The sequence below is a fragment of the Oryza brachyantha genome, chromosome 1 (assembly GCF_000231095.2).
Source record: "Oryza brachyantha chromosome 1, ObraRS2, whole genome shotgun sequence".
NCBI classification, from domain to species: domain Eukaryota; kingdom Viridiplantae; phylum Streptophyta; class Magnoliopsida; order Poales; family Poaceae; genus Oryza; species Oryza brachyantha.
The window spans coordinates 28,318,470-28,379,417 of NC_023163.2; the positions used below are offsets into that span (position 1 = coordinate 28,318,470).

General features: G+C 41.3%; 6 protein-coding genes across 8 annotated transcripts in view; 4 read left to right on the top strand and 2 right to left on the bottom strand.

Annotated features, from left to right (window-relative positions):
* The window catches only part of LOC102719061 (cell division control protein 6 homolog), a 5,882-nt gene extending 3,579 nt beyond the window's left edge, over positions 1-2,303 (top strand). Inside the window, 8 exon segments of the mRNA XM_040529653.1 lie at positions 166-215; positions 317-377; positions 782-871; positions 964-1,029; positions 1,123-1,218; positions 1,305-1,394; positions 1,484-1,621; positions 1,828-2,303. Coding sequence (XP_040385587.1) covers positions 166-215; positions 317-377; positions 782-871; positions 964-1,029; positions 1,123-1,218; positions 1,305-1,394; positions 1,484-1,528 — 498 coding nt within the window. The 3' untranslated portion in view covers positions 1,529-1,621; positions 1,828-2,303.
* A 26,635-nt stretch (positions 2,304-28,938) lies between these two features.
* On the top strand, positions 28,939-35,697 carry LOC102719340 (auxin transporter-like protein 1). Its single transcript, XM_006644979.2, has 8 exons — positions 28,939-29,370; positions 29,533-29,758; positions 29,906-30,091; positions 30,500-30,612; positions 30,784-30,967; positions 31,164-31,261; positions 32,901-33,366; positions 34,875-35,697. Exons 2-8 carry the CDS (start codon positions 29,561-29,563, stop codon positions 35,097-35,099), a joined length of 1,470 nt encoding a protein of 489 aa, XP_006645042.1. The 5' UTR covers positions 28,939-29,370; positions 29,533-29,560; the 3' UTR covers positions 35,100-35,697.
* A 1,554-nt stretch (positions 35,698-37,251) lies between these two features.
* LOC102719630 (nuclear pore complex protein NUP62) lies at positions 37,252-43,602 on the bottom strand. Its single transcript, XM_006644980.3, has 9 exons — positions 41,945-43,602; positions 41,571-41,658; positions 41,386-41,467; positions 41,079-41,201; positions 39,885-39,962; positions 39,005-39,108; positions 38,329-38,416; positions 38,158-38,256; positions 37,252-37,689 (listed from the first exon to the last, which is right to left on the bottom strand). Exons 1-9 carry the CDS (start codon positions 43,470-43,472, stop codon positions 37,597-37,599), a joined length of 2,283 nt encoding a protein of 760 aa, XP_006645043.2. The 5' UTR covers positions 43,473-43,602; the 3' UTR covers positions 37,252-37,596.
* Positions 43,603-47,215: 3,613 nt separating this feature from the next.
* LOC102718983 (pleckstrin homology domain-containing protein 1-like) lies at positions 47,216-48,060 on the top strand. The gene has a single exon (XM_006646427.3). It carries the CDS (start codon positions 47,330-47,332, stop codon positions 47,801-47,803), a length of 474 nt encoding a protein of 157 aa, XP_006646490.2. The 5' UTR covers positions 47,216-47,329; the 3' UTR covers positions 47,804-48,060.
* A 2,889-nt stretch (positions 48,061-50,949) lies between these two features.
* On the top strand, positions 50,950-52,922 carry LOC107303839. Its single transcript, XM_015834929.2, has 4 exons — positions 50,950-51,400; positions 51,513-51,673; positions 51,759-52,109; positions 52,284-52,922. The coding sequence occupies exons 1-4, from the start codon at positions 51,043-51,045 to the stop codon at positions 52,548-52,550; spliced, it is 1,137 nt and encodes a 378-aa protein (XP_015690415.2). The 5' UTR covers positions 50,950-51,042; the 3' UTR covers positions 52,551-52,922.
* A 48-nt stretch (positions 52,923-52,970) lies between these two features.
* LOC102719265 (RNA polymerase II C-terminal domain phosphatase-like 2) lies at positions 52,971-60,709 on the bottom strand. 3 transcript variants are annotated; one of them, XM_015843705.2, is made up of 16 exons: positions 60,162-60,709; positions 59,392-59,862; positions 58,399-58,609; positions 58,162-58,319; positions 58,013-58,083; positions 57,815-57,920; positions 57,649-57,738; positions 57,279-57,327; positions 56,694-56,824; positions 56,557-56,610; positions 56,192-56,288; positions 55,834-56,042; positions 55,645-55,725; positions 55,237-55,302; positions 53,781-53,849; positions 52,971-53,518 (listed from the first exon to the last, which is right to left on the bottom strand). In XM_015843705.2, the coding sequence occupies exons 1-16, from the start codon at positions 60,504-60,506 to the stop codon at positions 53,498-53,500; spliced, it is 2,229 nt and encodes a 742-aa protein (XP_015699191.2). In that variant the 5' UTR covers positions 60,507-60,709; the 3' UTR covers positions 52,971-53,497. The 3 variants fall into 3 exon arrangements, 2 of the variants coding, with proteins under 2 accessions (XP_015699191.2, XP_015699192.2); XM_015843706.2 differs by having other exon boundaries at positions 53,776-53,849; XR_001551801.2 differs by lacking the exons at positions 52,971-53,518; positions 53,781-53,849 and having other exon boundaries at positions 55,868-56,042.
* Between the last annotated feature and the right edge of the window lie 239 nt (positions 60,710-60,948).

Here is a 60,948-nt window from a genome sequence, read left to right on the forward strand (position 1 = left end):
TAAGTCCAATTATTGTACAAGCACTGAGTTGTAGGTAGTTTATTTTGAAATGTCATTTCACCAGGCAGCACATGCATATTTTTGTTAAGGAGAACACCATGTAGTTAGCAGGGTTAATAGACATGTTCATTTATTAACAGTGTTTGCTTAACTTTCTTATACCAGAAAGTAGCGGCAGCCACTGGAGACATGAGAAAAGCTCTTGGTGTTTGCAGGTAATAACTTCTCTTGCTGTGATGACTATTAGGTTCTTGCAATAACGTGTTGATCCATCATAAGGACACCCAGCCTATAACCTATTGTCTATTTATTCCAGGAGTGCTGTTGAGATTTTTGAGGCAAGGCTACAAGAGTCTCCTGACCAAGAATTTGGACTTGTAAGTAACTAGCATCATATTTTGCTAGGCAACATATAATAACTTATAATAAAGTGATTTATATAAGGGCGCCACACTGAGACTGACAACTTTTGTTCATCAAGTTCATAGTTGCTTCACCTTTGAAGCCTTCCTTTGGGCAGGGTCATCTCTCTGTTCCTAATTTGTGGATGGTGGATCACTAAAACATGATTCTGGTGTTGTACTTACCCAAAAAAAAAAAGAAAATTGAACTTGCATAACTGTATTACTAAATGAGCAACTGACAGTTAATTTCATGCTTTTGATTGTTCTCGTTAAACAACAGTTGCAAAAATGAATTCACCTTTGCCACATCGTATTTTTTCAGAAGATCAGTAATTATTTTGTTTGTTCCAGTGCCCTGTCTAATATAAACTTTTCAGGTGACATTTGACCATATGGATATCGCTTTGTCGAAGGCCTTCAAGTCAGCAGTAGTAGATAGCATCCTGTGTCTTCCCCAACATCAGCAGGTAAATTCAGATTTACCATCTCCTGCTCCCAAAGACTGTTTTCCCTTTCCCCCTATTTTGTGTATTCATGTTCTCTTGAATGGCACTGGCAGATGGTGCTATGTGCATTGGCAAATACTTTTCATCATTGCAAGAAAAAGGCAACAACTCTAGGAGAGGTAATATTCAATATTTACTCACAGAAACTCAGACCACACTCGTTGACCTCATTTTGTAATACTCTAAACTATCGAATTTTTGCCATTTTGCAGCTCAACAAATCATACATAGAAATTTGCAGGTCAACCCAAGTTCCAGCAGTTGGAATGCTTGAATTTTCAAACATGTGCATGGTATTAAGCGATCAGGTATGCAAAACACCTGTGTTTTATGAAGCTAGGCTAATCCAAAATGGAAAAAAATGTTTCAAGTATTTGTGGAATTTATGTTGTAGGGATTCATGAAGCTAGGGCAATCCAAAGAAGACAAGCTCAGGAGAGTAATGCTTCAGATTGACAGTTCAGATATCACTTTTGCATTTAAGGTATGGAAAAATGCTTCTTACTCTTGCAAATTCCTTGCATTCTTGTATATTTGTTTTTAGATGTACTTATTAGCTTAATTTAAATACAGGGTAACCGGTTCTTTCAGAAATGCTTGGAGCAACCAAAATTTTAGTTGATCACTCCATTCAGCAATAATGTCTATACACAGTTGCATTGAGTCTTGTATCAAATGCCAGCAAATCAAAATCAAGAATACCCAAATCAGGTGAATTCCTGATTCTCTATTACCATATAAGTCACTTTCTAATGTTAGTACGCGTTTTAAAGATAAGAAAGTACTAGCCTGCAGCACTAACATAAAAAGTACATTTTATTAACTTACAACTAATTTGTCAAACATTTAGAGGCTGAACTACTAAGATCTTTTTCTTTTTTCTGAAACCCCTACTAAGATTTTTTTCATTTTTTCAGGATCAACCCATCTTAAATTTTAACCCAGTCATCACTCAGTATATCTGATTTATGGAGAAACTCTTTGCTGAGAAAACTGTACATGCCGGATGAGCTCTGATATTTTTTTCTTTTTACAATTCTTCTGAAAGATTCCTAACTGTAATTCTGAAATATATTTGACTGTAATTCCGAAAGGTAGTTCATGTAACTATGTTTTCCCACCCAGTTGTCATTTTTTTCAGGGCAGTTCACATTGATTCAGACGTGTAATGCATTGACATAGCGATACTTATGTTGGTTGAGATGAGTATTGCAGACCTGCATTCTTTTATTTCGCCCAAGGTTCTGTACAATTTCAATTTCATTTTTAATCAAGTTATCTTGATCCTAGCTCAAAGCCCTTCTAGTTGTGCTGAGAGTAAAGCCTGCATGTTCTGTACACGGGTTATCAGTGCCTTTTCCTTTTAAGTTTGGGTTGGCTACTTTTATGAATTATCGAGGGGATGCTTTTAAAGTCAATTAATGGTGTGCTTTCTTTTAAAAAACTTATTGTATTGAAGTTTTTTTTTAAAAGATTCAATATTAGAGCTTACTCTAATAATCTAGCTTATGTTGAGTGTGGGTGTTTAGCTCAGCTGATCATCGGAGACGAATTTGGCTGATCAGCTCAGCTCTAATAATCTGGAAAAGATCTCGGTTAATTTGACTGGTTTTGTGAATGGGCCTTCAATTGGGCTTCTGTGGGCTGTTTCATGGGCACATTTTTATTCTCTCCTTTTCCCCGGCAAAAACTGGTTGCACAATGCCTGGACCATAACCGATACAACTAAAGCTTCTATCATAGGCAGACCGATGTGTTCTTATCAAGTATGTTCTCATGGGAGAATGCCCAAGGTGGTCATTGCCTTGTAGCCTGGGATAAGGTTTGCATTGCATGCCGTTTGAGTTTGATGGTCTGGGTATCAAGAACCTCCATTTGATTGGCGTTGCCTTGCGTCTATGGTAGTCGTGGCTCGGATGGAAACATGCTGACAGACCAGGGACAAAACTTCCGTTGCTCAATAACGAGATGATATGCCCCAGCCCTCGTCTCTTGAACACACAAGATAATTCTGTGAGAAAACGCCGGACAATCCGGCACATATCCATGATTTAGCTGCTGAAGAGGTCCTATCTATTACACGTTTTCAAGGACTGATTACACGTAGCTGCGCAAAAAAACTACAACACGAGGTAAACTTGTTTCTGGCTGAAATATATTTCAATATTGACAAGAATTACATACTACGTAAATCCTGTACTTTGGTTTTGCTTAGGTTAACACGTGCACAAGATTTTCTGGGCATCGATGAAGAGACAGAAGATCAAACGGATGATAAATTACATGAAGATGAATATCACTTATGCCATGCTGATTTCGAAGGCCACAGTCTGATGATATTTGGTCCAACTTCCACGAGATGTGCGGCCCAACGTAAACTTCCACCATAGATAATATATATGGTTGGAAAGATAAGTCTAATTTCACCTGTAACAAACATCTAATCATTTCAACTTCCCAATAAGAAGTTATGGACAAATCATTGAAGACTGCTTAGAAGCCAAATAAACACACGAGTCTTCTTAGAAATTTACTTATTGTGACTTTTAAGCTAGCCTATTTCCATTAAACACCCAAAGCTTTTCGTTCCTAACTAGGAGGTTTGTTCATAGTATAAATGTCCATGTGTTCTTTGCCTTTAAGAACTTTTGATGGATATGAAAATAAACCACTTTTGTTTAGCTTTTTACTAACAAATTCAAATAGTGATATCTATCCCTTTGCTTTTGTGATCTCTTCACGAGATTACAGAAGTAGCTGCTTCATCGACTCCCAATTGATACTTCTACTCACTTTGAGGTTTTCTCGATTGATTTTAAGTTGTGTTGGTTGGTTCTTTGAGAGTGGTCGGGAGAATCGTCGATTTAGGTGCCAGTTAAAATACGATGATTGGCTTCAAGTTTTATTTGTCAAGTTGGACTGCTTATTTTAATTACTTGTAGTTAGTTATCTTGGTCTCTTTAAGGCTAGTTTTGGTTCGTGATCTTACGCCATGAAGATTGGGACACATCCTCTATCAGGGTTGTATCACAAGAACACATTGAAGTGATTCAATTCAATTATTAGAACAACTACATGACTGTTTGGATCCAGTGACTTTTTTTAGTCCTTTATCACATTGGATGTTTGACGTTAATTAAGATTATTAAATATAGACTGATAATAAAACTAATCTTACAAATAAAGGCTATTTCATTAGACAAATTTTTAAGCCTAATTAATCCACGATTAGCAAATGTTTACTGTAGCATCACATTCGCTAATTATGGATTAATTAGGCTCAATAGATTCGTCTCGTGAAATAATTCAGATTATGAGGTAAGTTTTATTAATAATATATATTTAATATTTTTAGTTAGTGCTCAAACATTCAATATGACAGGAGAAAAATAAAGTTAAGGGAAAATAAACGCCCCGAGTTTTGGATGATATTGTATGGTAAGATCTCACGATACAGTTGATGGGATCCTGCAAGTGGGATGCCCTGGGCCCCCTACTCTTATCCCGAGACGAATCATTGCCACAAACTCGCCGGTCATCAAGAATCGTGCTGAATCATGTCAGTTTCATAGTACACATAACACAATTTTGTACCCATTGCATATATTTTGGACAGTTCTTTCCAGACCTCCCAGGGATCTTTTTAGATGTCCGGATGATTTTGAGAACACAAAATAAAAATTATATATTTTATCATTAGTAGCAATTTACGTACTACCTTGCTCCTAAAAATCTTTCATTCTGATTTCTCTTGTTTATCATAAAAATCTTTATTTTTATGCAGTTATTATATTAGAGTTTGGCCAAATATAGAATAAATACATTGAAATTTAAAAAGTAGGAAAGAAATATATTGTAATTTAAAAAATAAAGGACATTCTAGTCTTTATAGATTTGTAGTTCTATAGTTATATGTGAGATATGTTAAAAATAAAGCTTTTGAGATGGATGGAATAATTACCATGAACAACCGAGAGTTCCATGAAATATCATTGCGATAATTTTTTACTTTCTTTTTTTTTTATCGTAGTTAGCCTCCGTTAAATAGACTCGATTGGTACCGTATTAAAAAGTCCATTTTACCCTTCCAAGTGCGATGATGGTTTTGAGTGATTAGTCTGTTCTAGGGATATAATGGACTTTTTGAAGGGGTTAATGGATTGCATTTGGTGGGAGACTAACGATGGAAGACTAATGGCGATAGAAAAGGTACATAAACACTTGGATGGTGATATCTCGTAGAAATCCCATTTATTGATGGTAATTTATAGAACTGATCATTTGTTAATGATAAAAAAATTCTTCAACATACTAAAACACTGTCAGCACTAGTGAAAAGGAAAAGGAAAGGAAATGCCAGCCAATAGAAGAAGCCACAGGTGCCTAATTAATTAAAAGTTAGGTGTGGATGGAAAGGAATTGATGCGGCCAGTCCATTTCATCAGGACGCAGTGTCGCAAGTTCCAAAGAGGCCCACCACCGGATTGGATTGGCCGAGGCCATCATCACCGCCATATCACATCTAGATTCATTCATTTGATGCTGCCTAGTCGAGCTTGACGTGGTACGGGGCCTCCAAATGGAGACTACGGCCACTGTGATCCTGGTGATCCCCCGTCCACAGAAATACAGCAATGATATCTTACCCTTTCGCAATTCATAGATCTTGAGCCCCAGTACAGTACTATCGAGAGCAAGTTCAGCCCATTACTAACTCTAATTTAACTTATAGTTAATTTAATAGCTAATTTATATAATAGTTATCTATAAAACATATATTACCTTGTCTCACCTGTCATATACACATTGCGTCTTGGAGTTCGTATTGTTGCTGACGATAAATCAGTAGCTTGTTGCTCTTCTCTCTACTCTCTTATCTTCTTAAAATATATTTACGGTGGTTTATAGTTTGCTATTGTACATGCTCTAAGGGGCTGTTTGTTTAGAGGGGCTAATCCATAAATCCTTTCATTTTAGTTCCTTTTAGCCTATAAAATACCAAATATAAGGGACTAATATAAGCTAAAACTATCTAGGTCCATAAGTCCCTGTAGAAGGTGCTCAAATGGACTAAAGACCTATAGCACACCTACTCCACTACTCTAGGTCTATAATTATGTGTGATGTGTGCTATTGAATAGTTCATTTAGTCTCTACAAATAAAAAGGATAGTACTAAAGATGACTTATGTTCTAGTTTAAGAATTAACTTTTAGCCCTATGATTTATGGAAACAAACAAGGCCTAACTTCTTTTGAAAATACAAACTACTCTACTGAATATAAGTACTTTTAGAGCCAGACAAGAGTATTAGTGATGTTCATAAATTAAATAGAAAAAATATTATGATTAATTGAGAAGGGAAAATAAGTGAAAACATTAGCAATGTAAGCTTGTGATATATTTGTTGAAGCGAAATATAAGTGTAGATGTTATATTTTGGGTCAATGTTGAATGCTGACTTGCGTCGTAGGGCTCACACTCCTAAATGAAACTCTAGGAGTACAATTTAGAGTGAAACTGCTCAAACCCACCTTCATATCTCTGTTTCATTGTTCCAGACCGCTTCAGCTTGTTGCTCTCTTATTTTGACTGGAGTTGAAAGTATTTGGTTAGGCTATTGCTTTAATTAGTAGAGTTGGAGCTAAAGTTGTAGGCATGTCAAACATGCCATAAAAGTAATATTTTGAATGAAGTGAGTATTATCATTTTACACGTGTCCAACCTTACCACTTTACTATTAATTTAACTTATAACATATCATCAACAATTACAAAATTAGCATTACATGAAAATATTTTGAAATACAAATTTAATGATACTACACGTATGACATTAAACACATATATTGCAAGTTCAATTGTTAAAATTCTATCATATGTTAAAATGTAGCGAAAATACTTTTTCACAACGCAGCAAAGTGGATCGGTGTTGCTTTTCCAAAAGGACAAAGCTTTGCTTTTGAACCACCAGCCTTTTCCAGGTTTTCCAAAAACCTTAATAAAAGCATAGAGGTCCCTGATGGCATGATATATCCTCCTTTTGCATCCAAAAGCACAGTGAAAATAAAATCACCAAAACTCAAAGGTCAAAATGCCAAATACTTGTTTACCAAAACTCAGTGGCGCACCTAGGGGTGGGAATGGGCTAAGGTCCGTGGGTTATTTCACAACCCTATTTAATTCTTAAAAAAAAGTTCAAAACCCTAAGTAACTTAATTTTTAATCCGTTTTAAACTCGACTCTTAAATTTTGTAGGTAAAATAGTTGAGCCCACAACACCAGAACATTTCTTTTAACACCGACCGCGTTATACTATACACCAAAGAACAAAGATCGAGAGAAGAACGGCTTAGCTTATTAGCAAACCGCGAATGCGACGGTTCAGCAGCAGAATCCAGCGCTATCCTAAGCCAAAGTCCCCCATAAATCCATAATCATGCCCGTCATGATTGGCTAGAAACGCTCGACCACTTGTTTGGCACGTTGCTACTAGTTTCTCTAGACTCGTAGCGCTTGCTTCCACGGGCACAGTGGCATGGCTCCCGAGTTCGCCATGCCACTCGCACTGTAGTAGCGGGCATTGCACGCGCGGCCTCGCCGTCGCGGCGTATGGGTTGGTGGCGACCTCGCGATCCCGGCGCCCATGCGGCCAGCGCTTCTTGGGCCCGGGGGGGCGTGGCGTGGGGCGCTCGCGGCTCGGCTCGCGCGCGCAACGGCACGCAAGCGAATCAAGCCATCACGGAATAGCGCGCCTCCACAGCGAAACCACTGGGATTTGGGTGAGCGGGGATGCGATGCCACCGCACGATCGGCGAGGCCGTCGGTCGCTGTTGCCGCGGGCCTGGGCCCGTGCACGGCATGGGCTGGCTGGGTGGCGCCCGCGTGAACGGCACGAGGGAACCGGGCGCTCCCACCACACCACACGAATGTTTGTCCGCGCGCGGCGGATGATGCATGGAGGCTCTCTCTGTCAGGGACCCCATACCACACGTGAAAACGGATCCTCCTCTGAACTGTCGTTGGTGCTTTCACGTCAGGCGCCAGTTGCGTTTGAGCCGTCCGATCGGAAAGGTGGATGACGGTTTTAAGGTGAGGCCCCAAGCTACAATCGGAGGAAACCTTATCCTCCGGTGGGCCCTTGCGCTATTATTGTAGTAGTATTAATTCGATCCTTTTAATCCGGCAGATTTTGCTCTGTTTAATCATACCGAAACTCCATCCAGGGTGCCTGGAGTTTCTTTCTTGTCTTCGTCTTACCCGTGTCCAGGACTCGATCGAGTCGCGCCTACCGCCCAGCGACGCATGCACGGCCTGGGTCCGGGCCGATTCAGCGTGGAGAGCTCGATCAGCCTGCAGCTGCAAGCCCCTACATGTCATTTGATGATTAGTGCTAGGTTGGTGCTTGCCCTTTGGAGCCGTGTGCATCATGGGCAGGTGCCCCTAAGCCGCTTCATACCCCGTTTCTTCACCGGCACCATCATTGGGTACCTGGAAAAAGGACGCTGAAACCCTGGAGTCCAAACACTCAAAACCACACCAATTTTGTGGTTCTTGCTTTTGGTGCACAACTGCAGCTCGTAGTACGATTTCTACAACAGTTGGAACCCCCCCCCCCTTTTTTTTTCTTTTTTGTGATTATGCTAGTTCCAGCACACCTGGTAGGTATAGTCATTCAGTGAAGTCCACAGATGCGTCTGAGATAGTGTTCAAACCTTGATTATACTATAAGTTTATCTGTGAATAGTTTGTTCGTCAAAAGATTCGGGGGGCGATTATTGGTCTCCCTTAAGAAGGCATGCCTAGATCAATTGTCATTAGGGTACCAGGACTGATAATAATATTAGTAGGCCAAATCTAGCCTAATTCTTCTAATTGAGAACATGCTGAACTTTGTCTCGAGTGAAATTGTTTGATACTTGTCGTTCTTGAGGAATAGTACATGACTAGGTCATTTCTTAACTAAGAAGCGATTTAACATCCCAATTAGTGAGGTGGAGTATATTTCTGAGCCGATCATCATGGCCCAGATGTCCTTGTTTCTTTTGACGAGGCGCACTTTTAAGCTAAAGATTGGGACTAGCTCTAACAGAAAAACTTGACACATCCCCTATTGGAATCTTTTCCCTTTGGAACGGCTTAAGACTACTGTTCTTGTAGGTGGGAGTTGATGAAAACTGAAGCTGATGGCCGAAATGAAAAAGAATCAAAAGAGAACGAATATCAGCCATGTGAGTGAATCATTTTACTGGATAAACCGCTGACATCATGACATCACCAAACTGGTGCTAGTACTCTCACTATACATTTCACTCCAACAAACGGGCCACGATGTGAGTTAGACAGGACGGCCCAGTTCGTGTTGTCAACCGCTAAGAACAGGCTTGGTAAAGAAAAACAGAAAATTGGGGCCACAACCATTCTTGCATCAAAAGCTCAAAACATTCTCCGTTAATTTTGTGACCGAATTGACAGAGGTTGTTAAATGTCAAAAATTAGGTTGCTGTCAAACCAAACACCAAGTCCCAAAGCTCGTCTAGACATCGGCCCCGGTCACTGTCACTTCATTACGATCCCCATTAGCTCTTGCTCCACGGGGGATGGTTTCCATGGCAGGATATATCTCACTCTACTCAATCAAATCGTACCGCTATTTGGTTGTACAGGGGTGATTAGAAAAAAATCAAACAATATATCTATAAATAAAAAATAACTTATGAATTTAATTTTTATATACTTATTCTTAAAGATCTGAAATGAAAAAAAAACTATGATGAAAGACTTCTAAAATCAACTCTAAATATAATAATAAATTTTAAAATTTAAATTATACGTATAGACAAAAGTGAAAAAATTAGAGTACCAAACTGCAGAGGACATGACATGCATTCCTCTTTTGACATACGTGCGAAGACATGATCCAAGTGTACTCGTTTTGGGCTACACGGTGAACTGCGTTGCTTCAGACTTCAGTGGGCATAAATATTTTTCACAATCAGCTGCAGGGATCAGATACCTTGGAGGGTTCGGGACGTTATATGATAACCACTATTGTCACCCAGGCGTGGCAGAAGGCAAACAAACATCCACCAGCTTTTGCAAATTATTTCTCTTTCGTGCATAAACAGTGCCACTTTTCGATTTTTCCACAGATGACAACTTCCGCATCAAGCGAGACGTTAATAATTAGTAGATCGAATAGTCCTTTTTTTGTTGCGAATATTTGGAGTTTTTCTCGTCGACGGTGACGCAATATTCGACACGTTCTATAACGCACCAATTTCCTTTCATTTTCTCCATTCCTCCTCTTTTCTCCAAAACAAATCCCTCATGCATGGATAGATAGAGAATGCGTTTCGCACTGGCCAGTTGCTAATTAACCAATGATGCACAACACATGTAACGCACATGTATAGCATCAACACATCTTCAGTTCCCGTTTCCGTGAAAAGGATGAGCCGACACACACCAGCCAGCACGGCGGCCCTGCCATGATGGCCGCCGGATTCTGGCCGGCGGAAACGAGCAGCAGGGGATCGTGGAGTGGCCTATCTCTTCCCGCTTTGGTGCGCCGGTGCACCCTAAAACACGCACAGCCACCGGCCTGATGCAACCTGATCACTGGCCGTGCGTTCCACCCCCACCACTGCATGCACGGACGAACCAGCCCGGCCTACCTGTGGTGGAGCCAGCCATCAACGAGCCAATTAAGCGAGCAGCTCGTTTAGTTTTTCGTGTGTGGGCACGTATCGATCTCGCCACTTTACTACTTTGGTGTAGCGGTGTACCCTACCAGCCACTATTAGATACCCAAAGACCCAGGTAATAGAAAGATGGCAGTGGCCAGCCACAGCCAGGGCAGTGGAGGTGACATGTTGTTGTCCGGTGAGTGCAAGCAATGATCCACGGTCTATGCCATGGCAGCATCGGGATCCCCCAGAGGCAGACAAGAGGGGGACAGGCGATGGTAGTTGTGGCGTGTATGTACGCTGCCATTGCTGGTACTATCATGGTATGGCCATCGGCATTGGGCATTGCTGCGCCCCGATCAAAATGCAACTTGCAACTTGCAAGCGTACGTAGCCGCCGATGAGGCAAGGCAGCGATCGAGCAGCCCGGGCAGGCATGCGTGCACTGGGCAATGGCCATCGTTGTTGCTACTAATCCGTGGTGGTGTCTTCTCAGTGTGCGCCACTCACTCTCGCTAGCTCGCTAGTGCATCGTGCAATGCGTGGTTGTAGGTTTGTAGATGGATCAGCACCAGCAGCGCGTGACATGTTTGGGTTTTGCATGAAACGCGTATCGGCTTTGGGCCACAGGTGGGGAGGAGATCTAGGCGGCTCCAGAAGCCTTTTTGAGAATGATACTGCTGCATAGTGCAATGGAGAAACAAACAAATCTGCACCAGGATTGCCAGCCTTTCGTGTGAGTCCACCCTGAGCAAAGTGATCTTTGGATGGGGTGGAGGGGCACTGCTTCATGTAAAATGGTCACCTCTCTGGTGTACACGGAATAATTGCATGCTTCGGTTAGTCATGACTTTTTTATTCGCGTTAAACCATGCTCCATATGATTTGTTGATGTCGTTGTTTGTCTGTCAGATCATGTTTATTGCTTACTACTATATGTCATGGTGCTTAAAGGAACACGAAAATATTTGGTCTGATAATCTGGTGTGGAAGGGCACCTTCAAGATTAATCGATGTCTGAAGGTTGGTGTGCTGTCCCAATAGGAAAAGGTTGGAAATACGGAAAAAATTATCCCATGCAAGTCCAAGGCATCCTGAAAATCTGTTTTTTTTTCGAGTTAGGCAAGAATTTGGTCTGGCTTGCCTATCTACCTATAGTATTCCCCCTCCCCCCCCCCCCCCCCCCCCCCCCCCGAAAAAAAAAAACTACTAAAGTATGTAGGTAGTCCTGGGATACTACTACAACCTTATTTGACTACCTCCCACTTGAGGATTTATTTCGACCATAGGGCAAAAGAGACGGCATGCACAGCAAGCATGAATTCATCCGTTAGTTGTCCATGTAATTAACTCGTGCAACCGAGGCTATCATCGTGATCATGATTCGCTACCTTTAAAATCGCGTGACTTTATCGCTAACATACGGATATGATGAACGTTAGACCTGCATTTCAATAACAAATATATATGGGTGGTTGTTTGACTTTTCATGAAAAATTTAAACGCACATTTACAAACGGAAAATAATTTTTGAATAAATTTTTATATATGTATTCTTAGTGATCCAAAAGAAAAGACTAGAAAATAAATTTCGATGAAAAAACTCTAAAATCAACTCCAAATTTAAGGATAAAAATTTAATTTTAACTTATAAGCATAAGCAAACGCGAAAATGAATGTGATAATATCTTTGAAGGCAACTGTCTCAATTCATATTCATCAAGCTTGTTGATTGACTTTTGAAGATCGGAGCAAACTGACTGGACCTACCAGGGTGGTGATGGTTTGGTTTATTTTGGGAAAAAAAGACATTTGTAAATAAAAAATATTTTATGAATTATATTATTAGCGATCTAAAAGCTAAGACTAAAAAATAAATTTAAATTGTGATGAAAAAACTTTAAAATCTAATTCAAATTTAAAATTTAACTTGTAGACATAAACAGAAGTGAAAAGATGAGTACCGAGGTGTATGCCTATATTCGTTGGATAGGACTAGTAGCAGCTAGTAAATCTAGATGGATGCACAAAAATATTGACCAGTCATTGTAATTTTTCCCGCGAAAGACGTTACATATGCAAATAAGCACACCTGGTTCGTCAAAAAAGATGAGGACACCTGAAGTGAACACCGGAGAGACGTATCAGGCCTCTTACAGTGCAGGCTACGAGAGGTCGTAGCTCTAGCCAGTTTTTGGCCCAAAGGCATAGCTAGAGATACGACAGCTACAATGCAAAGTATCTTCAAAAGGGCCCACCGAATTTCTGTGTATTGCAGCTTTTTTAGGAATCCTCGCTCACTAATGTTGCACCCTCACCCTTGAACGTCTTCGACCCTGCCATCCTCTAACGAAGAACTCGTCCCCCTGCTAGACGCGAGGTGCTCCGCAGGTTGTGGTTCGATTTTTCTACGTGGTAGGTTAAGGATACATGACACGTCATTACACTGTAAGAGGCCTCAGTATCGAGGGACGCCCCATGTGTGTCCGGATACGGGTCGTGGGGCTTGCAGCAGACACAGTGGCGTGCAGCTTGGTGCGCGTCCGGCCGGGTGCCGGGGTGCTGCGGCGAATACCGAAACCGATCGGACGGCGACGTGAGCCCCATCCGGTTGAAGGGAGGAACAGCAACAGCAAGGTCGCCGCGGTCGGGGCGCGCGCCGTCCGAGAAGATCTTGCGGGCGTACGTACGGCTGGGCCGCCGGCCTTGGCTGGCTCTAGCCAGGCGGTGCGGCGGGCAAACTCACACCGTCCGCGACCGCGAGGACCAAGGGGGGCTCCGCGTCCTTGTTCGATCCGTCTCTCGCCTCAGAAACCGCGAGGCGCACGTACCGCACCACGGGCGCCGCCGCCTTCGTCGCGGCCTTGACCTGCTTGTTTAATCCTTGGCTTGTTACAACTGCATGTGCGCGAACACCAATGGCACCGATCGATCTCCGGTCAGGGTCGAGTTCTCACGTTGCTTGTTACGGAGTATTTCTTCTTATTAAACACTAAGGGTTATCAAATACGACTCGCAGATAATCAAAATGTTGACATGCATGACGAGAATTTGATTCGCTGAAACATCTTGGTCACGGCTCCAGTTTCTTAATTGCGAGCAACAAAAATTGCAGTGCAAGTAGTCAACTCCTGCTCTATAACGGCCATCTAGTAATCCCCCTCGTGCATGGTCAACTACTCTGCGTCAGTTGATGGATAGATTTCGATTCCAACGGATTGGTAATGTCGTCAAGAAATTGTACTACAGAGGTGGTGAGCCAGTAATGAACTAATGACTAATGAGGAATGAAAATATATATGGCTGGTGGGAGATCTTGTCGCTACATAATTAAATCGGAAATGTCACCAAGTCACGTTACTAAATATGGGGTAATTAAAGTCATTGCTGATCATCTCATTAATGCGCTGAACTTAACTGGTTAATTAAGCTTCAAGGCTCAAATACATGTATTCTGGCCGGTGAATCATCAGTTGACTCCCGAATAGAATTTAGCATAAGATAGTTAACAGTTGGGTTATATACTCTGCTCCATCCGTTCCAACGTTCGAAACATGAAACACAAATCGTCCTTTGTTGCTCCCAACTGCCAGCATTTTTTTACTGAGTTTTTATGAGCCACTACGTACATAGTAGTAGGAATCGCGATATTTATCCGTCAAAACTGCACGTAGCACATTATCACTGCAATTCACTGAAGTCAAACGGAGAAGCGAGAAATAAGTAGATGTATATATACATGCACAGATGATGCACTTATTTTTCTTTTGGGTACAGTATACGAGACTCGTATGATAGCATGCGTAGATCCACCAAAACTATGAAGCAATCGCACGTGTTAAGAATTATAGTATATCTAAAGGATATATGAATAAAATTACACAGGCGTGAACTTTCGCCACCTACTGCCTTGCAATGCCCTGAAACCAAGGAAGCTGACGGCCCTGAAATAATTCTTCAAAGCATATATAATCCCATTCAACATTTCCCGTTGCTTGCAACTACAAATTCTCCGGCTAACCTGCAAAACATTTTTTCAAATTAAGGAGCCGTTCTTGCTGGTGCAAGACAGTCCTAGGCAAGTGGCCTTAATTTATTCATCAAACATGTTACAAATTAATCAAACACTAACTCATGTTTGCTTCTAATAAAAAATATACTCTAAACAGTACAGGTGCGTTTACCAACCGTTTGGATTGTTCAGTCGAGCGGTACCTCAGTTTTTTTTTGCTCTTTTCTTGACAGTATAGTACTCCCTAGTACAACAGGAGAAGTTTTTAGATGACCAAATTGGCCAGTACTAATTTCCATTGTTTTTATCCCAAGCATGCACTGGAGTAGTAGTAGTAATACTGACTACTATGCGGGTATTACTGTACGTAACAAGTGCAAGCTTAGCAACTTGACGTGTATGGGTATTATTTAGTGTACCAGGACTAACTAACACCACGGCTCCCAAGTTGAAGTTGTGCCTGGGAAGTCACGTTGGTTAAGAAAGCGTGGTTCGAAATCGGATTCGCCGGCGGCACCGCACCACATTTTATCGGATCTCGCGTTTGCATCGACCGATCGGTTCCCGCGTTCCGAAGGAAATCGCTCGATCGCCGGCCACTCCCCTCCCCGCGCGTCCAAGCAAAACCACGCACCGTCGGGCGCGCGCGCACGTCGCGTACACACACACACACACACGAGAGCCGTTTCGCTTCTCTCGAGAGCTAGCTATCGAGAGTGGGCGACGTCCGGGCGCGTGAATTGGTTAACGAGTTACGAGTACCACTCAAGTATTACCCCAGACTTGTATCGTGGGCAGGGTCAGGGAGCGAAAAAGTCTTCTCTGGCTCTCTGCTAGGGGTTGGCGCCGAATCTGTGAGGTTATTGCAGTCCATGAATAGACGAGCGTACGGGCAGTCAGAGCAGTGACTCGCAATAATTGTTAGTGCAATGTAAATATTACCTCTATAAAAAAAAATCAATTCTTTGGAACATCCATCTTATTTAAAAAACTTTAAATTTTTTTAAAAAATTAATCACACTTAAAGTACTATTCATAATTATTATCTAATAAAAATAAAAACATTAATCGTACATTTCTTTCATATAAGATGAAGAATTAAATATTATAGGTAAAAAGTAAAAGATTGATTTATTTTGAGAAGGAGGATGTATGGAGCTCCGCTTGCAAACCTATGAAAAAATAGCAATTTTTCTTCATAGGGGAAATTAAAATCACACTTGGTGCAAGTTTACAGACACTTCCTCATCTCAAAAAATAAACATAGAATATAATCTGGACATAGACACTGTGATTTTTCGCTTGTGATTATATCCAAATTTAAATTTTGACTTAAATTTAGAGTTGATTTTAGAGTTTTTTTATCAAAGTTTATTTTTTAGCCTTTACTTTTATATAGCTAAAACAACGTAAATAAAATTTTTATTCACAAATTATTTTCTATTTACAAATATACTATTTATCTTTTCAATAAAAAACCCAAACAATGGGGCCGAGGAACTCTACGAATTCGTACTATCAAGCTTTGCAAAACCATTTTTTGAGCCAAAGACAACATCTAAGAGTGGGGTGGTTACCACGCGTTAACCGCAAAAACTGTGAAATGACGCCTTCTATTCACGCTCCAAAAATTTAAATTCAAACTCGCATTTTCTTGTGGTTATGGTGTGGTTTTGGATGGTTACCGTGGTTTAGGAGAAAAAACCACAACATGTTGTTTATGGGCAAATAGAAATGAGAAAAGAACTAAAATCTAACACAATTATTTAAAATTAAGAATAAATACTATGATATATTTGGTACATACGGGATATATTAGCTGCTAATAAAATTTGGCACAATCTTTCTAAATGTTTGACATTTAAACAACCATAAATCATAATTTCCCAATTAGCCAATCAATAGATATCATAATTTGTATTTAAAATTCATGAGCTTTTTTTCCATCTTTCGGGAGGTACCAAGAAATACCAGCTTAAAATTCATACATGTACCATAATACAATATAAATTAGTAGAAATATTATAGTGACCATTATACAAATATTCTAGTGTCCATGATAGAACCGGAAACCATACAGCCAAATACCTTTATTTATAACTCCCAATTTTCTTGGTTTGGCATGGAATTTGATCATACCAACGTTATTCTCGTAAAATGTCTTCACCAATCTGCTTTAGACTCCATATCTATTATAATGAATTTTTCTGATTTTATTAACATATTTTTTAAAATAACTTGACCGAATTTCATTCAACCAAACCACCGTTAACCGCCGCGCCTCAGCTGCTTCACCGAAAACCCTGGTTACCAGCGGTTTTGAAAAGCCTGCGCGGTATATCTATGTTAAAAGCAGTTTTCCGAATGTGCTTAGGTATTTGGGATTTTGGGGACGGACTACTATAACGATTGCTTGATGATCTGCTCGGCTGCCAAGCAGAAAAAGACACCACATGCCACCCGTGCGCATCTACCTGAAAGTTTCTTGCTTAGGGGTGGTTAGTCGGTGAAATAAAAATTTTTACGTGTTATATCAGACGTTTGATCGGATGTCAGAAGAGTTTTCGGACAAGAATAGAAAAACGAATTTCACGGCTAGCGTGGAAACCGCGAGACGAATCTTTTAAACCTAATTAATCTATCATTAGCGTATATGGGTTACTGTAGCACTTATGACTAATCATATACTAATTAGGCTTAAAAAGATTCGTCTCACAATTTCTCACATAACCATGTAATTAGTTTTTCGATTTATCTATATTTAATACCCTATTTAGATGTTCAAAGATTTAATATGATGTTTTTTGAAAATTTTTAGAAACTAAACGCGGCCTTAATTACGCAGACTAGCTAGGCCTTTCCCATGTCATCGATTTGACTGATTGGACTGGCAACGCCAAAAGTCCACTCTTTAATCATTATAGCACCGGATTACACTGCCAAAACCTGGCCGGGTGTGTATAGTGCCTCACACTTACAAGCCGGGCAAGTATATAATCTTACTAGCTAATACCAGATCTAATCCAATCCACTAGTTAAAGCAAAGGTGGTTACTCCCTCTTTTTTTTTTTGGTTGGATCAATTAGCTCGCTACCTATCGATTAATATATCCATCGTCTCCACTAACTACTACTAGCAATATATTAACCCACCATATTTAGCTAGGTCCATATAAAGTCACCCAGCTTGCCTACAAATGTTTGTAAATTCTGGTTAATGTACCAAATTGCATGTGCTTAGACAAATAAACATGTATTTGACTTAGTATTTAACGACTAAAAGCTGTTTGATAATTGAGTTAATTTTAAGGTACAAACGACAAAGGGGATTATAAGTTTGCGCTGGTTGCTCTATTATTTGGCTCCAAGTTTACCCATGAATATTTTATAATATATTTTAAAGTATAATGTTAAAATGCACCCTATTAAAAGTGGTGGGATAATGAAAACGACATGCCAAAAATTTGGGCACCGCTGCTTGACATGACAAATCAATGTCATCCGTTCCATAATAACTTTTTTATTTATTTTTATTTTCTTTGTTAGACTTTATCTTTGAAGTGTATTGAATACATTGAAGGTATAGAAATAGGGAAATATTTGCATTGAAGTTTACAAAGGTAGAAGATATTTGCATTAGAATGTGATAAAGTGGGAGACATTTATATTGCAGTTATAGAAAGTAGAAGGCATGGTAGTATTTTTGGTTGTGTATTGATACGTGTAAGTTGACAAAAAATGAAGTTAGTTTTGGACGGATACATTGTGCTCACTCAATTTTAAATCAGAGGGCGTATTTTGGTTTGGTACTTATGGTTTGATCGAAGATTACCCTATTATAATATAACTTTTATTACACAAATTGATAAAAACTACTTTCTTATGATTATACTTTTCGTGTTATGAAAAATATAGAATAGAGTAACTTTTTATCAAACCCTTATTCTAACGAAACAAAATATATGCTATATTTAAATCGGAGAGAGTACACATCACATAGTCAGGATACATTGTTGTCTAAGAGCATGTGCAACGTTGTCTTTAAGCCGTCGAAATTTGCAAATAAACTTCTCTCCATCTAACAGACGAACATAACGTCTTTTCGCAAAGAGATGGCAGGGGTGCGTGCTCCAATACTAAACCGACACCGTTAGCACTGTTATACGCTACATCTCATCTATTCACTGGTACTATTGATTACCTTGATTTATGTGTCAAAGGATAAATTAAATGTTTTACGGACAATCAAATAGACAATTTATTGTATAAATTATCTATTTAACTGTCTGTGTGTGATAAATAGACAACAACCATCTACACTGTTGTATTTGCCTTGATCATCATGTAATCGGTAGCTATATTTTGGGATACAGTGGGTTTTTATTTATTCAATCCCCCATCCCGTCTCTTCACCTCCACTCGTACATCCTCGATTTTATAAGCCTATAAGGACCTGTCTCATTTTCTTAAACGTATTTATGATTTCTTCTAAAAAGAGTAATTGTTTGGCTTATTTATTGGAAAACCAAACAATATATTTGTAAATAAAAAAATAATTTATGAATATAACTTTTATATACTTATTTTTAACGATCTAAAAATCAAGACTAAAAAATAAATTATGATAAAAACCTCTAAATTTACTCTAAATTTAAGGTTAAAAATTTAAATTTTAGTTTACAAGCATAAAAGCATAAGCAAAATGTAAATATGAGGCTAAAAATTCCTCGCAGATTTATATTTATTAGATAACTTAGGGTTTGGAGATGGAATTGTGTTGTGTCTTTTGTTTATTTTCCTAGCCCACGACTGCATAAACGCTCATTAAGTGCACATACCAAATCCCCTAACGAGCATTTTCAAAAATTAAGCCAGCTACATGTTAGGATTGCTGAAATCACAATACATATGTCGTATCAATGGATGCTTCGTCTAACACTAAAATAATAATTAGTCATAAATACGAGTACAGTGTCGAATCTAAAACTTAAAGTTGAGCGTACAGGTTCCACCATAGCTACGCCCTCTTCGCATCTTTGTTCTTAATTGATAGTTCAAATACCATTGTTTACTACAACCATACCGTTTTCCTCTTCGATTCGGCGCTGTCCTCTGTCCTTACGGTGAAGGAGCTAGTAGTTTCGGAAGGCCACATGTGGTCGGCCGTTGGTGTCGCCACCTTCGGAGACCTTCTAGGAGTGTAGAGCGGTCTTGTCTCCCTCTCCCTCTCCTGGTGTTGTGCTTTGTTTCTTTTTCACGCGTCTAGTTTTTGGTCGTCCTGTTTTCACCTCTTGGGTCTGTGCCTTAAGCCTGTCAGGCTTCTGGGTGTCGTGTACCAAAACTCTTTTCTTCTAATATATTGACGTGCAAATATTTTGCGTGTTCGGAAAAAAAAACAACCATAGCGTTGTTATTGTTTCTTATAACTAGGTAAATGCTTATGCACTGTAACGTGCTACTGAAAAAATAAGTATTATAAAAAAGGTATATTTAATCGGTTGAAACAGGATTGCGTGTGCGTTATACCGTGTTTAGAAATTGAAAAAGGAATATTTTATCTGAAAGAAAAAAAAAACAATGCTTAGAAAATTGAGTTGTAAAACAAAGAGAGGCTAGAATATACACATGTACTGTGATGATATAATGATCTACATGGCAGTGATTATTAATGTCGTTTACAGTAGTGTAGATCAGCATTGTTTTGAAAAACAGTATGACTAATTGCACTATATAGAGAACATATCATATATTACTCCAGTAAAGCACTTTTTCCCATGATCATAAGTTATTTTTAAATGTCAAACGTTAATTGTAGTACTTTTGTTTTGGTTCTATCGTATAGAAATTGATCAAAATTGTAGAAAAAAACATATCACTGACATCTAGAACATCAAATTTTTTTGTTAAATCCATCTTTAAATACACTTAAATAATATATTCATTTACTGTTAAAAATGCTGATGATCGGAGTTTAACTTTGGACAAAAATCCAAAGAGGAGTGGGTACATAAACGGAGGTAGGATAGCTGTTGCTCGAGTGGTACACGAGCAATCATCACACGATTATTATTTGTATTTCCTCGAAAAGATATTTGTTTGTTATTTAGCGCAGGAGGATTTGACTTCTGAAACCCGGAAGATTCGATGGTTTGCACCATGCATTTCCTTTGGTTTCCCCCTGAAAATAAACACATGATAATTATTATCCTCCATATATAGAGATTTTAAAATACCGGTAAGCTGGGCGCATACACACGGGGGCCCTAAAAGAAGACGCACAAACGCGACAAATCCCGTATGGGCGGGGGCCCGTGCGTGGCGTTACGGAGCATGGCTTCACATATCGGGGACCTGGCGTCCGTCGGCGTCGCCCACTTATCCCATGCCGGCAACCAGACTAGCAAAGCCAAGCCATTATCCGTCGTCAATCTCCTAATTAAGGCGTCTTTTTGGACGTGGTTTTGTCCTAGATTCCTACAATCTGTCCGCCGGATTAGGCATCAAGTTTTGTGCTTATTAAGTGCAGTTGACGACGACCAAGGAATGATGCAAATTCGTGATGACATTACACGCGTGCTGAGATCGGTGCCCATGTCACCGGGTGATCTCGGCGGCTAGCTGCCGCTGCCGCTGCGCTGCGTACGTACAGATGCGGGGAGGGGGAGCGCGCGGGCATGGCCAACTATTTTCTCCGTCCCAAAATAAATTAATTTTTTATTTTTTATCTTTAATTTTTAAGTATTTGTGTTATTTAAATTTTTTTAATTGATATTTTTGTTTTTATTAGATAATAAATTATGAATAGTATTTTACGTGTGATTAATTTTTTTAATTTTCTAAAAATTTTTCAAATAAAACGAATGATCAAACGTTGGACACGAGACCGAAAAATTCGTTTTTTTGGACAGATGGAGCACATGGTGGATGCGCGTCGTTTTCCGCTTGGAAGTGAGGGCGAAAGTGCGATCTGGGAGGGGATCGATCGAACCGGTTCCGCGGAAAGGCTGCGAGCCGTAGGATGGAAAACTAGGGAGGATCTTATCGAACCATATCTCGAATCTGGCAAGGAGAAAGGTTAAATCTTGTTGATCACTGATTGAGGAGAGGCCCCCTGAGTTTAATAGTTGTGGGAGGCAAGTGGGATTTATAATGCAAGGATGATATGAACTCGATCACCTGCGAATTCTCTAGATTGGGAATGTTGGGAATATTACTCCCAACTTAAATATTACTACTCTAGATCAGATGGTGATGGAAATCTCTGATGGGATATAAAAGTTGGATTGGTAGGGGAGCTATGATGTTAGTGTGAGCGGTCAATTTAGGGTCTACAGTCACCCCTTGTTGCCCATAGAAAATGAAAAAGCACAAGAGGAGCCACACAATCTAAATGCCCAAGCACTTGAATATATTGCGGTGGGAAATAGCAAATAATCTATGACCTCATTGGCTTTTAAGATCTACAACCTTGCTGTTAAAAAATAATGTGATTTTTCCATCAAACATGTAATTTACTCTTTATTTGCACGAGCATTTGATAGTGTTTATGCATGTTAATTAATTATGAAATTTAAGTCGCATATTACATGCATGTTATACCTTCCCATATAATAAAACTATGATTTTAGAAAGTAAATAAAAAGAGAGCAATGCATATAAGACATATTATGTAATAGTTAATTTCAAGGAGCAATACGTAAAAAACAGAGTGACAGGTGCCGTGTTGGAATATTTGTCACCATGGGCTCCACGGCCACTATATATTCTTTTTAAAGCAGTATTTATTTATTTTATATAAATATAGTTCTTCTTTCCAATGGAGAATTTACAAAATGAAAATGTCAGACATATCTAGGAAGCAACAGTATCTTGTGAATTGTGATACTTGTATTGTGAAATTCTCCTCTTCAGTCACGGTCCTTATTTTATTTGTTTTTATTCCATAATCAATATGGATAAGTACCGGACTACCTAACATATGGTTTCGGGGAGACATTTACCAAAACCAAAGTTGCCAAACTCGAAATATACTTAAATGGTATGGGTCCATCCAGCCCTTAAGTAAAACAATTACTAGGCTACTTTCTTAATATAAAGGGAAGGTTAGCTAGCCGGCCTAAACGAGCCAAGCATTTCCTTTATTCCACAAAGGAGGAAAGAACATCTTCGATCGATCGAGCACTCGATGATACCTTGAATAAACCTAGCAACGGAGTGCATGATTAGCGTGCTAATCCGCTCATTTCCGCCGATCCTTCATTCATAGACCCTCCTGCCCGGCCGTCTGGCTGGCGCGCATATATTAAACAAGGACGGATCTTTAAGCCACCGATCTAATGATGATTATTATGGTGTCGCCGGTATCAATCTACTAGCAATATATATCCGTCTAATCAATTACCTATATCCACACTCCCTTTCGGAAATTCGAATGGAATCGAGAGCTTTCTTTTCTTTTTTTTCATTGCCATGGCGACCTTTGCTCCGGCGCAAACGCTGCTGCTCCAATTCTTTCTGCGGGAGAAGTGGAGATTACTCGCGCCACCAACCCACCCTTCTACACACACTCTCCTTTGATCCGCCGTCCACACCTGCGTCACCCTGCAGCGGACCACGGCCCCTCGAGGGGTGATTCGAATTATTTAGATAAAAAGTCAAACGATACATTTATAAATAAATATAATCAATAAATAAGAAATTTGTATATGTGTTATTTATGATATTAAATTTTGATTTATAAGTATAAATAAAAACTAAAAGATAAACTCTCTGTGTTTTTTTCGCTGCCAAGGACTTGAGAGCAACGAGGCATTAATTTTTTGACGTATGTGATGCCTTACTCCTACTAAAAATATAATATTTTGTAATATTTAAAATTATCTTAAATATAGCGACTTATCCATTGTATTCTCGATCAATCGTAATCTTTTTGGATTTATTTTTCACTTGCATTCCTTCTTTCAACCAATGACAATTTTCTCTATTTAATGTACCACGTTCTCAATACTCGTGACAAAATTTAAAATTTTGCATATTTTAGGACGGATACAACATTATCTCTGTCTAGAGAGGTATCAATTAATGTTTCGTAGCTAGCTTGAAAATAAATTATCATTTCAGTCTATAGGTTAGAAAATTTTCATGTAGATTGAAGAAACAAAAGACAATTGGACCCCTAGATCGTGGTTGCTTAAATAGTAATAACGTAGATTATATGAAAGCGGTCATGTAGATTGAAGAAACAAAAGACAATTGGACCCCTAGATCGTGGTTGCTTTAATAATTTATAATGTATTTTTCATCGAATATAATCATGTGAAATCTTATTACGATGATTTTATTTTAACGTTATCATTAGAGTGTGGATTAGATTAGTAATTTAAGAGAGATTTTTATTTGGCAAAATTTGGTACAGGACATCGAAAAAACGCGTAATTAGCCGGTGGACACCGTAAGATCATGAATTTGCTGCAGGGCACCACAAAAGTGTGGTAATTAGCTATAGGGCACTCCGACCAATTTTATATTATTTTTGGAGTCAAAAATTCTAAAAATGATGAGATTGCCCTTGGTGGCCAACCCATTTATGTGCCCTTATCATCGCTGGGTTGCCATTGTCGCCGACTGCTCACTTGTCATGTAGGCTAGGGTTCGGGTGTGGTGCGGTGCCGAGACCAACTGGGTCTAGTTTGACTGGACCCAATCGACATAACGGGTTGTTCGCCGAGGGCAATCTCGTCATTTTTAGAATTTTTGACTCTAAAAATAATAAAAAATTGGCCGGAGTGCCCTATAGCTAATTACTACACTTTTGTGGTGCCCTGCAACAAATTCGTGATCTTACTATGTCCACTGGCTAATTACATGTTTTTTCGATGCTCTGTAGCAAATTTTACCAATTTATTTGAAGCTCAGATGATAAGAACAGACTACTGTTACAATCTAGGAATACAAATAGACTAGTTAGCTTGCACAACACCCCATTGCTCTATCGGATGTTTTTAGAAGGTGTCACCGGTAAGACTAATTGGGGAGATAGTCTTATTAGATTTTACCATCGTAATATGTTAAATTCAGTTTAAGAGATACTAATGTCGAACGACATCGATGTGCTAGCAATAGAATTTGCCGGGAAATTTTGTTGGATTAGATTGTCAAAATTGTGAGGAAAAAGTTCATAACACATACAGTAGGTTTTCCTGCTAAAAGATTTGTTACTGTTCAGTGACGAGTGATGAAAAATGATGGCTTTAAACATTAATCCTACGTCTGTACATAAAAAAATGCAGGGGGAAAAACTTTCATATGCTTTCAATGTATTTAAACTAGAGATGGGCAAGGATCCACTACTAATAATTTATGACCGGCTCTAATTTAATAAAATAAATTTATTTTGTTATTTTAATAAAAAATAGTTTATTTAGTTGAAATACAACCAATCCCAGATAACCCGTGTGCGGACGAGCGCGTCCATCCCTAATCCATATAGGCGTTTAGTACATGAAAAGATGTATCGTGCTAGTTGTCTGCTTCCTGAACGATAATGTGCAGTTAAATGAAAGTTAAATACATTATGAGCTTTGCACAACATACCGTGTGCAACAGCAACTATATTTTGTTGGAGATCGGTTTTCTGATGGGTTTGATCTCTTGAATATTGACCAGACAAGCACCTGAACAGCGAATTAAGAATTTAGGACTTCGATTCAGATGACAGGGTTCCAACAGTTCAAGAACCTAACCGTATTGAAATACTTAATCATGGTGTACAGGTAGTATAATAAACATACCCATAATCCGGCCATCCACGACATCGATCGGTTTAAAGTTAAGGGGGAAAAAGCGCAGCAACAACCTCTCATGCAACCTTTGTGAGCGACCCATGGGGCCCTAAATATAGCTATGATCTGGCATTTCACTACAATTTCTGCAATTGGCAACGAGTACTGCTACATGCATGGAACTTTTCCTTTAAAGCCCAACGTTTTTATAGCCTTGATTTGCTGAATATATGCTGATGAAACCATCAATTTGGAAACAAGTTTGTTTTGTTTATTCCTTTCCTTACTTTTCCTCCTTCTGAATGACCCCCACAGAATTTATGCAGGATTATTGTTAGACAGGTTGTACAAAATCAAAGCATTCAAGGAATTTGTGGACATGTTAGTATTGCATTTATACCACTCAAGATGATACGGAGTATCACTTGACGAACACTGCAGAACAGGTACGATGTGCACCAGAACAATAACCATGTGAATAAATACATCAATAACTCTACTGGTCTACTTTTCATTTTCAGTTTCTCTGGGGCAACCGCACAAACATACGCTGCTACATGTCCCGGTCAAGCATTATGATTTGTATGTGCCTGCACGGTGTTTTTCTTTTAAACGTGGCCGCACATGTTACGTGCCTAACATCGTTATAAATTATATTTTTATATAATTTTATACTGATATTAATTATTTTTTAATTTGAATTTCTGAATTTGTTAAAGTATTTCTAGAACCACATTTTACTTTTCTTTTTTTTAGTTCCCAAATTGTATTTATAATTGTATTCTAAATTATGATAGTACATAAACTCTTTTCTATGTAATACTTATTTTTAATTAAATTTTATGTGCATTTAAATTGTATTTATATGTCGACTCTTGTTCTTGATATTACTTATTTTACTAGAAATTTAGATTTTTTTTTCAAATTTTACTTATAGATGGACTCTTCGCTCAATATTAATTTCTTATAACCCAAATTTTGGAATTATAAAAAATGTATTTGCACATGAAATTATTTACTTTTCTTTATTTTAATTCTAAAATTATATTTATAATCGGATCTTAGTTATTGTTTTTGATTAATTTGTAGGTTTCTGTAATCCATTGGAGCAATCGTGGTGAATAATTCACGTAGAGTTACATATAATGCATAAAGTGTGTGTGGATTGCCCCCACATAATTTCACGCCGGTTAGATAACTCAGATGGAGTTACATTTAATATACAACTCTAAAACTTAGTGCTAAACATAAGAAGTATATTCAGATATCATGTATGAATCTTAGCCTTTTAGATTTCCTATATAACTCTTCAATCATATTTTAATGAGTTCTTTATGATTCTTAAAGAGTATCTTGAGATATTATATTTGTAGTGTAAAATTTCAGTAACTTGAGATACAATGTACCTTTTTATCTCAATATACTTTTTAAGGACGGTAAAAAAAAACTATGTAACGGCATTTTGTATATAACTATATCAATCAATATAAACTCATTATTATCAAATGCTTAAGATATTTTTCCTTTTCTTGGATTAGTATGGTAACGTCTAGACTCGAGAGTGAATGTGGTAGCTTATTTGCAAGTTATCTTTATAATATAATATAAAGCTCGAAACCGGTGCGTTCTTGGCTTGCAAAATATGAATTATCACAGGTACACTACGTAAACTCGAAAAACTGTATAGTTTTTGGCAAAAAATTCTTAACCAGCCTTTCATGAAAAAATAATAATAAAGCAATATACCACCTTTCTAATATTTATTATTTGTTTGTGCCATTGGATAAGTGTCATAAATTAAGATCCATTATCGAATCGCATCATTCACGTCCTAATATTCAACGACGTCTGCTTTTTAACTGTCTTGTTTACCTATGAAAACCAGTAACAGGTGTCTTGTAATTCATTTTGGAGTTTTTTTATCATCATTATATAGGCATGTGGAGTACATTTATTTCTAATGTAAAATTTCTGTATCTTTAAGTACCGATAAAGCGGGATAAAACAGGAGAATGTAGGAAAATGAATCTTAAAAGCAATCTACCCTCTCTATTTAATATAGTAAGATATGTTAAATGTGTCTAGATTCATTTATATATTAATATATATTTATATTGTTTAGGTACTCTATAGTATTTTTTACTGATAGTAGAAATAATCTAGACCATTTATTTCTTCTAATCTAATGCATCGACTATATTTACGTTACCATACCAACTACTAATAGTAGAATATTTTTCTGCTGATAGTAGAATTTTAAATCAATAATCGAGATTATTGTATTAGTGGTAATAGTACTACTGCAGCGAGTATTGTAGTCACCATATTATTTATATATATATAGATTCATTAACATCCATATGAATTTAATCAACGCTAAAAAATCTTATATCAATGTAAAATAGAGATAGTAGAATATTTGTTATGTTCTTTTATGATGAAAGCTTGTTTGATTTTTAACAGTTATTTAATTTTATGAGTAATAAATTTAATTAGTACAAAGTTAAAAATCTACTGTATAAATGTGTGATGATGAAATTCTATATAGAATTTTTTTACAAAACACACACCGTTTAGCAGCATGAAAATTATAAATATAAAAACCGAGAAATAATTTGAAAAGTATGGAAGAACACGACCATTATAAGTGATTGGGATAATGAAGGGAGAGTTTTTTTTGTAAAATGTGTAATATATAGTAAAAAAAGCTAAAGTTAATCGTAAAATCAATAGCTGAAATTTAAGATCGTCTTTTAAGCTTAACTAAATACTTAATCCTGTGCCGGTGGGTGGGACCCTGTTCAGTCCCCTTACCTACCCAAAGATGGCTGGATTCAATCTCTCATCAGCCAGGATCAGTGCAAGCAGATGTTTCTTCGGTCACACTAGCAACTATCGCCAAATAGGCAACGGGCAAGTAGTAACCAGTAAACCAGCTCTGACCTTGTGGAGTAACCGTGTGACAGCAGCGAAGACTTTTGAGAATCCAGCAGTAAATAGGCACTCTCCTCACACATCGTGCCGTTGCCTCCTTGGCAGGCATCATCCCTCCCTTTGTTAATCAAAACAAGTCATCGCCTTTTAAAGGCTCGCCCCGAGTCGGAGCAGTCCATCCCCGTGAACAGCATTGGTTGCTCCAGATAATAACCGAGATGAAAAAATTGTCTAGCTTATACGATATGTATTTAAGAATATAAATGATTAAACGAACTATTTATGAAGTGAAATCTTATATCGGAAAGGATAAATGGAAAAAAATATATATAAAAAATTTTCACAAACATAATATTTAGGAGCTTGAAAAAACGTGTATGCGAAAATTCAAAATACATAAATGAATTAGAACACGGCCGTAGATGTACGGACCACGGAGAGCAAAACTCGAAGACAAACAGTAGTACAGGGAGAGGAGGAAAATGTGAAAAAGGCAAGGGAGAAATTCAGAAAGGGTGCCTCTTGCCTCCTGGAAGGCCAGGCGAGGCAAGGCGAGCGGAGCGTTCGTTATAAAACCGCAAGTGTTTCCATTTCTCCCTCCCCATCTTCCTCCTCCCTCCCCGCTCTCTCCATCACTCCCTCGCTCGCTCGCCCGTCCCTCCCCCTCAGGCCCTACCGCCCCACCAGCGCTGCGGTTCTCTTTCTAAGCTTCCCTTCAGCATTACTCCCTCATAAAGGAAGAACAGAAGAAAGACTGAACAGAGCAGCAGCAGACAAAGAAGCTGAAGAGAGAAGAGAAGGGGAGGCCCCGTAATCTCGGCGCCCCTCCTGCTGCTGCTGCTGCCACCGCCGCCCGGGCAGCGCCGGCCATCACGCTCCTATAGGTAGCAGCGGAGCAGGGCCTCGCTTCGATAGCACAGTAAATTCCTTACCACGTCATACAATTCCAGCCATCACACTCCACCGGCACCCTGCATTTACTGCCCCCATCATCGCCCAGCTTCCTTCGCGCGCGATCTCCAGGTCTTCTTTTGTGTAGCGAGAAAGGTTGGTGCTCGTCTTGTTCTTCTTCCTCTTCGCTGGCCTGCTGCTACTGCTACTGCTGCTGTTTGTTGTTGTTTTTTTATTCGCGGGGTTGGTTCCCTGCTCTGTTTGTTAAGTTATATTGTGCTGTCCTGGATCTTGATCCGACGTCCGTACCGCACGCAGCGAGACGGGGAAGGGAGGCGTGGTCAGTATGGTGCCGCGCGAGCAGGCGGAGGAGGCCATCGTGGCCGACGGCAACGGCAAGGAGGAGGAGGTCGGGGTGATGGGCGTCAGCGCCGGGGACGGCGCTGACGAGCATGGCGGCGGCGGCGGCAAGTTCAACATGAAGAACCTGCTCTGGCACGGCGGCTCCGTCTGGGACGCCTGGTTCAGCTGCGCCTCCAACCAGGTAAAGTTCCCTGCTAGCTCCGCCATGCCACGGCATGCAGCTCGCTTCACCGACTCGATTACTCTGGCCGGCGTACAAGGCGAAGGAATCATGTCGAGCCGAGACCAAAGGCGCCGTGACTGAATTTTCCATGGCGTTTTTTCGCAGGTCGCACAGGTGCTCCTGACGCTGCCGTACTCCTTCTCGCAGCTCGGGATGCTCTCGGGCGTGCTGCTGCAGCTGTTCTACGGTTTCATGGGCAGCTGGACAGCCTACCTCATCAGCGTCCTCTACGTCGAGTACCGCTCCCGCAAGGAGAAGGAGGGCGTCAGCTTCAAGAACCACGTCATCCAGGTACCCGCCCTGCCCTGCCATGGCCGTGCTGGCCTTGTCGCTTCTTCGTTTCTTCCTTCTTCCATCGCCTCACCTCATCATTGTTACAGTTGCTTTTACCCCCGTCTTTACGTAGCATAATCAAACACACATTTTTACGAACGCATTTTTTTCGGGGTTCTGTTTGGTCGTTTTCGATCCTTAGTGGTTGCAAAAACGCCTCTTTTTTTGATGTGAAAATGGCAGGGGGCATTGGATCCCCTGCCCGCCAAGCTCTTATGGCCATGGATGCTTGCCGAGAAGAAAGCCGAGCAATTTTTCATTGTTCACTTAATCAGTTATTGTTGCAATTTTTGCTTAAGCACGCAACTAGTTGCTACTAACAAACTGGGGTTAATGGAAGAAGCTTGTGACGTTGACTGCTGGCAGTGGTTTGAGGTGCTGGATGGGCTACTGGGCCCGTACTGGAAGGCGGCCGGCCTCGCCTTCAACTGCACGTTCCTCCTCTTCGGCTCCGTCATCCAGCTGATCGCCTGCGCAAGGTCAAAATTCCTTTCCTTTCCTTTCCTCTCCAACTCAACCAACCATCACTCTCACTGTCACTCACAGCGCCAGTGTAGCTGTGCTGCTGCCTACAGTGTGTCGTGACAGATTGGGTTTGTGCGGATGAGCTAAACCCTGTCCGGCTTTCTCTTTGGCTGCTATTTCTTCAGTAACATCTACTACATCAACGACCGGCTGGACAAGCGGACGTGGACGTACATCTTCGGCGCGTGCTGCGCCACCACGGTGTTCATCCCGTCGTTCCACAACTACCGGATCTGGTCCTTCCTGGGGCTCGGCATGACCACCTACACCGCTTGGTACCTCGCCATCGCCGCGCTCCTCAACGGCCAGGTGAGACGAGACGCGACGAGAAGGAAACTTTCCTTGTCAGTTCAGTCCTCCATCGCCGCACATCCTATCCGTTTCCACCAGCTTTGCCATGCACATGAACATGATCATTTCTATGCATCACATAGAGTATACGGAGTATATATGTCCAATTGTCCATCCAGCTTGGGCTTACAGCGATTGATCGTTTGCGTCGCAGGTCGAAGGAGTCACGCACACCGGCCCAACCAAGCTGGTGCTATACTTCACCGGAGCCACCAACATCCTCTACACGTTCGGCGGCCACGCCGTCACAGTGTAAGCAAAGCAGCTGCTATGCTACAATTTACTCTGTTTGTCCAGTTGTTAATTACAGTAGTTGTAGTACTGCAAACTAATCCTCCTGAGGAAGTTGAAGTGAGGAGAACTTTTCACTAGCTGCAGCTTTTGCCTGGCAATGTGGAGGACATGTCCGGATTGGAAATCAGGTTCTGGTTTCCATTCCATTGGTCCCCCTCCTTGGTGCTGGTAGTCGCTACCACACTGGACACAGTGTAGTACTAAAGCTTAATTAAAACACACGTAGCTGTAGCTTTGCTGCTAGTTAGCTCCATGGCGTACAGATCCCAATGGATAGTTAGGGGCACTTAAAAATTCCTAGCCTGTGCGCGGTGGGAACCAGCTGCGTTAGCTTGCGATCATTAGTCGGCTGATCGATCGGTCGATAAAAATTAATACCGATCCAGCTGATAAAGCTCGGTGCGTTCATGTGCATGTGCGATGTGCTGAACTGGTGATGCATCCAAAAGGTCCCCTGCTAGTACACGCGATATAGTCTAGGGGAGAAAAGAATGGGCCACTATGCATTAGAATAGACTCATTGAGGCCCCTTTATTCCCATTACTCATTTCTGTGCCTAATCTATTGCTTGGATTATTGATTGTGTTTTTGCTTAGGCATGATTAGAGGCCATGCGGGGAATAATTAGCGTTTCAGTGCGTTGTTCAAACTTCAAATGCCATGGTCGTTAGTGCCTTAGTGGTCGCATGCAGTTTAGATTGGAGATTTGAAGATCTCATAGTAGTACAGTATCTCCTAGCTTCAGAAATTTTAATGTAGTGCTACCAGTACATGTTCTGGTTGTGGAAGATGAAAAAAAAAAAGCGCTTTTGATGGGTTGGAAATGGAATAGAATGATGGCGGGCGGCTTCATTCAATTCAGCTAGTGCGGAGTTCACATCAAGCTATGCTGCAATTCCGTGCTAGTTGCCCTCATCCGTCGGGGTGAAATGATTTCCATCATGGATTGGGACACCTCTTGGTGCCAAATCATCCAATGATGATTCCGTTTATCTTACTACTATGCTAGGCTTGCATGGGAAAGTTTAGCTTAGTGGGGCGAATGGGGACACAAAGCAGCTTTGAGAATTGCATCCCAATTGAAGAATGTGAGTGTCTTTGTCCATCTTGACAATGCCTCACCACTTCTGGTCTCAGGCTAATTCAAAGCCCATCTTGGTAGTGACATGAGACCTTTAGCATAACGTGCATGGGATCTTGCTAGCTGTGGAGCAGAGTTTTTTGGTGATCAGTACTCGTATTTAGTAGTATAAATAGTTGGCAACGACCATATTTGGCCGTATTTGTCGGCTCTTCCATCATTTGACCGGTGGCGGAATGCATGTGTTGGTGAACTAAGGCACTGTGAGATTCCTCCTGCCGCCGCGATCCTTGCAAGTATCCTGCGTGACTAGGAGAAGCAGTAGTAGTCCTACTTTTTTTTTTGCCGTCCTTGCGTATCATTTGATCAAGCTGATTAAGTCTCAGCATCATTGACTCCCATGTGCAGAGGCCGTTTTGTCCGTTGAATTGTTGATTCATATAATCCGCGTAGTGGAAGCAAAATGCAAGAAAAGTAAAAATAACTGATTTGGGTGGCTGTTTTGGTTTGGTGCAGGGAGATCATGCACGCGATGTGGAAGCCGGCCAAGTTCAAGTACATCTACCTGCTCGCGACGCTGTACGTGTTCACGCTGACGCTGCCCTCGGCGTCGGCCATGTACTGGGCGTTCGGCGACGAGCTGCTGACCCACTCCAACGCCTTCGCGCTGCTGCCCAAGACCGCGTGGCGCGATGCGGCGGTGATCCTGATGCTGATCCACCAGTTCATCACGTTCGGGTTCGCGTGCACGCCGCTCTACTTCGTGTGGGAGAAGGTGATCGGCATGCACGACACCAAGAGCATCTGCCTCAGGGCGCTCGCGCGGCTCCCCATCGTCGTCCCCATCTGGTTCCTGGCCATCATCTTCCCCTTCTTCGGTCCCATCAACTCCGCCGTCGGCGCGCTCCTCGTCAGCTTCACCGTCTACATCATCCCGGCCCTCGCCCACGTCCTCACCTACCGTACGGCCTCCGCTCGCATGGTAAGCTCAAGCAACCTCTCTCCCTCCTTGCCCATGCCCTAAATATGCAGTGTGCCCCATCCTCGCTGCGTGCATTGTTTTTGTTCCGGTACACCGTCTCGTCCATCCACGCATTAAATGGCAGGTGCGTTCTTAGTGCTAGCTAGCCCGAATGCAACGTGACGGCGAACGCACAGCAAGTGCCAACTGGTTCGACGGATTCATCGATCCTTCGCTCCGTTGCTATAGTACAGCAGCTAGCAGAGCAGCGCATCGTGGAGCCATCATCAACAGTGGCCGGACTGGAACACCACAGGCAATAGAATAGACAGTGGAGATCTGCGAAGGCGGCGGCGGCAGCAGCAGCAGCAGTTCGGGTTGAATGCTAAAGCACAGTCGAGCCGCCCGGGGCCCGCCTCCTACATGGGCAAATCCCCAATCATTGAATCCAGCCAACAACCACATTAATTCCAAGCAGGGCCCCCCTTCTCGATTCTGGCCTCTGCTTTGGCAGAATCTCCCCGAGATTAGCCTGGGTCTTGTTTAGTCCCAAATTTTTTTAAAAAAGCATCGTATCAAATCTTTAGATATCTAAATAAATCATTAAACATAGATAAATCAAAAAACTAATTACACAGCTATGAAAGAAATCTTAAGACGAATCTTTTGAGCCTAATTAGAAAGTAATTAGCCATAAGTGCTACAGTAACCAACCTGTGCTAATGACGGATTAATTAGGCTTAAAAAATTCGTCTCGTGGTTTTCGGCCGAAATCTGAAATTTGTTTTGTAATTAAACTATGTTTAATACTTCAAATATGTATCCGAAAACTTGATGTAATGTTTTTGCAAATTTTTTTTGCAAACTAAACTCCACCTTAGCCTAGTCACTCTGGTCAGCTACTAGTGAGTATAGTGACCGTGCCAGTTCTGGTGCGCTAGCTATAGTGTCGCAGGTCAGGAGCCCAAAGGCGGTAGCCACGGCTGGTCCCTGCTTTACCGGCCGCGCGGCGCAGCGGGCGAATCCACCCCGTGGACGGGATACGCGCGGGCAGCAACGCAACGGTTGACGCCTCGCATTGGCGCGCGGGTGGCTGAGGTAGGACGGACGCGGTGCTGATGTTTTCGCGCCGCGCTGCTGTCGCGGGTGGGAGTGGGACGTGGGGGGGTGGTGGGAAGACTTGAGGCTTCCTCTTGGCGCGTAGCCGGAGGCGCTGCCGCGGTGGTCGCCGTCACGCCCGTCAGGTCAGGGGCTGGGGCTGGGACGCGGCTGCCTTTCTTTCTCGCGCGGGGGCGGCGGCGTCGCGCGTGGGAGGAGGGGGATTTTTGTGCGTGGGTAGCCTTTCCCTCCCGATCCTTTCCTTTCCTCGCCTTAACGAAAGGCGATCGATCGAACGTGCGTGTAGTACGGGCGAGGCACGGCGAATCAAACCAGCAAGCACCAGCCATGTTTATGTTGAGTTTAGAATCTATAATATATGAATCTCGTTGACGAGGGTTTATGTTTTTTTTTCCTTCCTGTGGACGCAGAACGCGGCGGAGAAGCCACCGTTCTTCCTGCCGAGCTGGACGGGGATGTTCGTGCTCAACATGTTCATCGTGGTGTGGGTGCTGGTGGTGGGCTTCGGGCTCGGCGGCTGGGCAAGCATGGTTAACTTCATCAGGCAGATCGACACGTTCGGGCTCTTCGCCAAGTGCTACCAGTGCCCCAAGCCGGCGGTCGCGCAGTCGCCGGTGCCATTGCCGCACCATTAGCACCGTTCGCCCCCCCGCTATCGCGGACCGTGACAGCGCGCCTCCCGCCGAGCCCGGAGCAAGGAGCCTCGCTCCCCCTGGCCGGCACGCACCGGCCGCAAACCAGTGTTGCTAGGTTTTGGTCGCCTTGTAATATACAAGCCTCTCCTGTCCTAGGGTGTCACACCAAATGGTAGAACAGGGCATGGGTCCCTACGATCTCGCGCCCGGGCCGTCCGTTGCCGCGTTGCTTTCCCCGATCCTCAATGGTGTCCTTGTGTTTGTTTGGCTTGCCCCCATTGGCGATATATATGTGATGGTCGTCATGGCTTATAAAGATTTTTCAGCTCATGTCACATTTTCATATGATATGATGTAGCATATCACTATAGGGTAATTTGTTTTCTCCTTGGATGGAGCTTGGTCCATGTTGTCTAGCGTGAGCGATTGTAATAGACGATTCCTCGTGCTAGCTAAAGGCAAAACACAGAGGCCTTTGTTTATTGCGTTCCGCTTTGGATGTTCTTGCTGTAAATGTTGCGACTGCTCCCCGTCCTCTTTTTTTTCCCTCTACCGTGTGTGTTGCCTTTTTGCCAAGCGATTAAAGCTTTTTGAGAAATTTTATGGCCTTCTTTGAGAGGACCACAAAGCAAGGGAGAAAGATGTGGAACAAAAATAAAGATGTGCTCGTAGTAATGAATGGTGCTCGAGTGGGATTGTGGTGCGGGTGCGGCGCGGGTCGGCGCAAGCTATAATGACTCGCACTCTGAAGCTTGTTTGTGAGGCTCATATGCTCATCAAGAGTTCTAAAGATGGGAGACTCCTGCTGCTGGCTATACTATACTGGGGGACTCTGCATAGTGACACAGCGTGTCACGCAGGCCGACCTGATTAGCAGCCCGTCTTATCATACCAGCGTACTGATACACCGGAGGGTGAGGAGGCTAACTTTTTAAGGATTAGGCTCCACTGCTTTGTACTGGTGACTAGTAGTACAGTTCTACATGGATGCATTATTGTTGGCTTGTGCTTCACAGCATCGATACGGACTTTGGTTAGAGAGAAGATTGCGCTTTAATTCGCCCATGTGAGCCTCCTAGGCTCTCCCCAACCTGTTGCAAATGGGAGGGGAGGTGGATTCGCTCTCTAATGCCTCCCTCGGGCATCAGCCTTCACATGGAGGGGGCATGTGCTTCTATTGACAGGTTTCTCTTTTCTTTCCAGATTTCCTTGCGCTGGTATATGTGTTCCTTCCAACCATCCATGAGACAGTGAGAGGGGAGCGAGGTGCTAACTGGGGGAGCATGTGCTCTCGACTTCACACCATAGATGTTTTAATCTGGCAGCAACTGGCCGTTGATGATAGTTTTTGTTTGATTTGATTCCTGAGTTACAAGTCTTAAGCGTATATGGTATAGTACAATACTTGCTCTGCTCGAGTCTCGTCTTGCACATGGCAATGCCACACTTGCCGTTGAGTGGAATCCCAAGTGGAAAAGAACATTAAGTGATGATCTAAAGAACCATGCTTAGTGTGTACTTCTATTTGCAACGGAATTGTTGGCGATGCTACGATACGCCCCCAACCATGTACAGAACGCCTAACTTTCCGATAAAATTGTGTCAACTATTTCTACCAAGCCATTCGTTTGAGGTAAAGGAAGATTATCTTTCTTTTATAGGCGCAATATTGATTTGATAATAGCAGATACTACCCAGGCACAAGCTTTTAGCCAAACATAACAAGTACTACCTCCGTTTCTTCGTTTCATAACGTAAGATGTTTAACTTTTTTAGTTGTAAATTTTGATCATTGTCTTATTCAAAAATTTAATACAAATATAAAAAATAATAAGTCATGCTTAAAGTTCTTTTAATAATAAAATAAATCACAAGCAAAATAAATGATATTACCATAATTTTTAAATAAAACAAATGTTTAAACATTACAAGAAAAAAATTAAACATCTTACGTTAGAAATGGCAGAGGGAGTAGTAGGAAAACAAATTGAGCAATCTAGTTCCAGCTTACACAAGCACGCAGATTTTGAACGCAGCTGGAGGACAGCGATTTGAGATAGCAGGATCGCAAGAAAAGGCGCAAGATATCCACTGGTCCTTGGTTCTTAAGATGCAGGTACTTAGCCCACCCAACGCATTATATAACAGCCACTTTTTCAACTCAAAAGATCTGAACACATCTGGAACCAATAATTAACAGTATCTCACAAAGCCTCTTGTTTCCTCGATCAAAGACTAAAGTGGTTGCAACGGTTCACTGATTGCTAAAGCCAATATATGCGACTGTTACGAGGCATAGTTAACATCAGCCGTTAAAATCCCAATGTGTAGCATCTATTTGGTACACCATATTGGAAGTTGGAACTACATGACACAGACGTACTTGAATGAGAGAAACGTGAAACTTTTGCAGCAGGACAGCATAACCACCTGACCAAAACTAGCATGTTTACTGGCTTCGATCAGAACAAGATTCAAATGTCTATCCAGGACTAGATCAGCTTAACCAAAACCTTGGCATTCCAGAGTCACGTTCAGCTGCAGCACTATTGTTAGGCAGCCTCTGTATTCTAGTTGAGAACTCGTTAGCCTATTAAAAATGAACAACGGGTCAGTGACAGACTTTGCATAAGCATATAAGACTAAAACCACCAAGTAATCACTATTCAAAACATGCAGCATTAATACGCCAAACATCACGTGAAGGAGAAAAGAACAAGTGGGACTCCCTTAAAGCAAAGGTAAGATTCACCAAACCAAGGGGAAAGTAGGGCATAGGCAAAAAAACAAGATTCATATGTAAAAGCAGAAGGATAGCCTTCATTTAGTCAAAGGCAAGATTCTACATAACAGTGTGATAAAAAAGGGATCAAGTTCCTAAGGAAAGATTCTACTAAAGCCTAGCATAAAATCTGGGAATACCATTCTGCAACAAATTAACGTTATTGCCAGCCTAGCACAGAAACACTAATACACTCACAAACTGTGGTGACTGTAAGGATAAATAACTCAAGTCACCTTTTTTTTAAAAAATGGGCACAGATAATGGTATACTGACCTTCTCATCAATCCACATTAAAGAACGCAGTTGATTGTCCAATATTCTTACAGCAACATCAAATGGTGTCATATTATCGGCGGTCTCAAACTCAGCACCCTGCATTGGAGACTCGTGTCTAAGGCAAAGGTCATAACAAGACAGGTACTGCAATGCAACCAGAAAACTCACCTGGGTAGCATTCAATGTCTGAATGATGGACTTCACTTGTTCTGTCATATGTTGCAATTCATTCTCCACTGTTTCAGATTGCTCAAACCTTGACATTGCAAAATTATTCAGTTAAGCTGATGATACGTATTACACATAATAAAATATTAGCCTAAATATTTGTCAACACAAACCAAAAAAACATCTGTCAGCTTTCACCTCTAAAAAGAAACAACGTGAGCAAACTGAATGGGGAAAAATAGACTGCAAAGAATAGTGTTTATATTATTCATATTAAGATTATCCTATTCAAAAATCATTTTAATCAATGCTGTAATTTACTTAGCTTAAGCTGTGTTCACTTTAGATTATGCCCGGATTACTTGTGCCATGCTTCCAAAGTACGATTTCTCCAAAAACTTTCTACACCTGTATTGCTTAAATGTTTACGGAACTTGTGTTAAGTTATTAGTTAGCTTTATAATATATATTTGAATTCATCCCTACAAGCAATCATCCATAATTTATCCAATCAGTCAATCACCCATTTCAAACCTACCCTAAATCATTTTTTAGTAATTGTCTTAGTTTTTGTTTCCAAAATGAGCCGCACTTTTTGTTTGCGCTAATGTTACCATAGGTTCATAGTTAGATTAAACACAAACAGATATAAGTAGATAAATAAATGAAGACTAACATTGTATCTCTTGCAGAAGCAGCCTCATCTTCACGAAGCAACAGCCGTTCATCCTGGAATACACGCTCTGCTTCCTCCTCCATGCTCTGCAGAGCCTTGTCAACCTGCAATTATATAATGAGTTGTTCTTGTTCATAAGCCAGAAATCGATGGTTAATCTCATTAGTCATAGTTCAGCCGAGTACTACTAAACACCAAAAATCTGACTGATAGTTCAGTTTGTAGCACTTAAGTTCTAAACAGAATTATCGGTTCCCACTCAACCAGTTCACAGCAAAGCATCAGAGTATTGTCCTGTATGGAACTATGGAAGCAATGCTGGGAGCTACTAAAAGAAATTTTGTAGAACAAATGTATTTACTACAGAAGTTTCAAAATGGTAACTGCAATCATCATTGGGCAAACAACCAAACCACAACTCTGTTAGCATCTCAAGAAAAAAAAATCGATGAAATTTCTATGCAGATTAAATCGTATAGTCAAATTTTAGTCTTCAGCTTATGAGAGATGAGTATAAAACATAAGAACTATAATGTAATCTAGATTACATGAAGACTCGGAAAAGACATACCACGTTAACGGGTTCTAGAATGCATGTTTGGCAGTTAAAAGCTTGTTGTGCTTAACATAGATCCTTGATAGTCATAACAGCATTTCCATGCAATTGTGTAAAAAAGAGAAACCACATAACCATAATATGATGCTCCCTGGCAGCATAGCATATGATATGAATAGTGACTTTACAGAAAAGCATTTCAATAGTCAATATTATGATGTTATATGTGGGTTTCAGCAAATGAAAGAGCAAACAATCATACAAGAGAAAAAAGTCATAACTAAAGTATGTGTGTAAACATGAAATTTTTGCATCCATGCCCACCTCTTTCTGATGAGTTTCTATTAACTCAAGTTGCCTCTCCAAGCTTGTTTGCGTTTCAACAACCTTAGCCACCTCAGCCTGCAAGAGAAGACATAAAACTTTGTAAACCACAGAAAATAATCTATTTACAAAGAAATTTTTTGACTAATATAGATATGTATACATGCTAACACACATCTACCCAAAAATACACCATCTCAAGTGATACTGGTGGAAGGCAAATTCTTCATTGGCATTAAATTATTTAGAGATGCATTAAATGAGCATATCTTCTCGCATTAGTCTAATGTGAATGATATCTAGCTGAGAGGAAGCATCATCATAGCTATCAATATTTACTATTAAGAACATTCTAGAAAAACTAGTGTAGGAAATATTAAATGTGAAGTATTTGAAGATCAAGTAGGGGAGCTGAAAGCCTGAAACAGGCTATTGGAATTTTGGATCAGATGTAGCATCAATTATATGACATGTCTTATCCGTGTATTTTGCAAAGGAAGAATACTGATATAGTTTTTCCTTTTACCATCACAGTCTGACCACTCCCAGATAAGTCAATTTTCATCTAATATACATATTTCCCTGCATTCCATTTGACTTGTAAAGCTGACCAATGAAAGCAGGAAACAGTAGTTCATTCACTTTTGGACTCCCTTGTTTTTTATTTCATCCATAATGAAAAAAAATACATAAAATAGATATAAAAAGGAGAAAATAAATAAAAAGGCATCATGCACACTTATAAAAACCATTTAATACATTCACTCTACATAAAGTCAAATCAACATACTTTATGTAGAAGACAAGCATCTACTAAAACAAGATCAAATGATAGCAGCTCATGTTCCATGTTCTGCCTTAAATTTAAAAATTAAAACTACCGCTAACCAAACAAGACCTTCAAGTATTTGCAAGTTTGCATTACCGTTGACCCAGCATTTGATATTGTAACCTTTTTCATAAACATTGTCTTATTTTTATGCAAATGACGTTGGAAAAAAAACAGCAATGATGAAGAAAATATGTAGCCATCAAAGCTTCTAATATTAACCTAACTGCAGAAGTTATGAATGGAACTAGAAAAAAAAGAGAGACATAATGCAAAGGTAAGAACATTTGTCATTTCATTTTGAGTTTGAGCCAAAATCCAACGAGACTTCAATCTTAGAACATGCAAACAATGGCAGAACATACCTCAAGCCTTATAAGAACATTTCTGTTCTGCAGAATTCTCCTGTCCCATTCAGCTATTGCAGTGGCATGCTTCCGGAACTTTGCAGTCCTATCTTGAAGCTCATTATTCCAGTCCCTAATAATCTGCAATATAGATAAATTTGTTGGTACAATATTACTGTGTCACTCAAGGCAATAAACAAGACAAGCTCACAAGAAATATAGAATGTTTATCCAGCCTCTGATGCAAAGTCAAGACTGGAAAGGAAGTATTGCAGACTTGCAGTAAAAAACAACACCCTATAATCACAAAGGATAGGTGCAGTACCTGCTCAACATTTTTCCCAACAATTTCTGATGGTAGGTTAGGTGCCTGTGATACTGCTGGAGTGATAGCAGTAGTTGTAGGACTGCACCAAAAGCACAATAGGAAGGCCATAAACAAAGTCAATACTTGTAGCCCAGTTCCTCTAACAAGTATGATATAGATAAATTAATGGGATTTGTACAAACCCAGTGCTGCTAGCTTGAACAGCTGAGGAAGTTGTCTGACTAGTGCTTGTGCTAGTGGCTGAAGTACTTGCAGCAGTAGTAGAAACACCTGTTGAAAATACCCCATTAATATAAAGCTGGACATCATCAAAATACCCCATTAGCAGACAAAACAGTGTATTGCAACAACAATTTCCTCATATTGCATAGAAAAGGCAAATGCACAATGTGGTTCAAACCATGATACAGGTAAGTTATTTGAGATGTTATGAGTCAAATAGTTACTTACATTAAGGTGACATTTAATTGTTCAGTGCCATAAATCAAGGTATGTAAATGGTATGGTCAAACTAACTGAAAATAACAGTAATTTTAACAGGAACATGAGCACTCACCAAATGATAACAGTGATTGTGTCTGTGTTGGGGTTGAGGCAGAAGCTGGGGTAGTTCTTTGCGGGCTAAAACTGGGAAATGCCGCTGTCGTCGTTGAAGGAGCCGTTGCTGTCATGGTTGCAGATGTCGATGCACTTGCGACTGTTGTGGTAGTAGCTGTAGTTGCCGCAGCTGATGACGATGATGGTGCTACTCCGAAACTGAAACCACCACTAGAAGAAGCAGGTGCTGGCACCGAGAACAATGACCCTGACGTTGCAGGGGAAGCAGTAGTTGATGATGGGGTGGGTGTGCTCGTTGCAGAAACAGAAGCAAATGCCGGTGCAGAAGCAGAAGAGCCAAATGGAAAGCTGAGAGAATTGGCAGACGAGCTTGATGCTGCACTGGTGTTAGAGAACAATGAGGGAGCAGGTGCTGCCTGCGAAGTGGCCAAGGAGAAGCCAGTAGATGGAGCGGACGCTGGCGCGGTGGGAGCGGCAGAAGTACTCTTAGTGAAAGACAATGCAGGAGAAGAGGATGCAGAGGAGAACAAGGAGGTCGCTGTGCTCGCGGTCGTGGTGCTTGCCGATGACGGTGTAAAGCCGAAGGAAGGAGCAGATGAGGTGGTCGCTGGCGAGGAGGAGAACCCAAAGGATGGAGTGGTCGTGGCCGTAGTTGCTGGGGATGGGGCGGTGCTGGTGCTGAAGAGTGGTGCAGAGGTAGTGGATCCAAACAGTGCCGAGCCGGTGCCGGCTCCAAATCCTATAGCCGGAGAGGAAGCCGAAGCATTGGTGGTACTCGATGCGGCGGCCCCGATGTTCAATCCGAATCCGAAAGACGGTGTCGAGGCAGCGGCCGTGGTAGTGGTGGTGCCGGACGCAGATGAACCAACGCCAAATCCCGTGGCGGCGCCAGAGAAAAGGTTTGCCGCGGAAGCAGTAGAGGCGGCGGCCCCGAACAGACTGGTTGTGGTAGCAGCGGCAGATGTGGCGCCGAAAGGACTGGGTGTGGTAGCCGCGGAGGAAGTACCACCGAATAAGCCCGAGGTTGTCGCGGTGGACGAGGCGCCGAATAAGCCCGGGGTTGTCGCCGGGGAGGAGGTGGCGCCGAATAAGCCCAGGGTGGATGCGGAGGATGAGGCAGCGCCAAAAATGCTAGGAGTGGTCGAGGCGGCGGGGGTGGAGGATGCACCGAAGATGGACGGGGCGGCGGCGGCGGCGGATGAAGCGGCAGCGGGGGATTGGCCGAACGAGAAGCCGGTGGATCCGAAGCCAAACGGAGATGGGGATGAGGATGTGGCAGGGGCGGCAGCGGAGGCGGGGGAAGACCCGAAGAGGGAAGAACCAAAAGTAGGAGCAGGGGAAGCGACGGCGGAGGATGAGAAGAGGGAGGAGCCGAAGGCGGGGGCAGGGGAGGGGGCAGGGGAGGAGGCCGCGGCGGGCTGGGAGAACGAGAAGGCGGATGGGGCGGTGCCGGTGGAGAAGGAGAAGGGGGAGGAACCGGTGGATCCCGACGCGGCGGAGGAGCCGAAAGAGAAGGAAGTCGCCATGGCTGCGCCGGCGTGAGCGCGATTGCAGATTTGGGGATCTTTTTGACAGATTTCGTGTGGTTTCGCCGCCGGTTCGTCGCCCGGCGCTCCTTCGGAGGGAAGGGTTTGGACGTTTAGGGCTCTGGGCTTGGTTGCTGCGTTGTTGACGCTTTTTTGAAGTTTTAGGGTTTAGGCTGCATCTTTTCAGCCTTCATAGCTTAAGGCCATGGGTAGTTCGAAAAATTTTTATCTAAAAACATCACATCAAATCTTTAGACATTTAAATAGAACACTAAACATAGATGAAACGAAAAATTAATTGCACAGTTACATGGGAAATCATGGGACGAATCTTTTGAGCCTAATTAGTCGATGATTAGTCATAAGTGCTACGGTAACCCACATGTGTTAACGGTGGATTAGTTAGGCTCAGAAGATTCGTCTTGTGGTTTCTAGGTGACCGTGAAATTCGTTTTTTCATTCGTGTCCGAAAACCCCTTTCGACATCCGGTCAAACGTCTGATGTAACACCCAAAATTTCTCATTTCTTCGACTAATCGCCCCCTAATTTTACTTGGTTTCGACTATCTCTGTTCCGGTAACAGGAAGAGTGTATTTTTGAATGTTTATATTTAAAAAGTTTAAGTGTTCGTTTTATTTTAAAAGTTTTTTATTAGCAGTTTTATTGCTCTTAGATATTAAAACATGAACACTATTTTTTATGTTATTTTTAGAAAAATATTTTTTTCTATAAAATAAACAGTCAGACGTCATGTATTACTAATCAGACTACTAATTAGACCATCTATTTTATGGCTTTTGTGCGCACCATTTTTGAACAGATAAACAGTGTATATTTATTAAAAATATTCTACATAAATGTTTATTATCTCACTTTTATATAGAGTAGTTTTTATTTTTATATTAGTTAATTTAATATTTTATATTATCGATTAAAAATTCATTAATCTTTTATTAGAAAAAGAACACAGTATCGGTACTTGACGATTCTCGTCGTTTTGAACAAGATTAAAATCAAGCTTTTGAAAATTGAATATTAATAACTCTAAAAGTATTTAAGCCTTAAAAATAATTTCGTGAAATTATAAATTCATTTGTCTATTATATATTATAATAGAAAATCATATCGAGAATGGATTTTGGAGACCGTGGTTGTACAAAACGACGAGTATTATTAAACTGAAGGGAGTATGTTTTGTAAAAAATATTTCTATATAAAAGTTAGTCTTGAAAATCAAATAAAATCATTTTCAAGTTTTAACAATTAATACTTGATTAAATATTATTTATGCTTTTTTTGTGTGTCAAAAAACTTCAACTAATGACTGAGTCGAACACAGCCTGTAGAGGGGAAACGGGATTTAGGTGAAACGTTGGTACCTCTTGTATACCTAAGTATGTTTTTTTTTCCTCTTTGCATATCCTTGCGCTACGAAGTTGCATATGCATTGCTTGTCATCCTATTGCAGTCCATGCAATCCTTGTGCTACGAAGTAAAAGGCTAAAATTAATATTATTCGTGTGTTTATCAAATCTATTATAATTTACCCTCTCAACGGCACGTAAAAAATTATCTAAACTTTCTCGTTGTGCTTAGATGAGTTAGCTCCATGCTCCGCCTTATTAGGTAGCGTGGATGCTCGGATTAGGGGTATATCAGTTACCATTGGACGCTGGAGCAACCACCGTTACTTTGTACGTTTTTACCAAGTGAAGTCTTTGATTTTTCTAAGCATATACTTGACCATTTGTTTTATTTAAAAGTTCGTAGAAACATAGTTATATTTATAGCACATTTGAATAAATTAAATCGTGATAAAAATAATTTTATTTTTTAATAAAGTGAATGGTCAAATGTGTATGTTCCATTCTGTAACCTAGCTTACTTTTAAAGACAAGCTTGAGTGAAGTAGAGAGATGCTCAAGTGCACAACGAGAAATTCGTAGGGAGACAATCTAGAGGGGGTGAATAGGTGTCTAAAAAATTCTTCAATCACAGCGGTTAGTAGGGCCGGACTATTTAGGCTCAGGGGCCGGACCGTCCAGTAGGGGCTCTCGGCTAACCCGAGAGCCCAGGGTCCAGACTGTCCGGCTAGCACTTATGCTCTAGTTACTGCCTAGGACTGAACTGTCCGTTCTAGGCTTCTCTCCTACAAGCCTCAAATACTCATCACTCTCTCACGGATACATGTAGCAACTTGGTGACCCCTCTTAATGGTACGGATTGTCCTATGACTCAAAACGAAAATAAAACGCATTCAATCGTCTTGACTCCATTCACTTTTCTTCTCTTCGATCACTTCTCGCTTCAATCAAATTTGCGCATTCCGTATCAGAGTCAAACTTCTCTGTAACACAACTTGTTAGCTCACACATGCTTTAACTAGGATTATCATTAATCATCCAAAACCCGCTTTAGAGGCTAGATGCACTTTTAGATGATACACATATCGCGTATGAAATATATTATAACACTGATAAAACTATAAAACCCGCAGACAAGGCACGGGGTGCCAACTAGTAACATTTATACTCCATATTCATCTCTCATGCTGTCATGCATACAACGACTCGTACCTATGTTTTTATCTCTCTCCTATAACTAATCGTAAATCTAATATGATGATTTATATGACCTATTTATATCACTTACTGTATTAGCTCATGAAACATATTTTTGGATGTTAAATAGTAGCTTCTTTCTAAAGTATATGTCTTTCTGAGTTGTTTAGCATAGACTAAAGAGATGCTAAAAGATTTTCTTTAGTTTCTTCAATGATTAATTTTTAAACTTTAGATTATCTCTCTACACATCTAATTGGATATGTAATTATGAAAATAATTGAAATTATAAGAATGTAAAATTACTTATATTATAATAAAATTAAATAATAGAAATATTTATATTTTATAAGGAAAGAAGTAGTATCAAATATAGCCGAGTAATACTAGGCGAGTAACAGGAGAGATGGATCTCAGTCCCATCCCTTCGGGAAATTTAACTAGTTGCCACTGTTAAAACTGACAACTCTTCGAAAGCCATTCTTATGTTTGGTCTTACATTTTTGTCATCGAAGAAAAAAGATTGCCTAATATTTTACCACTATCGCCTACATGGCATGCCACATCATAGTGTCAACATGATATGATGTCTAAAAAGTCTATTTTACCCATGGTCCAACGTATTTGATCTCTCCGTAGTGGCGTATTCGGGATTTTTATTTTGGTGATTCAACTTATATAATTTTTTAACTGTCACAAATATAACATAGAAGGTATATACATGTAATATGAAATTGATTAAAAATTTATTTTATATATGTAAATAAATAATATTTTTATTTATTAGAAAAACATTTTTAACTGTTCCGGTATTGCCTAATATTAGAAAAATATTATTTATTTACATATATAAAATAAGTTTTGATCAATTTTATATTATAGGTATATATATTCCATGTTATATTTGTGACCATTAAAAATATATAAGTTGAATCACCAAAATAAAAATCCCGAATACGCCACTACGGAGATATCAAATACGTTAGATCATGGGTAAAATAGACTTTTTGGACATCATATCCATGTTAGCACCATGATGTGACATGCCATGTAGGCGATAGTGACAAAATATTAGACAATCTCCTCTCTCCGGTGGCAAAAATATAAGACCACTTATAATAATGATATTTGAAGAATTGTCACTTTTAATAGCGGTAAATAATTAACTTCCCCGTCCCTTCCTCTAAAACAAAATCAGGAATAGAAAACACACGAACCGATTCCCATCTGCATCTCTCCCCACAAGAGAAAAATACCGAGCGAGCTCGGCCGATCCCCAAATCCCCACGCACCTCATGGCGGCGAGCCTGTGGCGAGCGGTGATGGGCACCGGCGCCTCGTCGGCGGACGCCGACACCACGGGCGGGGTGGAGTTCTGGCGCTCGCCGGAGCGCTCGGGGTGTCTGACCAAGCAAGGGGAGTACATCAAGACGTGGCGGCGGCGGTGGTTCGTGCTGAAGCAGGGGAGGCTCTTCTGGTTCAAGGACTCGGTCGTCACGCGCGCGTCGGTGCCCCGCGGCGTCATCCCCGTCGCCACCTGCCTCACCGTCAAGGGCGCCGAGGACACGCTCAACCGGCAGTTCGCCTTCGAGCTCTCCACCCCGACGGAGACCATGTACTTCATCGCGGACTCCGAGAAGGAGAAAGAGGAGTGGATCAACTCCATCGGGCGCTCCATCGTCCAGCACTCCTGCTCCGTCACCGACGCCGAGGTCGTCGACTACGACAGCGGCCGTCCTGCCGCCTCAGTAGCTGCAGGCGACGAGTGATCGATTCATCGATTGATTGGTGAGCAGAAGGACCTAGCGTTCCTGTAAGTCTACAGCATTTCCATGGTACTTACTTAGGTTTTGCTATTATGTTTCATGTTGTTTCTTGATTTGTGAGCGTCAGGTGTGCATTTGTATATTACTGATTATTATGAGGGAATAAATTTGGGATTCTAGTGTATAGCACGCTCTTTGATACCGTCGAACAAGTTCACTCCTTGTAACCTTCTTTAATAATGCACGATTTGTTTGGTCAATTGGTATGTGCTTAGTTTACGTGAGTTCTTATAGCAAATTTATAATTATGTGGGTGAAGCCGCAGCACATCGTGCTAGTTTGTCCTGACTCCTCCTGACTAACCCTTCATTGGTTTGTTATAACAGCTGTATTTGATTGACCATGGTGACTTATACCTAATACCAGTGCTTAGTGCTTACACGCAATTAAATTTGGCTACCTCTTCTTTGCCTTAATCAGCAGAGCAATCCACTCCAGATTACTTTTGCTGCAAAAAAACACATTTTATTCTTTAACAGATTCAAGGTTGAAGTAGTGATTCAATTATAGCAGTATGGTTATATTCTACAGCACCTTAGTTAACTGATTTTGAAAACTGCTGCGACCAGTGATGTTATAACTTACAGTATAGCTCTACTGGTATTAAGTGAATCAAATGCCTCCACCATATATTGAAAGCACCAATGCTGTAGGTTTATGATAATGGATAATCTAAGTCATAGATACTATTTCTAATGGTTAGCTTGATTCACGGAGCTAATTGAGCCGTGGTTCATTTTGGTGATACCTGTTGATAGCTATGTAGAATATTGTGATTCCTCTTTAGTTTTGTCATGACATGTGAATGCTATGCGCTGTCTGTCTAAAAGATTAAGGATTCATCCTTTACATGCCCAGAAAGATGCTTCCCAGTGCAGATTGTGTTACGTAACTTTGTTATTGTAGCAGGAAGTTAGAAGTCTGATAAACTCATGCTGGCATAAACATGCCACCAGTTAGATAAAATAATCCTATCCAACCACAACTGAATAATCTCCAATTCACCCGTACACACTTAACATCAGTGACCAATGATACATCAGCCCTTTATTTGCCACTCACATTCATTTCATACGTAGTCATATACATAGCTTTTGGTTTTGCTTGCAATTATAGGTACTACAATAGTACTTCAGTTCCAGATTCTTCAAGCCTCGGCCAGATTCAGCAAGGCAACGGCTTCAATCCTCCCACCTAGAGCCTTCTCAACTGCATTTTTGTGTGAATGAAATCAATGTTTGGATGTTTTTTTTTTCGAAAGAAGGGTAACAACCCCTTCCATTTCCAATAACAGAAATGATAACAAGTATCCAAACAACAAAACAACTCCATCACAGAACCAGATATAGAACAGTCACCCCAGCTATGATGTTTCTTAAAACCCGCTTCACAACTATAACTAACATAGAGATGGCACAAAGCAGGTCTGAAAGTATGTCTCTCGCCAGCTCCAGATTGAGCGAGACCAGCACCAAAACAAACAACCCAACTGTAAAACAAAGCCAGCCCAGCATGTACAAAAGTTAAAACATTTTACAGATCCTTCTCTGACCAAGATCACCCCATGATACGTTTTGTCATCAAGCCTCATCCATGCTTCACATCATACATTTCTGTCGCTACTTGCTTGAGTATTCTTGCCCCAGCCTCAACCTTTCCTGCTCCGTCCTCCTTGATCTGCAAAAGAGACCACGACGAAATCCAATTAGCGATTTGAAAAATCACCTCTACAGGATCTTTTGAGAATTTATTCTGAAAAACAAGCATTGTTTCTAATCTTCCAAATGGACCAGAAAACTGCTGAAATGCTTACAGCTACTAGATTCTTTGTAGCTTTATTAAAACCTCTCATCCAACTTCCAAACAGCTCATTAGTGTTATTCACTATTTTGACATCAAAAACACATTTTATCACTATCCAGATCATTCTGGCCAAAGCACATTGAAAGAACAGATGACCAATTGTCTCATCCTTTTCACAAAATTGACATTTTTTATTATTTTTCTTCCAGCCCCTCTTATCCTTACTATTCCTCATACGTGTCTTGTCGTCTTGTCTTTTTTTCATAATACGTGTCTTGTCGTCAGTGTCAATAGTGCACATTTATTCAGATGGTGTTTAGATTGGGAAAATTTTTAGAAGAAGTGTCACGTCAAATGTTTGATCAGATGTTGGAAGGGGTTTTTGGACACGAATGAAAAAACGAATTTCAGGCTAGCCTAGAAACCGCGAGACGAATCTTTTGAGCCTAATTAATCCGTCATTAGTACATATTGGTTACTGTAGCACTTATGACTATTATGGGCTAATTAGGCTCAAAATATTCGTCTCAAGATTTCTTACATAACTGTGCAATTAGTTTCTTGATTTATCTATGTTTAATGCTTTATTTAGATGTCTAAAAATTGATGTGATCCTCAGTTTCACCGAGCTGAACTGAACCCACATGGCGAGGATGAGCTCACGAGTCACGGCTTCATTTCCCATCGGTTTGTATGCCCCTTGCCAGCATCGTTTTCGTCTGTTGCATTGATGACGAGGCAAAAAATCATTTTGCTATGGTGCTCGTCACTTTTCAACAGCTTGTAAGAAAACATTAAAGCAACATCATTTGTTGTGTGACTTACGGATGATTGCACGAGTCGTGCGACTATTGTTGCTGCCCTTCTTGTTGTTGACTTGTTGTCTCAACACGTAACATACATGCTACGGAGTAATTGTTTAGGGGTTGTTTGGATGCGCATGCCTCAGTTTGGCGACACACCTGCGCATCGAACGGCACGAGTAAAGGAAAGCGAAAGTCTCAGTTGGCACGCCCGCCCTCCCGCCCGGTCTCCCAGACTCCCACGGCTTCGCTGCCGTGGCGATTCCGGTCCACGGCAGCGAGAGTCGCAACGAACGGCAGGGGCAGACGCGTCAGGGCGCAGGGATGCCGGAGCACTCGGCGCCCGCGGGATCCGACGCGAGACCAGGGCGCAGCAGACAGGGACAGGAGGGACTCGCGGGAGCTAACGCCTTGTCACCACGGCCACACAACCGCGCCCCGCGATCGCCTCGCGCCACACGGCTGAAAAGGCCCCCACCGGAACGCGAATGCAGCCGAGCCGAGCCCGTGCCGCGCCAAGCGACTCGCGAGCGTCCACTCCACTGTGCACAGCTGCCGTACGCGCGCCGGCTTTCGATGGAAGCAGTCGCGGCCGTGGTGTGCCGAGGCGGCGGGCTGCGAGCCCTGGCGCGTCGCGGTGGCACTGACAGGAGCACCGGCACCCGCACCAGCGTAGGGCGCCACGGCGTGGGCGTTGCTGGCTCCCCGGCGCCCGCCGCCGCACGACGAAGGACGCTGCTCGTCGCGTCGCTCGGGGAGCCCCTCACGGCGCAATCCTTGTCGTCCCTGGGTGAGGGCGCCGCGGTCCACGAGACACCGGCTTGCTCTGGCTCCGCGATCCCGTCGCGGAAACCGTCCGAATCCGTTGATCGCTCGGTCCAGGTTGACGACCAGGAGGCCGCCTCCACCGAGACCCTTCCACCTCCATATGACGGTGAGCTCCACTTCCACTCGATCATGCAGGGAAAAACCTACAAAATCACAAGGCAATACGCTTCAGTTAAACAGCTCACCGAATCTGTTGATCTTGTGAATCTGTCCTCCAGTTCCGACGAAGATAGTGCACGTCAAGTTCGTGTTGCAAAAGCAGTGCGCGTTCGGGCAGCGCTTCCTCGTCGTCGGCGAAGACCCGGCGCTTGGCCTCTGGAATCCGGCGAAGGCGGCCGTTCTGGATTGGTCGGAAGACCACGTGTGGACGGTGAAGAAGGTGAACTCCCATCACGCGAATCCTTCCATCCGCCGTGTATCATTTCGTAATGAATCATCTTCATCCCCACTTCCGATCTGGCCAGGAATTACCAGCAGACACGTCGATCGAGTTCAAGTTCTTACTGCAAGATCCATCGGGACATGTCGATTGGCAACACGGCCCTAACAGAATACTGCATGTAACTGACACCCCGAACACCTTGGTTGTCTGTGAGGACTGGGACAAGGCCAATAATCAGCAAGTATCAGATGAGATTGGTGGCACAGGGGGGATATTTTCAGGAAGCGGTGACGTCTCCCTGGAAGATGAGCTCCAACTGGGTGAAGAGATCAACAAGGGTGTAACAACTTTGGCTGTGGACGGTGCAAAGTCAGCTTTAGTTGCAGATAGTTACAGAGAAATGATGGAATCAGAAGAAGCGATCCAGCCACAGGTAAATTCTCTGGTGACAGACTGATCTCACTACTGTTCTGTATATAAAGGTAGCAATGCTTTTGAATGTTGTTCGTTGGTTCATTTGGTCATGCAACGGCAACATTTATACGCAACAATATATTTAAGATAAGCTTCTTGTTAGTTTAATCATCTATTCTCTTTTCTAAATCAGTTAGCATTGGACAAACACCGGAGGATTCCAGATGAACTTAGTGGGAAGGCAAACATGACAGCACAAAATGGCAATCACATTGCTACTTATGCTGCTGATTATGCTGGAAGCAACGGCGACGATGCTATCTTGCATAAGGAAGGTGAGCCAGTACAGAATAGGCTGTGGCTGGACAGTATTTTCGCAAATGACATGGCCTGGGCCACAAAATCCCTGCATCAGTTGCTCCGGACCCTTGGCTTTCAAATCGGCACGAGAAAAACATGAAATAAACATCAGAGAACGGTATAAGAGACGCTGACCTGCAGTTTTGGATCACACGGTGTCCCGGTGCCTTCATTGAAGACTCGAAAGCTTCTGCATGCCGCAAACCTACAGGGAACGAGTGTAATGAGAACTGCAGTAGGAAACCCTTTGCGTTTGCAGCGGTCTGCAACAACAGCAGCATATTTTGTTAGCAATGCAAAAAAAAGATCAGAAAAGTTGTTAGCAGTTCAAGTATGCTTAGAACCAGTAATGAATGAGTTACCATAAAACTCGATTAGTGAAATGTATATTGTGGTTAAATTTATCTGTTGGATGGATTCTGTACAATTATATATCAAGAATAAGAACCAGAGGAAAAGCTGGAGATTTGTATAACGTACTCCAGAACCACAACGCCTAAGCTTAACCAAATGCACTTTAAGCCATATTAACATCCATTGCTCAATCATTTCAGCTGTAAGGCTAATATGCTCGAGTTCTGTCAATCTAGTAAAAGTGTCGTCCATGATTTGCAATGTTTCCTTTAATTTACAGAAAGGCTGGCAGCATTTAACATATAAACGTGAAATATCAGCGTGGACATACCAATCAATTAAACTAAACTGTTTACAAGTAACTGTATCTGTCAAGGAAACAGTCAATATTCATGACATGCCCTACTCCTACCTGTTTACAGCTATCCAACTACGCCAGTATCCTGTGGAGATTACAGCTTTAGTTGTCTGGAACAAATGGTCCGAGATAAGTCAACAGAATCCAGGATGCACCATCCCCAATTCTCTATGATCACCTTCTAAACTCAGAGAGGCTAACAGTTTGCATCAACATCATGATTCAGGGGGCAACCAGCCAACCAGAATTGGAGGTACTTCCAGTAAACCAATGGCATGCCAGAATGGCACAATTTTGAAAATGGTATGTTATCATTAACAGCTGGCCTCACATTTTCAACCGTTTATCAAACTCACCTGCGTGTGGGACAGAAGGGGAAATTCAGTTGTTGCGTCTCGATTAAAAAATCATGAGATGGGAAACTGTACGATGAGAACAACATAAGGACCAAATATCGATATACCCCTTACAATCCGGAATTCGAGACATTTTTGGGAAGAGATACCAATGAAACTAATACTCAATGAAATTCAGAGCAGAACACTATATTAAATAAAAGTATCATTGATCTGCAATAAGCATATGTTGATTGCAGAAATGGCAAGCATCAAACCTTACTGGTCTCAAATGCTTCTTGATCTGTGGGTCTGTAGTTGTTTTCAAGGTCTTCAGTGCCTCTTCTGCAGCCTGAAACAAAAATGTTTAGTAGTGACTGTCAGGGCACAATAGCAATAAAGAGGCATGCTGTTACCCCCTCAAGATGGAACCAGAAAACTTTCTACCAGACAGTTGTCAGAGGTTAATGCAAGAAACTGGCAAGACCTGATAAAGCTTTTACTGGCCAAAATATTGCCATTAAGGTTTGAATTTCAACCACACCAAAGTCTACAAGACCCACTTCTGTTACAAAACAATAACCAACCTAATGGTGTGTGGACCAAGTGAAGTATGGACACAACATTCATGTTCGAATCCTGAGAAGGATAAAATATTTTGTTGAAATTACCACAAAGGTGCAAACTCTTTTGACCAAATTGGTAATGGCAAAGATGGATGCCCACAAACCCTTGTGAACAGAACATATCATGTGAACAGTGAACACAAACTCTAGTGCACTCACCATGCAAACCAACTAACAAATAACAAATGTGACAAAACTTGCACATGTACATCTAATCCTAGCCCATCTATGAATATTTCAACATCAGACTCATAATACATAGTGAGCAACAAAAATGAGAAAATTCTGACAAATTTATACTCATAAAAATGTCAGATTTTTCATTTCTGTGACTGCTGAAATATAATGAATTCGAATTTCAAAACTTACACATGGGTGGAATAATATTAGAAGTACATAAACTAGTTTATCTAGAATTTTGTGACATTCGTTAGTTGGTGCACATAGAGTGCACCTGAAGCATGTGTGCGGATACATTCACCTTTTAGCAAAGGAATTATTTATGTATCATGTTTATGTTAGCAGACTTGAAGCTCACCTGTCATTACTCATGTTAACGTTAACCCCAGTTTAAGGGGTTGTTTTGGCCACTTCAGGAACAACTTCCTGAAGAGCTGCAAGGTGGAACAATATCAAGAGGCCAGCCGAAATGGCTTCAACATTATAAAGCAGCTTATTGGTTCAATCTTGCTAGTGAAATTAATTTTGGGGAAAGTCATGCTGGTGAGCATGCTAGGAGAATGCAATTCGGGCTTGCTGCAGGATTGAGGCAGCATTGTCGAATCACGATGCATCTTTAGTATTCCCGATAACTGTACAAACACAAATCAGATCCTACCTAGATAGTGGTATACACAACACACATTATCTCCAACAAAACACAATATCATGTAGATATATATACATATGAAATGTACACCACTTCAATCTTTGCAAGCCAGAAGTAGCATTGTTATGATGTTATACCGTCTGCATGCAAGTCAGTGCAATGACTGACGCAAACATAATTTAGAATGACAGACCTAAAAAAGGATTTAAAGTGGCATATGCACCACGAATCCAAGGCATAAAGGTTACTAACAAAAAGGCCAGAGCAATAGAAAAACATAGTACCTGAAGCTTTGCAAAATCTCTGTTCGAACCAATGCCCCTCCCAAGAATTTGTCCTCCTAATTCAGCCTACAAAGGATAACACCAGTTGCAACATAGTTGCATTTAAAAGCTTGTATAAGGTAATGTTAAATTAGCAATTATCCAATTTAGTTTAGTTTCTAAAAGTTTACCAGTATGAATTACAAGGAATACATGTCAATCTAAAAAACTAGGTAGCATAAACCAGCTAGCTACCTCTGGCGAGTAGTAACCAATTAATTCTCTTATCAAAAAAGAAAAGAAAAGAAAAGACAGATGATAACTGGTCTCTCAAACTGCAATACCCATGGTATACTTTAGTATAAGCCAGAAGGCCCACAATTATGCTAGCAGAATACTAGAATGATGTGAGTATGTAAGTTAATTAACCTGAAAATGGTATTCTCCATTTAATGCTGAGCCAGACTCCCTTGCTTGATCACGAAATACTACATGTTGATCCTCCAAGCACTAGAAATAGCAATTGAAAATTACAATTCAGTGAAGCAAAGTTAAGAAAAGAAATGACACATAAAGGAGTACACTAAGATGGAATATAAGTGCAGCAGCATCTCTTACAAGTTCTCTAATAAGATTTATAACAGAGGACAACCTATCCAAAGCATTTGAATGATCCTGCTCTTTTAATGAACTTCCAGATGGTTCTTCTATCGAAATATCATCTGAGAGAGTAACATCTTCAAGAAAGCCATTTCCACTCCCAGGAGGTTTGTTCACATCTTTATTAAGAACTCCAGCAACAGGAAGCATGTAGGACAAGTAATTGCCTAAAGGTCAGCCAGATAAGAGGATTTAAGGCAAGCGAAATTTCTCATCGATGAATGCTTTAGAAAAAGAATGTCTCTTGTAAACAAAGAACTAAAAAAATGTAACATTTCAAGCTTGCAATATTCAAGATGTATAGGATTATACTCACTTTCCAAATTCTGGAGAGCTTTTTCAGCAGCTTGTACTTGGGCTTCATCTCTTGTTTTTCCAATGCCGATTCCGATTTTCTCATTACTAAATAGAACCTGGAACATCGTATGTATAACTGATATGAAGATGGCATGGTTACCCAGAGATATCAAAGCATTGAAATACAGATCTGGAAATGCATCCACAACAAACAGAAAAAAAATTAAGAGCAAAAGCACTGGCGTCATGCTGAGGTTGACGCTAAAGGAAATGTGCGTCCTTAAGATTATAAATAGATATTTTTCTCGAAAAGAATTTCAGCCCAGGTTGTTGCCAAGACTACATGGATACAAAATGTAATATGCAAAAATTTAAAATACTGACCTCAACAGAAAATTGCAGGTTTTTTCCACCGCTTACAGTAGACCTGAACTCCACCTAAATGAAAAACAGGAGATTACCCTCAACTCTTAAGGGCAAGAAGAAAACAAATATAATCTTAAGATAACAGATCCAAATACCCTAGATTCACACAGTCGCCCAATTTCTTGCAAAACAGTGACGAACAATGAGGGTGTTGTTGCCAATGATCCACCATTAGCTTGGATATTTGTACCACCTGAAATGCCACGGATCGCCACTCCCTCATCATCTACAAAGATTGGTTTATGTTAATCAAAGCATCAAATGGTGAATCCAAAACAACATATGAATTGAACTTCTTTAATAGTAGCAAGGTACAAATTAGGATTCTGAATCATAAGGTTGATTCTGCTGCATTTCAAAGTAGAGTGTCCTTTCCTTGACAGGAAAAAATGGTACTCCGTTCCACATTATAAAGCTTTCTAGCATTGATTAAATTCATGTGGATGTTAATGAATCTAGACACATATACATTGATCCATAAATAAATCTAGACAAGGCTAGAAAGTCTAATAATATAAAACAGAGGGAGTATGGAGAAAGTCATTCCCTCTTTTAAGGTTCGCAAATCGCAAGGTAATATTAAAAAAATGGTTAAACTGATTTGTAAATACAAGGTTCGAAAAAGTCCAGAAGAAAGAACCAAAAGATGCTAATAAAGATAATGGATATGAGGAAAGTACCTGACAGACGGGTTGATGATGGAATTTGTTTCTGGTCTCTAGGATATGACTGAAATAAGTAACATAGTAGCATGCTCATCATATGGTTTATTACAAATTGATAAGAGACTGTTCATGATTTGCTAGCAAAGTGATAGAACTGTTGGACATAATTTTGATCAATTTGATGCAACTGCATTTTTTCTACAATGAAATAACACACAATCACACGGTAGATGGTTATGAATAATTGAAAGCAAGCTACAAGGTAGCATTTAAATTATGCCATATAACAATACTTGCCATAGCAAATAGGGCATCATTAGCCTATTTACTTAGAGGTAAAAAAAGTTAAGTCTCCCTGAAAATCAAAACAAAGATTAGAACTCACCAGCCCATTCAACCTCTTCTCTACTTCAGCTCCACTCATACCCTCAGGTATAGGGGCAGCATCTTTATTATTTGGTGCAAAATTAGTGTCCTGGAACAAAATTAGCAATTGGCATAACCATTCAGAAAATGAGCACAGAAAAATAGCAAAGAATCAATAATGTTACCTCACAGACTAAGTAGTCACCAACATCAGGAGCATATGGAAGATCTAGCAACTCATTTTCATACATTAGTTCAAACACTTTTCTCAGTAGATTTTCATCAAACTCTCTGCAGTGCATTGATGAATGCAAAGAATAATATTACAACAGTAAGCATGAAAACAACAGAATGCACACACTGTATTTTATTTTTTGACCAACCTGAAGAAACCACCACGAACATTGCAAGCAACATTTCTTGCAACACAAAGCACAGGAACAGCATTTGCCATCTAAAATATGCAAACATGAGTACAGGATGAGATATTGTGGACCAAAAAATGTGTAAGCAATAAAATGCAAATAAATACCTCGGCTTGTGGGGCATAGTATGGAGTATATGCGGGGACAACATGAACTCGAGGCTGATCCTTCTCATCCCAAACCTGAAGCCGGTCATCAATTACCATGGCCATCTTTGGATGGCATCCTTTGTCTTTAAAAACATTTTGCAGACACTTTTTCGAACCTGCCATGAAATAGAATAATGAATAATGTAGGTGCTTATGCCCATGAAAAAATAAAACTCCACATTCTTGAACACTTACCTGACTTTACACATACTACACGCTCTGCAAGGTTATGCAAGCTGATCAAGTTGGCTTCTGGATCAAGAAGCCTCCACATCTCAAGAGCATAATCTCTTTCAGCCATCGTACATACATAGACCTCAAATCTTTTGCGTCCCTTGGCAGTCAGGTAACTCCTCAAGTCCTCCCAAGCAGGCCTTAGCTTTACAAAAACACTAGTATCGCGAATCTGACCAGTGTATAGCATTAAAATCAGAGGGATTATATAATCACCTCAAAAAAGGAACTAATTACATAACTTTACAATAACTAAAAAGAACTCTAGGTATCTCAATTTTGAATGACCAGACATATGAGAATTATGTTGAGCCCATTTTCAGTCCAGATCGACTTCATTTGCTTGATTAGTCATCTCAGCTACGCATTAAAAAATAATAATGCCTCCGTTTCACAATGTAAGACTTTCTAACATTTGCTAGATCCATATATATATTAATGAATCTAGGCATAGCCAAAATGTCTTAGAATATGAAATGGACGAGTAATTACTAAAATAGAATCTACTTTTTCATTGGCTGCAAACATATGCACTGATAATAACACATAATGGGTAGGTTGAATGATATTTGCCATTTCTCAAACCATCATCAGGCTATAAGTTCATTTTGGCATTTGTTTTGTACATAGACATTGCATAAAGCAAATTACAGTTTTGTTACTATGCAGAACATATAGACCTATAAGTAGAATCAATGAGCATGAACAACTATGTCTTATCTCAGGAATCAGAGACTGCAACTGTGAAAAATCACTTATAGACTTTGTTTTTGTATCATCACTAATAGCCATACAGCATGACTTTTGGGGGCAGTAAATTGGGAGCGTAGTTATAATTCCAACCCAGTGATAGGTCCAACTGATTTCAATGTTAAATTCTAGATAATCCAGGCCAAAAACATGATCACAAGCAAAGAGAGAACAGTATTTATACATGGTCTAACTGAATCATACCTCTGGATTTATGCGAGTTATAATCGCATTCCTTTCTGGCAACCTGATGACAGGCCGGAAAAAAAGCTCCTGACCACCAGAGATAGGAAGAACTTCCTCCTTCTGGGTCCCAACGATTCTGCCATTATCTGTAACTGTATCTGTGTCAATGAACTCCTTGAGCAGATCCTTGTCCTCAATATAACGCTTAATTTCAGCAGCCATCCCTGCTATCCTGACAGGATCGTCTTCCATATCCATCCTACGGGAAAGCATATCGATACGGTCCTCAAAGGACTTCATTGTGTTAGCGACAATAAGGGTCTCGTCAAGATCAAACACGATAGCAAGGCACCGCAAGTTCAGCATCCCAACAGATGCTGCATAGATCCCAGAGCGCACTGAACAGCACCAGAAGCATGGCACCTTCTCCACCTTGCTCGGCATTGCCACTAGATGTAGCTCCTCGTCTCCAACTACTACCACTGCACTCTACACAAACTCAAAGAGACAAAAAATTATAAATCCTATTATTTAGTGCACCTGATGAAAATTTCATCGATGAGAAACATCATCTGAACGAATCAAACCACATTAACACACACCCGTCGAAGATCCACAATATAATGTAAAAGACTTTGGTTCCTGGTGATTGCCCCAACATTTAGAGATGTCTCTAATACCCTTTCCCAAATAGTCATTGTAAACAACTTATTTTGCTTCGATTTGGGAGTGCCGCCTATGCTAATATAAAGGATGGATAGCGATTGTCGACAAATTGCGGGACAAACCTTGTACTCGTTGAAGCAGGTGAGGTAGAGGCGGTGCAGGCTCGGGTGGGGAGGCATCAGTTTGGCCTGGAGCTTGCATCGCACGGAGAAGGGGGCGATGGTCTGCAGTATGGCAAGAGGAGGGCACCGCTCGCTTGTCGGCGAGAGGTGGCTGATGCGGATCTCGTTGCTCGGGAACGGCAGGCTCCCCTCGCCCCCCTGCTTCATCGGGAACACATCCGCCTCGCCGAGGAACACGTCGCCATGGAACATCCTCATGGTGACCCCGCCTGGTGGGCCTCCGGCGGCACCGGCCCCTGCTCCGCCTCCGGCCGCCGGCTGGGGCTGGGCGCGAGGCGTCGCCATCCCCGGCTAGGGAGGAATTGGAGAGAGAAGGGGAGGGTTAGGCCGGGGAGAGTGAGAGCGCGCGCCGTGCCGTGCGTGAGGGAGAGGCGCCTTTTGCCCCCCTCTTTCTGGCTGCTGCCTTCGCCTCCCGCTTCGACGGACGCGGCCTCGCGGGTTTTGCAATTTGGGGGGGAAGGGGGGGAGGAGAGAGGAGAGTCAAGACTCAGAAAATGGGGGCTTGGGTGCGCTTATATAGGCAGCAGTCTGGGGGCCGAGGCGTGAGTGCGGAGGAGGGTTCCGTTTGTCCGGTCCGGTCTCCGGTCTGGCTGCGGTCGGTCGGACCGCGTCGCGTGCCGAACCGGGCTCCCGGCTCAGTGCGTCACTGGGGTGAGACACCCGGCTCGGCATGTATGGTCGGCGTGGTCCGGGCCGGGAGAGTTTTTTTTTTCTTTTTGCTGTATAG

What these genes read in the sequence shown, in the direction of transcription:
- LOC102719340 (XM_006644979.2), top strand. Translation starts at nt 29,561, where the DNA reads ATGGTGCCGCGCGAGCAGGCGGAGGAGGCCATCGTGGCCGACGGCAAC. An exon ending in TCAGCTGCGCCTCCAACCAG is followed by an intron (nt 29,759 to 29,905) that starts GTAAAGTTCCCT and finishes GTTTTTTCGCAG; the next exon opens with GTCGCACAGGTGCTCCTGAC. An exon ending in GGCGGCCACGCCGTCACAGT is followed by an intron (nt 31,262 to 32,900) that starts GTAAGCAAAGCA and finishes GGTTTGGTGCAG; the next exon opens with GGAGATCATGCACGCGATGT.
- LOC102719630 (XM_006644980.3), bottom strand. Translation starts at nt 43,472, where the DNA reads ATGGCGACTTCCTTCTCTTTCGGCTCCTCCGCCGCGTCGGGATCCACC. An exon ending in ATGTTCTTATAAGGCTTGAG is followed by an intron (nt 39,963 to 41,078) that starts GTATGTTCTGCC and finishes CTTCTCTTGCAG; the next exon opens with GCTGAGGTGGCTAAGGTTGT. An exon ending in AGACATTGAATGCTACCCAG is followed by an intron (nt 38,257 to 38,328) that starts GTGAGTTTTCTG and finishes TCTCCAATGCAG; the next exon opens with GGTGCTGAGTTTGAGACCGC.
- LOC102718983 (XM_006646427.3), top strand. Translation starts at nt 47,330, where the DNA reads ATGGCGGCGAGCCTGTGGCGAGCGGTGATGGGCACCGGCGCCTCGTCG.
- LOC107303839 (XM_015834929.2), top strand. Translation starts at nt 51,043, where the DNA reads ATGGAAGCAGTCGCGGCCGTGGTGTGCCGAGGCGGCGGGCTGCGAGCC. An exon ending in CCTTCCACCTCCATATGACG is followed by an intron (nt 51,401 to 51,512) that starts GTGAGCTCCACT and finishes TCTGTCCTCCAG; the next exon opens with TTCCGACGAAGATAGTGCAC. An exon ending in ACGTGTGGACGGTGAAGAAG is followed by an intron (nt 51,674 to 51,758) that starts GTGAACTCCCAT and finishes CGATCTGGCCAG; the next exon opens with GAATTACCAGCAGACACGTC.
- LOC102719265 (XM_015843705.2), bottom strand. Translation starts at nt 60,506, where the DNA reads ATGGCGACGCCTCGCGCCCAGCCCCAGCCGGCGGCCGGAGGCGGAGCA. An exon ending in GTGACTACTTAGTCTGTGAG is followed by an intron (nt 57,739 to 57,814) that starts GTAACATTATTG and finishes ATTTTGTTCCAG; the next exon opens with GACACTAATTTTGCACCAAA. An exon ending in TCAAGAAGCATTTGAGACCA is followed by an intron (nt 53,519 to 53,780) that starts GTAAGGTTTGAT and finishes TCCCACACGCAG; the next exon opens with GTGAGTTTGATAAACGGTTG.